This window comes from Arvicola amphibius, chromosome 12 (genome assembly GCF_903992535.2).
Source record: "Arvicola amphibius chromosome 12, mArvAmp1.2, whole genome shotgun sequence".
Classification (NCBI taxonomy): Eukaryota; Metazoa; Chordata; class Mammalia; order Rodentia; family Cricetidae; genus Arvicola; species Arvicola amphibius.
Window position 1 is genome coordinate 84,077,323 of NC_052058.2, and position 62,520 is coordinate 84,139,842.

The 62,520-nt window shown below is 50.0% G+C and overlaps 1 protein-coding gene across 1 annotated transcript; it reads left to right on the forward strand.

Moving 5' to 3' along the window:
• The first annotated feature begins 5,135 nt into the window (after positions 1 to 5,135).
• Igfn1 (immunoglobulin like and fibronectin type III domain containing 1) lies at positions 5,136 to 49,158 on the forward strand. Its single transcript, XM_042054029.1, is given in 31 exon segments — positions 5,136 to 5,162; positions 5,465 to 5,575; positions 5,949 to 5,985; positions 10,519 to 10,524; positions 17,193 to 17,277; positions 19,417 to 19,471; positions 19,473 to 19,514; positions 19,517 to 19,553; positions 19,966 to 20,088; positions 22,289 to 22,428; positions 24,107 to 24,206; positions 25,531 to 25,575; positions 25,756 to 25,801; positions 26,369 to 26,546; positions 27,518 to 27,631; positions 29,069 to 29,237; positions 30,359 to 30,631; positions 31,342 to 33,303; positions 33,850 to 36,384; positions 36,875 to 36,999; positions 37,601 to 37,742; positions 38,076 to 38,375; positions 38,971 to 39,270; positions 39,786 to 39,959; positions 40,927 to 41,055; positions 43,018 to 43,320; positions 44,109 to 44,197; positions 46,148 to 46,343; positions 47,237 to 47,536; positions 48,194 to 48,520; positions 49,027 to 49,158. Coding segments are annotated over 31 exon segments (8,484 nt in total). The 3' UTR covers positions 49,041 to 49,158.
• Positions 49,159 to 62,520: the final 13,362 nt, after the last annotated feature.

A 62,520-nucleotide genomic window follows, 5' to 3' on the forward strand; every position in this document is an offset into this window, starting at 1 on the left:
GTGATGTTTTGATATCAAGTTGACAAGGAGTGGACTTGTGGTTAATATTGATTACTAACTTGATAGCATCTAGAATCATCACTGGGCATAGCTGTGAGAAGGTCTACATTAGGCTTGAAGAGCCACCCTTGATGTGAGTGATACATCTCATAGACTTGGATCCTTGACTATAGCCTAAGGAGGAAGCAAGCTAAGTATCCGTGTTTATCACTCTGCTTTCTGAATGCAGATGTAATTTGACCAGCTGTGTCTAGCTCAGCTGCCATGATTTCCTGCCATGACAGACTAGACCCTCATACTATGAGACAAAAACAAACATTTCCTTGCTTACGTTGCTTTGGTCGGTATTTTCTCACAGTAAGAAGAGCATATAATAGCCCAGTGTTAAGGAGATGGCAGGAGAAGACTGGCGGGCTCAGGGTGTTCTACCGTCCACAATCAGCTTGGACTCTTTTCCAAACACTGATTTATCAGAGTCTACCACTTGCTGGAAGTCAGGGGAATAGCATTGCTTTTGCTAATTGGTTGTCTTTGTTTTCTGTTTGTGTGGTGCTGGGGCTTGAACCCAGGCCCCTTCCCACACTAGACAAGCATTCTGTCACTGAGCATTTCTTTACTCTTGACCCTATAAAAGAGCAAGCGAGTTTAAGTCAGGAGCAAGGACTAACTTGGATGTGTTCAGTAGTCACTGTGTGGAATTTACCAGCTGCCAGTCACTCCTTTATGGATTATAAAAACAATCACCCATTTAGAATCCCCCAAACCCCATGAGATAAACGCTTTTATACCCCACTTTATATGTGCTATAGTAGTGACTTTTCCCTTTGTTGTGATAAAATAACAAAAACAGTTTAAGGTTCAAACTTCAAGGATTTCCCATCATGGAAGTTGTGACAGCGGGGTGACTCAGATGGTCACATTGTACCTGTAGTCAGTAGGGAGAGAGCAATGACTCTCAGCCAGCATCCCCCTTTTTATGCAGTCCAAGACACAAGCCAAGGAATAGCGCTGCCCACTTTTAGAGTATGTCTTCCCACCTCAGCTAGCCCAATCAGGATCATCGCTCACAGGCACGCCAAGAAGATGGCCTCCTTGGCAATCCTACCCCTGGTCAAGTTCATAAGCAATATTAACCATCACAAATATAGAAAGAGATATGCCAAGAAGGTAAATTAGTTGGCAAACTGGGCGGTGGTGACTCATGCCTTTCATCCCAGCATTTGGCAGACAGAGGCAGGTGGATGTCTGTGAACTTGAGGCCATCCTGGTTGACAAAGTGAGTTCCAGGACAGCCATGATGGTTATACCAAGAAACTCTGTCTTGATAAACAGAAAGAAAGAAAGAAAGAAAGAAAGAAAGAAAGAAAGAAAGAAAGAAAGAAAGAAAGAAAAGAGAAAAAGAGAAAAAATTATTTGGCAAAAGTTAGAGCAAGTATGTGTCAGAGCTGGGTTTCCAACCCAGGCTCCAGAGTCTGTTCTCTGAGCACCTAGAGACAATGGGCCTGGAACTTTCTCCTCTAGATGTGTGCAGCCCTCCTGTAGAAAGGCCCTTGCAATTGATCACCTGTACACACCCTCTCCTTGGAGGATTCCACCTCCACAAATTCCACTTCTCTCTCTTTCTGCTCCATCTAACATCTGGCCCATGCTTCCTGACTGAATCTGGCTCTTGTCCCAGGAGAGACGTGCCCCAATCCTCTAGGATTAGGAATGCTGATAAGGAAGCTATCAGAAAAGGCAAAAGCATTACTTGACAGGGCCTCTCTGCTTCACAGGTCACAGAATGTGGAGTCCCCTTGCTGGCCTCCCTATAGCCCCAGCCCTTCTTGCCGTCACCTGACTCCTCTTGCCTAGCTGTGACATGTTCAGAATCTTTCACCAGACCTTTGAATTTACCCTTGCATCATCCAGTCTCAGCTCACAGAGAGCCTGGGAGTTAGGCCCAGTTCATGCTGCTCTTCAGAATGCCCTCTTGCATGCCCGGATGACAGCTCTCCTCTGTAAAGGGGATATGGCAAGGCCGTAAGGTGCTTACTACACCGTTTTCATCATGTGAATTTGATCCCCAGGAGCCAAGTGTATTGACTCACACTTATAATCCCAGTGATGGAGAAGGGGAAGGCAGGAGGATCGCTGGGACTTGCTGGTCAGCTAGTCTAGCTAAATCAGTGGGCTCCAGGTTCAGTGTGAGCTCCTGTTTCAAATAATAACGTGTATGCCAACGAAGAGAACTCCTAACACCAACCCCTGGCACATGCATGTGTACACAACATAAATCTCCACAGAAGGCTCCTCATGCTTTTGGTCCATGTATTTCAGAGTTGACAGTTTATGAGGCCAGGAAATTTAGTAGGATGGAGTTTCTGAGGCAGGTCTTCAGGATTTATTGGGGTGCATACAAGGATTTAAAGTGTGCCCAGAGTTCTGCAGACTTCTCCCATGAAGTGAATATTGTATGCAGAGCACACTGGGTTTTGAAATTGTAACAGAATGTTCTGTATAGTCAGAGAATGAGCTATGATAGCCATACTTCTAGTTTTCAATGAGTAAGTTTAGTAAGTATATAGCAAACCAAAGTAAAAGAATAAATAATAGATGGATGGATTAGATATATGGATGGATAGGTAGATAGATAGATAGATAGATAGATAGACAGACAGACAGACAGACAGACAGACAGACAGACAGACAGATAGATAGATAGATGATAGCAAAACTTCATCAAATCAAACACTCAAAACATCCGGCTGAAATCAACAAGGGAAATCCCTCTACGGCAGCTGGCTGGAGTTCCCAGGCAGTGCAGTACTCCCTGGGATGAGGCTTCCAAAGCAAAAAACAAATAGCAACAGATAGAGACAGTATCACCAAATGCAACACTTGTGTAATCCAGCAGAAGCCAACGGGGAAGTTGAGGCAGTCAGCTGGAGTTCCTGGTTGAGCTTTCTGTCCATGGATGAATGTTACCAGGCTGCACCAGCTTCTCTCCTGCCTGCAGGCACTTTTATGACATGGGATAAACAATAGAAACCTCTCCTGGAAATGGTTTACATTCCAGCTGCTCTCCAAGAGCTTAATGCTTTTACTCTCGGACTGTTTTGCTGTTCTCTTCCCTCCCCGTCACAGTCTGAGGGCCATCCCCAGACTTGGGTCTGAAGTGGGGGGAGGAGGGCATTCCTGCTTCCAAAACCAGCCTCTCTGGGAGATCAAACAACAATTTAGGAATAGAATGCACATTACACAAGAAGGCAGTCATAGATAATGTGAAAATGGCGTGGCTGGTCTATGAGCCATAGTTTGCTGGTCCCTGAGAGAAGGGAGTTAGGGAGGGAAACTGTTGTGGACACTCTAGCAGCAGAAGTGGCATGCCAGCAATTTCCACGTATGATGCTAGCTGGATAACATGTACCCTGGACCTGTACCAACGGAGGACACTGCCTCTCCTACACACCGGAGACCATGAGTGGACAGAAACTGATGGCTAGGATGCTGTCTTGAGTAAGGATTTCTGTAGGTGCTGAGGCCACCATGTTCACCCCTGACCTGCTCAGACAGTTGGCAAACACCTTATGTTCCCTGCTGGAGCTCACGGCCTCACTACCCATTTTTCTGGTACACTCAGAAAGAAAGTCCAAAGTAAAGCCTCACTAGGCTATGTGTGGCTGCAGAGGGGCTCAGTGTCTGGGGCCTGATGCTAAGCAACATTTAGGACATCCTTGCTGGAGAGGAGCCTTGAGGAATCATGTCAGATGTGCTGGACTTACTTCGATTCCTTTGGGACGCCTTCTCTCTTCTACTCTGAAGAATCTACATCCTGTCTCTTTCGTCTTTGCCTTCCAGCTCCTCCAGGAAGCTTTCCCAGATTGCTTCCTTTCTCAAGTGTAGTAGGAGGAGCAGCAGGCTGCGTCCCGCCGCCCGGCTAGCTTATACCCGAAATAACCACACAGAAATTGTATTAATTAAATCACTGCTTGGCCCATTAGCTCTAGCCTCTTACTGGCTAACTCTCACATCTTGATTCAACCCATTTCTAATAATCTGTATGTCACCACGAGGTTGTGTCTTACCGGGAAAGATTCAGCACGTCTGACCTGGCAGCTTCATGGCGGCTCGGCTCCATCTGCTGCTCTCTTCCTCCCAGAATACAGTTCTGTCTTCTCCACCTATCTAAGTTCTGCCCTCTCAGACCAAGCAGTTTCTTTATTGATTAACCAATGAAAGCAACACAAATACAGAAGGACCTCTTACACCACTGAAGTCTTGACTGGGGTCACTGTATCTGCTCCCAACTTATCTTCCTAGTCGTCCACCATTGCCATTGCTACTCTCCCTTGGGATCACTGTCTCCTCTGAATACTCTCCAGAAGAGTAAATTAGAACCCAGACCCAGTGAAAACAAGGACACCAGCTCTTATTGGCACAACACATGGCATATGAGAGTTGCTCAGAAAATGTTTATTAAACCGGTGTCGCCGGGTGAGCAACTGTCTCCATAGCTACCTTAGCAATGTATGCACCCATTATGTTCCATACACCCTCTTTAAGAAGTGTGGAGAAGCAGAAGTGCTTCCCTTTTAGCATGGGAAAGAACTGCTTGTTTTCTCTGAATGGGATGGGTTAGAACTTCCTGCGTCCTTCAGGTAACTCCATTTGTAGTTAGGGTTCAAAGTTTTGTGTTTCAGCAACTTAAAAGAAGCCTTCAGCCTTACCTCCTGCCACTGGAGGGACACGGGCCAAGCTTGTTTGAAGTCTAGAAGTTCTGGTGACATCCCTAGGATATAACAATTGTCTCCCACAGGAAAAGAAGAACTTTCCAGATACTGTCATTTAAATTTTTCTAGTGCTCCCAGACTGAGGGGATGGATAGAGATGACTATTGTAAAACTAGGGAGATAGGTTGGAGGTGACATTGAGGACTTAGTGCCCCATCACGTCTCTGCTTAATGACCACTTATAAAGGGAATGGGGGACAAGAAGGAGAGACGTGTCCTCAGTCTGCTCGGACCTCTCTCACCAAGTCCGTCTCTCATCCCTTTGGAAACTAGCTCTGATCTCTTTTTACCCTTCTTTTTGAGGCCCACCATAAATGCCCAGAATCTGTCCCTTGTGCAGCACCAGGCTTGTTGCCAGGAGTTATGGCCTTTGATGTGAGGACCTATGAGGTATCTTTGCGGACAACCAGAATGAACCATTCTGGCAGCCCAGCCAGATTCTGGTTATGAGCAAAGCAAGCCAAAGCATGTTTACGGGGTATTAAAATAGATAGCAAACAAGAGCATCGTTCTCTTTCCACCCCAGACCTCTCCCTCCTTGAGAGGCTCTTGGGACAGTGTCTTGATGTTGATTTTTTTCAGGTTTTCTTTATCTTCAGAGTCTCCACAACTCCATCCCATGGAAGACACCCCCACCTCACTCAGCCCCTCTACCCAATCCCGGATGATTCTTCTTTCTCCTTTCCTTACAGGTCATCCCTAGCAGAAATGCTGAGCAATCACCTCAGCACCCAGACAGCTCATTCATGGCCAGAGTAAGGGGTGCTAAATCTGTAGCCAGTCAATGGTAACTGCTGCAGCCAGTCAGTAGGGACGGTCTGCCTCAAGTTCTGAGTCAGCTGTGCTGGGCAGTGACCTTAGCTCCAGCACCCATGGTCCTGAGGCGTCCATGCTCACGACCCTGTCCCCCCCCCCACAACCTGCTATTCCTCGGCACTGTCATTTGGTAAACACGTGACATGCTTAGGGCGCACTGATCTTTGCCCTTAAGAATCCCATCTCCTGGTACCATCCTCTAGGCTGAGTAATTGCTGTGCGGCACCCAGGCTGAGGCGCTATGAGGGACAGCAGAGAGAAGACCTTATCTTCTCCTCGGGACTCTCACAGGGACTGCGATGAATGCACGTGGGTGGCAAGATGTGCAGCCTGCTTCTTGGTCTGCGCTCATAACGCTAGGGTGCCTGGAGGCGGGCTGGAGAGGGAGCCAAGCCAGGCGGAGCTGACCCAAAGGTTTCTAACAGAGATGGACCTTTAGCAAGCTTTGAGAATGATGCCTGGCAGAAAGGGAGATACAAATTCAGGGCTCACACATGCATCAGTGGTAGGAAGGGGTCTCTGTCAGAGGACTATGGTGTAGGACTTGTAGGTTAGGCTGGAGTAAAATCCAGCTTCACCCAGATTTTCTCTCGCTAGCTCAGATACTGAAGAAGAGTGATGAGAAGGAGGCTCTGGGAGAGGACTTACAATCTCTTTTTATAAAAGTTTATTATTATTATTATTATTATTATTATTATTATTATTATTATTGGTACTATTTCATGTAGCCCAGACTGGTCTTAAATTTGGTGGTAGTAAAGGCTGCACTTGAAGTCCTGATCCTCCTGCCTCTTTCTCAAAAGTGCTCAGATGATATTTGGGCCCCTAGCGATGTGTGTGTGTGTGTGTTTGCACGCGCGCACGTGTGTGTGTGTGTCTATTCATATTCTTTTTTTTTTTTTTTTTTTTTTGGTTTTTCGAGACAGGGTTTCTCTGTGGCTTTGGAGCCTGTCCTGGAACTAGCTCTTGTAGACCAGGCTGGTCTCGAACTCACAGAGATCCGCCTGCCTCTGCCTCCCGAGTGCTGGTATTCATATTCTTATACATTAAACAAAGTGTGGGCATTTTTTTTTTTTTTTTGCTGTGGGCAGGAAGTAGAATCAGGACTCGAGGGTGTGCCACAGGTAACAATGTAAGCTGTAGGTGTGGCCACATCTGAGACACCTTGAGCACCTGGGACTCCCTGGCAAGGATGGGGATTTAAAGTGGTGATGGGGGCTGAGTCTGCAGGATCACTAGTTTAGAAAGAAGAATTCATGTTATAGCTTTCAGAAGGGGGACGAGCTCCACCCCCTCCCTTTTCTGTGACCCTCTTGCTTCTTCTGCAGACGCAGCCACTGTCCCCTCTCCTCTCTGACGATGTCTTGCCCACCCCACCTTCCTTCACCATTGCCTCCACCCATGCCCCTCCTGCTCTGGTATCACTACCCTCACATATCTGTTTCTTCCCTGTCCAGGAACTGCCAGGCTACAGACAGAAGGCTGCTGTGGAACTTGACCCCCAGGGCCTCTGGAGAATACATGCCCCCAACTGCACAGCTTTCAAGTTTCTGATGTATGTCCCCGCTGTCCTGGTGAACCCATGTGGCTCTTCTCAGCAGAGCATCTGTACCATGTCAGCCGTGAGTTGTCCTGTAGAAGAGCCCAGGCTCTTTCTCACTGTTGGGCCTCAGCCTTGTGACTTACTGCCCCATCACGCCTCCCTGTCATTAGCACATGATTTTTCAGGCCACTGGCTAAGCATGTCTTCCTCACTGTCCTGACAGGTTTTGTGTCAACTCACCACAAGACAGGGTCATGTAGGAAGAGGTAATTTCAAGTGGGAAAATACCTGCATCCAATTGGACCATAGACAAGCGTGTATGACATTTTCTTGATTAGTGTCTGATGTGGGAAGGCCCAGCCCACTGTGGGCAGTGCTGCCCAAGCTGGGTTGTATAAGAAAGCAGGCTGAGCAGGCCATATAGAGCAGGGCAATAAGAAGCACCCCTCCATGGTCTCTGCTTTAGTCCTTCCTTCCAGGTTCATGCCTTGGGTTCTTGCCTTACTCCTCTTCAGGGTGGACTGTGATTGGGGAGTAAGCCAAACAAACCCTTTTCTTCCCAAGTGTGTTTGTTCATGGTGTTTGTTACAGCAATAGAAACCTAACTAAGACAATTCTCATCTCGCCTTTCCCTCTGCTCCTGTCTCTCCCTCTATCTCATTCTCTGTCCCTTTGTTTCCAGTGGCTACAGCCCCATCCAGCTGACCCTAACTGGCCTGCACTTGCTGTGGAGTCAGGCCGATTGTGCAGAAGGGGAGGCTGGGGAAGAGTCTTTGGAGGCAAGTGAGCACCAAGAAGGTGCTGAGTTAGGTTCAGTGCAGGAAATGCACAGTTGATCCTTGCTCCAGAGAACTTTCCATCAGTGGGTTAGACAACCCCTCCCAACAACTACCTAACTGTAGACTGAGAAGCCTGGCACGGCAGCAGAGCCTGTGGCCCTCACATGTACACATCCATCCCTGGGCTTGCTCACCACTTGCACCCATGCCGGTCGTCTTCTCCTAGGTTGTGTTGGCGACAGGCCTGTCCTACCTCCATCTCTTTCCTTCCCTGCAGTCTGATTTCCGTCCAGAAGCGGGAGGGCTCCTTTAGTGCTGCGTTGCATGTCATCACCTTTCTGCTCAGAACCCCGCAGTGACTTTCCATTCAGAGTCAAAGCCACAGTCACTTTCCTGTCAGACCTCTAGTCCAGCATGACTGCCACCGCTTGCCGGTCCCACGAGCAACTCCTTACATGTTGTCCTCTGACCTCACGCAAGTACTGAAGCACACCTCCCAAAGTAATAAATAAGTAAATAAGTATGTGTGGTTTTAAGCGCCCCGAGTGCCGGCATCACCTAAGTGGGGCACATCCCCCGTGAGGTGGGATTCTTATCCATATTTTGCTGGTAGGGAATTGAGAATGAGAGGTGGTGAAGGTAGGGAGAGCAAGCTAACTGATGATGCAGGATCATTGGGAGTGGAGCCAGGCGGACAGCCTTCTCCTCTCCAGACGGGGCCTTGACCATGTACAAAATGTGGGGAGGGCCTCTCTCATGAGCAGAGGACTACCGCTAGGGCCAGTTGTCAAAGGCGGGAAGTCCTTATTTAGCTCCGAACCTCTTGCTGCTCCGCTGCCCAGCAGCCCAGCCTGCCCCAGCTAATTCAGACCCCCACAATGTGCTCCTTTCTTAGGCTCCTTTTCCTGAAACGCTCCTGTCTCCCACCTCCCAGCATTTAATTCTGGAAAGTGCCTAGGGAATTCCCCAACTTAGAGTGGGCCTCAGGGACCACCTGTCTGTTAGATGCCTGTCCCTGGGGGGGCTGACAGGAGACAGCTGAGTCTCATCAATGCCCATTACGGAAAAGGACTTTGTCGTCTGGTGACTGATTTGTACCTCTGTTCGGGACTCTCTTGACAGTGCGTCCGCACAATGGCTCACAAGACTGAGAGTTTGAAGAACTGAAGAACTACAGATGTTTGTTCTTGGTTCAGCCTTGTGTCCCTCCTGGAGCTGATGAGTCTAGTCTTCATTTCCCATGCTAAAGAGTTCTCCAGGACTCTCAGCCCCATTTCCTCACGTGGCACAGTGTGATCTGACCCACAGGAAGGAGGAATGGTCCCTGAGCCTTGCGGTTCCCTCTGAGAGTTATCTTCCTCGGTCTCCTTGTGGTGTCTCTACTGATGACAAGATGAAGGGCTTTCATCTACTTCTCCTTACCCTGGCCTTGGGTTCCCTCACTGTAGGAAGGAGGAGTAGCTTGACCCTCCGCACAGAAAAACAAAACAAACAAACAAAAAAATCCTGTACAATTTCAAATGTTTATTTTTTGAATCAGGCCTACCTGTCAACCAATAGTCATTGAGATAGTAAATGTGAGGCCAAACTGGGCTACCAAGGGAATTCCAGGCTAGCCTGAGCTACAAGGTAAATACATGTTGGTCTTTATTTCTTGGGTGATATGAGAATTTTAAGAAAGGAATTTTTACTTCCTGGCTGACTTTCTGGGATCAAGTTAAACCAACTTTTGGCTAAAACAGACCAAGACCACAGGTAAGTAGAAATTAAGATAGGGAACTGAGAATTGAGAGAGCTTGTTATGCTGGGAGGACCTGGAACTAGCAGCAATGTCGCTTCCTGACCTACGTGGTAGACACTTGGGATCCTCCAGAAGTGGCAAGGGACTTATAGTTATGTGGACCTGGGATCAAGACTTGTCTCTTGACACTTTCCAGTCACATGCTTAAACACATTGATAAAGCCCCAACTGAGAAAGAGACAATATCGTGGGAGGAACATCGGTGTGGGCTTTTGGACCAGACAGACTTCATGTGTGAATTCTTCTTTACTACCTGCACGTTATGAATGGGTGAGAAATTAAATGGGTGGGAATCAGTTAGGGTGAAGAACTAAGGAAGACATAGGAATTTAAATAGTAAGATGCCCCAGCGCTGGCTCTTCTGCCTTCAGAGCCAAATGCCTTGCACATCACTAAGCACACCCCACGTTCTCATTCTTACTTTATGGTGACTTGTGTAGCGTTTGTGTTGGGGATATTTAAATATTTGAAGCAATTTAATTATTTTGCCTCTCACAATCTAGTAAGGTAATTGACCCCACAATGTTTTTGTTTTGGTTTGTTTGTTTGTTTTTTCCTAAACCACCACCACCAAAGAGTTTGCTTTCGGCTGTGCCTCTCTCTCTTTGATTCTTCTCTTGCCAGGCAGTTCTCATCTCTACTCAGGAACTGGGAGGGGTGGCTTTGTCAAGCCTCTTGGTGGCCTCTTAGTAGTACTTTCATTAGGGTCAGAAAAGAATTGCTCCATTAACCCTGTATCTTCCTTCAGGCCTTCATTTTAATGTTGCATGAATTTAATTGGTCTTAATAATAAAAACTCAGAGTAAGATGGGGGTAAAAGTTTAAGATCAGAGAAGCAGAGCAGCCAGTCCCTAGTCCTTACCTCTATGAACTCCTCAGACCAAAGAAGGTATCCTGTCTCTACAAGTCCTCAGGCTGAATGCTTGCTCTATGAAACCTCAGACTGAATCCTGAGTTCCTGTCTCCTCCCGCCTTATATTCCTCTCTCTGTCCAGCCATATCACTTCCGTCTCCACCTCCCTAGTGCTGGGATTAAAGGATTCAATCTCACATAGTCCAGGTCTTTGAATTTTTTAAAAATATTTATTTATTTACTTATTATGTATACAATATTCTGACTGCATGTGTGCCTGCAGGCCTGAAGAGGGCACCATACCCCATTACAGATGGTTGTGAGCCACCATGTGGTTGCTGGGAATTGAACTCAGGACCTTTGGAAGAGCAGGCAATGCTCTTAACCTCTGAGCCATCTCTCCAGCCCCCCAGGTCTTTGAATTTATAGAAATCTGTCTGCCTCTGTTTCCCAAGTGCTGGGATTAAAGGTGTGCACCACCACTGCCTGGCTCTATGACTAACTAGTGTGAATATCTGCACACTCTCATCTTCAAGCAAGTTTTATCTGTTAAAGCACAAAGAAAAGATCACCACATTTAGAGGATTTGACCAACCTTGTTTGTAAATGGGGCTTCCAATCACAGTGTGATTCCACTGAGTCCTGGTCTTCCCTAATACCTTATGGATCCCGATTTCACACACACACACACACACACACACACACACACACACACACTAGGCACCTTCACACCTTGAAAGTCACAGTTACAGATAGGTTTCCATCTCCCGACATAACAATCATAGAGTCACCATGCAGAAACTATTCTTTCATGCCAAGTCAGAGTCAGGCATGCCACATGGAGACTGGGCTTGTTAACTTTCCCTTTTCTCTCCTTCTTTCTAACTCAACACAAGCCGGTCATCTGGTAAGAGGAAGTCATTTGAGGAATTGCCTCCATCAGACTGACCTGTGGGTATGTCTGTGTGGCATTTTCCTTCTTAATGATTGACATAGGAGGGCCAGCCCACTGTGGGTGGTGCCATCCCTGGGCTGATGGTCCTGGGCTCTGTAAGAACACAGGTTGAACAGGCCATGGAGAAGAAGTCAGTAAGCAGCCCCCCTCCATGGCCTCTGCTTCAGTTCCTGCCTCCTGGTTCCTGTCTTGAGCTCTTGCCCTGGCTTCCCCTCATAATAGCCTCTGACTTTTAAGCCCGACCAACCCTTTGTTCCTCCATGCTGATTTTGGTCAGAATTTTAACACAGCCAGAGAAACCTAACTAAGACAGAAATGCTCTTAGGTGCCAATCATTCAAAACACAAAACAAAACAAACAAAATGAATACCAAGAACTATTTTCAGCTCAGTGAGCAAGAGCAGATCCTCTCTCCAGGGCTTTTACCTTAAAGTGAGAGGAGAAGTGATCAGCACTCACCCTCATGTGATCATCATACATGGGTAAGATGGTTTGAATGGCAAGAACATTGCTATGTTGCCCTGGCGATCAAAGTCCGCACTGAAGATCTGAAAATGAATGGGCTAAGCAGAGACAATGTTGTGCAAACATCTTTCCTGTGACCCACGGTGGAGAACAATTAAAGGAGGCACCCACAAGAGACCGGAACACCGAATGCCTGGCACAGTTACACACTGCGCAGGCTTTATGCATGCTAGCTTCCATCTCGGCTTCAGAGAGTAGCTGTTGGAGTCCATCAGAACAGTAACAGATGCTACCCACTGGTGACCTGACAGTGTCCCCTCCGTCAGCAGCTGTCTGCCTCTGCCTTCACACATGGGAACTAGGGGCGATCAGGGAAAGGTCCTCCTGTCTTCCAGCTCTATGGGGAGAGTCCTCGCCTATCTCTGAATTTCTTAGTCGGGATTTTCCTCCCAAGGGCAAACTTCCCCAAGAACTAAAGAGGTGCAGTCCTTCCAGGCCAGCTCCCTGCTGAGTCCTCAGCCTAGCCTGTGTCTCTGGTACCCAACACTAGCCAGAGCTCCGGGGCCAAGCCACTGATCGGGGATAGGGTTTCAGCCTGATCTTTACTACCAACTGCAGGCGGCTAGGCTGCTGGGAATCTGGGAAGTTGGTGCCAGAGGGGGAACAGCTGATGCTAAGGAAGAAGCCATGCTCAGGGCAGGGGCATTCGGTCATAGGATCTCTCTCCCATGATCCTGGGTCCCACCTGGCTAGCAGGGGTGAAGATCCCCAAGGACAACTCATGCCCCCTCTAGGTCTCAACTTCTACACCAGGCCCATAAGACCACAAGCTTGAAACCATCCTTGAGTGTACGTCCAGGCTTAAGCACGGGAGTTGAGAGTCCTTGCCCTTGGTGCCCCCAGTCTGATATAGAAGACACCGCCTCTGTCTTCAGGAGTGTCAAGCTAATGGATGGAGACAGGGCTACACCTGGGAGCTCTTTCTAAAGCAGAGTATTTTATCTCTCTGCTTATGCACCTCTCATGGCTCCCCAGCCATTCTCAAGTGAACACCAAACACCGTAGGAAAGTACAGAGGACACGTCAGCCTTGCTCCTGGAGCCTACAGGATGGGTGCTTTTGCTGGGCTGTTTCCTGTTTTGCCAAAGAACAGGGCAGGAGGCCCCTATATGGTGTCTGCTAAGCGAGTGGTTGGCCAAGACTCTCTTCATAAAGGGAGCTCCTCAGTGCAGAGCGGGAAGGGGAAGGGTGGATAGCTTCTCCACATCCCGGGGCTCCGGCCTCAGGGAAAGAGTAAGTGAAGACGGCCTGAGCGGAGGCACTTGTCCTGAGGCTCTGTGGAGAAAGGTGTCATGGAAGGAGAGGTACTTTCTGTCCCTTGGGAAATTTCCAGCACCGAGGGAGACAGAGGACGCCTCTAGGACAGTCCTGAGACACAAAACTAAAGTGACTGAACACAGTCATGTGGAAATGCCACTGAATAGGGGGGTCACGGGGCAAGGCCAGCATTTCGGACAGGAGGGCGAATGAAGTCAAGGGAGAGGGCAGCATGTTGAGCTGGAGAGCAAGTCAGGTGAGGAGGTGTCAGTGGGCAGAAAGGCTTTGAATGCTATAAAAAGCTTATTTTAGTGCCACACGAGCTCCTCGTGTGGGCGGGAGAGCCAGGAAGAGAGAATCCATGGCCAGCCTACCCCAGACAGAGTCTGTTTCTAATAGCAAGTGCTGTGATTTTATAGGAACGGGCAGGGTTCTCATGAAATGCCCAACTGTACATCAGCAATGGTGTCCAGCAGAGATGGCTAATGTCCTGTGCAGCAGGAGGGGGCCAGTTACCTCGTCAGTCTGATGGAAACGGAGGGAGCAGGTTTCCAGAGTGACCTGACGCTTGGTGCCTCTCCCCAACCTCAGACCTGAACCTGGCTGCTTAGCGCTTCTCCCTGCCAGGTCCTGGTACCTGGCTCAGAAAAGGAGGGAGCTGCACTGGATCCACAGAATGCCACTCAAGGGTGCAGAGTTGGCTGAGGTCCAGACTCACTAGCTGTGTGAGCTTTGTGTCTTAGCTTCCCCCTCTGTAAAATGCGGTTAGTAATTATTTTACTTTAAGGGTTTGTTGTGAACAATTAAATTAGCTAATATGGTTTTTAAGACTTTATTTGTATTTGTGTGTATGTGTTGTGTATCTGTACATTTATGTGAAGGAGAAGGTGGCCAGAGACCAGAAAGGGGCACTGGATGCCTTAGAGCTGAAGTTATAAAGAGTTGTGATCTCAGGTTGGGTGCTGGGATTCGAACTCTGATCCTCTTCAAGAATAGCAAACACTCTTAACCACTGAGCCTGTCTCTCCATCCCCTAGATAATATATTTAAAGACTCAAAAAAACAATCTGGCATGTAGCAAGAGTTCTACAAAGGTTAAATACTGTCCTTTATTGTTGTTAGACGCCCCATTAGGGCATCTAGCTCTGATCTTTGGTGAGAACCTTCACTAAGCTAATAAACTGTACCTCTAAGTGGCTTCACACCTCCTACAAACTACACAGGAACCCTGCCTCAGTCTCTCCTTTTTGGGAGTGAAGAGAGTCCCCATTTACAGCCCTGATGCCAGCTGGGCTTGCTTGGCGAGGCCTTTCCAGTTTCTATACTGCTAAAAGTGGCTTTGTAAGGGTAAAAGTGCCCTTGGGGGTCTCCAAGATCCCCATTCCTTTGAGGCTTCACTACACTGAGGTTGGTGAGAAACACAGTCTGTTGATGACCTATGGGCTGGACTGAGTGAGACCAGGAGGCGCAACTTCCAAGATGGAGCTGGAGTCTGGGAAGGGTGGATGGTTCTATGGAAGTGGTAGCCCTAAAACATCCTGGACAATGACCAAGGTAGGACATGTGTGAGACACCAGGAAAGATGTCTTCATCAGGCCTCACAACTCAGATGTCCTGGGTGAAGGCTGTGGTGAGTGGAGTCTTGTGTGTGAGCTCAGGCCTCATGGTGGGCCCACTTCCCCTGACATCATCTTCTCTAGGAACACATGGTTTTCTACCTCTCATGAGAATCCAACAACTACCCCTTCGTGGTGTGTGTGTGGTGTGGTGTGTGTTATGGTATATTGTGTTGCATGGTATGGTGTGTGGTATGGTCTATGTGTTGTGGTGTGTGGTATGGTATATGTGGTGTGGTGTGTTGTATGTGTGGTATGGTGTATGTGTGGTGTTCTGTGGTGTATAGTATGGTGTATGTGTTGTGTTGTGTGGTGTAGTGTGGTATGTGGTGGTGTAGTGTGTGTGTGTGATACATGACATGTGCAGGGTCCATGCTTCCAGGCCTTTTACTAGAAATTTGTTTTTAAAACCCATCTCCTTGGACCCATGGGGCTAAGAGGAGGATGTGGAGCGTCCTGGGTTGTCTCATTCAGCTGAGCAAAAACATTTTACACCACAGCATGGAGCAACAGTAACCCGTGAATCAAGTTACAAGGAATCACCTGCTTTTCAAGTCTGTGGAACTCACACAGCAAACCCCAGGACTATTGGATGTTAGCACTGTGAAGTCAGAGACCCTACCAGCCATTCTGTGCTGTGTGGAGGCTAGAGGGCCCCAGAGGGGACCCTTCATGGTGCCTGGGCCTCCTGCTGCTTGCCATATAAGGAGCTTCTCTTTTGTGGAGACAGAGGAGCTTTGGCCTGGAGGACGAGAGGAGGGCACATACAACTCCTCTGCCTTATTCTCTAGGCAACGAAGGCAAAGTCTTGGGTTTTACACCAAAAAAGAAAAGTCTAGCAGGTGGTGTGCCACCAGAAAAGGTAGTGGGGAAATGTCACCACTGACATCTGTGTACAGAAAAGTCACTGGGAAAGAAAAGGCCACTGCACTAGATCTGTTGGCTTGGGTGATAACTGGGAGATTCCCGGGACGGGCTGGGCACTACATCCTTTCCTCCTGGCTGCCAGCAACAGGGAAAACTATCAATCTCTCGCACAGGGCCCCCTGCACTGTTGGAGGTTCTTACTTTGACAAAGCTCACTAAATGTTACTGAATATCATATTTGAGAATAGGCTATGAGGTCAGGCACATGACTTGACTCCTGTTGTTCCACGGAGACCCAAACTTCCCTTCTTACTGCAAAGAGTGGTGTCTAAGTGTGATGCCATGCACAGAACAGGAATACCCTTAACATGGCTCCTCTTAAAACATGGGACATAGATGTTAGCCTGTAGTGAAAATCAACTCATGGTCATCCCTAGGCCTTGGAGAAGAGGGCATCACCTCCCCAAGGACCAGCAGACATCTGAAATACTACAGGTCCTTAGTAGGCTGTGTTCATAGCCTCTCTCCCACCTCCTACCCTAAGCTGGGATGCTTGGAGGCTCCTGGACTGGCCTCCTGGAGACCAGACCCTGCGTCTGTCATTTATCGTCCTCCAGTTCTTTCTTTATGCAGCCAGGGTAAGCGTTGTTAGAACTCAGTTGGATTCTGTTATCACTCAACAGCCTTTCCCAGAAAAGTCAGAATCCTACAGTGGCTTCCAGATCCTATCTGTCCAAACTCAGCCAGGGCTACCCTTTCTTAGCTCTCTACCCTCAGGCGTACTTGACTTGCTCTTTCAGAGACTGTTCACAGTTTGTAATTGGCTGGTCAACATCTCTCTGTCCCATTAGACTTCATGAGCAGAGGACCCGATGTTTGCTTAAGCGTGTATACCCAGGGCCTAACAGCACCTGAGTCTGCGGCTTAGCCTTTGGGTTCCGCACTTTAGTCTCTCTGGGTCTTGTGACTCAATCTCAAAGTTTGTTGACTGTTTGGTACCCCTATGGGATACAATTATCAAAAGGACAGTGGCTTTATGTATCAGTGCGACTTACTGTGTCAAGGGTCCCATGGGATGAGCTTAACTGAAAATTGGAGGCTGAGCATGTTGAAAATGCCCCCACTCAAAGGGGTCAGATAAATGAGGCATTGCGGAGCAAATGTACCTCAGTTGATCTGGTGAAGAGCTTAAGACTCTGCAAACATGAGCTGGACCAGTTGATGCCATGGGACCCTTCCATCTCTGACCTCCCCCCAACCTGGTCCCTTAGCCCTGGGGGCCTTGCCCTGCCAATCCTGGGCCAGAGGAGGAGGAGATGGGGTGAGTGGGAGGGGCACAGAGAGCAAGCAAGGCTCCTGCCATGACCTACATCTGTTCCTGCTCTGCCTGTCCACCACCAGACGCCAGACGGCTCAGAGTCTCTGGCAGCCAGAAGCAGCTGGAAAGAGGGACGACGGAGTGTGAGGAGGCTGGAGCCTGGTGGGCCATTCAGGTGAGTGAGCGCTGGGTCCCTGTACCTGGCCATCCAACTGGCCTGGGAAGAGCAGGGAGGGAGGCGCTGAACTCTGCTCAGGAAAGAGCAGGCAGTAGTCATGAGACAAGCCCCAAGGATATCTGGTTGACTGACCACAGGCTGGGGTGCATTTCGAACACCTCTTAGGGGACACCACTATCCCTGGAGGAGGGAATTTCAGTGGGTTCTGTCTGTGTGGTTCTGCCCTGGGTCTGGTTTTTCCAGGTACTGCCTGGTGGAAAATGTAATAGGAAAACTAAATTAAACATCTTTTTTTTTTTTTTTTAAAAAAAAAGGTCTTTATTTTCATTTTATGTGCATTAGTGTTTTGTCGTGGGTGTTGGTTCCCTGGAACTGGAGTCACAGACAGCTGTGAGCTGCCACATGGCTGCTGGGACTCAAACCCAGGTCCTCTGGAAGAACAGTCAGTGCTCTTTAGCACTGAGCCATCTCTCCAGCCCCTAAGTTAAAAATCTTACTAGCAGTTCAGAGTAGCAACCTTAAGGCCAAAGCAGTTGAAAGGAACCCTATTTGGTTCTTTCTTTCTCTTGAGAAGTTTGAAGTAGCAGGACCTAGGCTGGCAGAATGGAGCAGGTTCTGGGGCAGCGGATGAGATCCTGGGAAGGATCTGGGAAGAGTTAAGGGAGATGCAGATCGGCCCCGAACTCAGTGTCTAGTTGGGATAGACTGAAATGAGTGCATTTGTTGGTAATAGTACGGAGTCTTCCCAAATGTGGAAATAAATCATGAAGGGAAGAATTAATCCCCTTTCCCATCTCCTCTAACTAAGTCTACATCCCTCTGTTCTCTAGCCAAACACTCTCTCATTAGTCATTGAGTTTGTACTTCTTCTAGATTATTCCCAAAGTAGCATGATACTGGACCTTTGAGGACCACAGGCTCCTATTTCGTTGCTTCTTACCTGGACCTGCAGGAGGCAAAGGTAAGGGGCCGGTATCTGGATTATTCTTGACTTGTGACAATGGCGCTAATGGCGCTACCGGAGCTAATGGTGATGGTGGTCAGGAAGGTGGCTGTGCCAAACTCCACCTCCAGTGTGGTTGGGGCCAGTGCCTCCCTTTGTCAGATGTTGACCTGAGGGAGGGAGGAATGGGAATCTTGGGGTACCTTCCCACACTTCGTGTAGCCATCTGAGCCTGATTGTCCAAGTTGTCCCCTCTCCTGTCTACCCCTGTGACCCTTTTCAGTGCAGTGGCCATGGCTCCTGTGGTGTCTGTGACCGCCCCAGAACGCAGTTGGCACACTGTGGCATTCCTGCACACAGGGAGGCCATGACTAGGCTGGAGAGCGGGCCAAACGTGGCAGCGAGTGGGCAGTTGTGGAGGAAAGCATATCAGTTGGAGCATGGAATTTGCTCTGTCATGTGTGGTTCTGTATTGATGGCTGGGACCACTTGGCCATGCATCAACCTCTCAGGAGGTGGGATTGATGGAAGATCTCGCAAGTCTCCCTCCCTTTAACCCATTCATAGGTCTCATCCTTCCCCAGAGCCAACCCTGCTCCTTCTCCTATATGGACAATAAAAGATGAGTACAGTAAGAGGAAGCTGAGGGGAGAGGATGTGGGGCCTGTTTGTAAGAAGGGGATGCACCCCTGTTCATCTGACGTTGTAGTTCACAGGGAAGAGGGTGCGTTTCTGATGATCTTATTGGCTTGGGGAGAGCGGAGCTCTAGAGTCACTAAATTAGGGTCTTAGCTCCACAGACCTTGAGAGCTGAAGGATTCCACATTGGTTAAGATGGGAGGTAAAAGGCTCTGGGACTCCAGTAAAAAAACTCAAGAGCTTGGCGGGGAATCTGCATTCCAAAGTTGAGAGGCACTGCTGTTGAACGAGTCTCCTGAATGAGGTTGGTCTTACTCTCTGAATGGTGAAGAGCTTGGGTCCCACCAGGAGGCCAGGCCATCAGTACAGTGTGCAGTCCCGACACCATGGTTCTCTTTCCTCGGAAACTGGGCAGTACCTCCTTCTTCCCTAGAAACTTCCCCAGGAAATCGGTCTAATGGAGCTGTTCTAGAGGATGGCAGGAAAGTAATCGTTTTCATTTGGGGTGTTAGACAAGCTCTTAGGGCATCACTTGTCCCCAATATCCATCTTAGATCCTGTCTGGTACCCCTGATGATGTAGCAGAGATAGGCTGACATTAACCCAGGCCTTTCATGAGCAATTCATCTGCCGCCCTCAGGAGAACAGTTTCTGGCCTCAGAAGAGCAAGGAGAAGCTGGAAGTATGGCAGGTAAGAGAGCTACCTGCCCCTCCCCCCCCCCCCCCCGCTGTTCTTCCTCACACGGGTAGAAGGCAGGGAGGAAGTCCAGCCCAGGGTTCTTTGAGAAAGCACCATCTCCGCTCCTTCAGTGTGGGCTTTGCTCGGCTTTACTGAGCCTCCACACAAACTGGTCTTCTGCTTTCTGAAGCGTGGCCCTTTCCTATCCTCCTTTCCCTGGTTCATCTCTACTGACACACCCAGAGTGTTCCGAGGGCACACAACCAGAGAGGAACTACCAGATTCACACTAGAAAGCTTGAAGGCATCCTTTACAGACAACGGGTGGGCGGGACAAGTCTGACTGGACAGCTAGAGAAGTGGGGGACCTGGTTCCCTGACTGAATGGGAGGAAGATCAAGATGGGCTCCTCCTACCCTCTCCAGGAAAGCCCCCTAAGAAGTCCTCCATCCCTGGCGTGAGCATCCGGCAGCTGGTGGACGAGATCCCTGAGGGCTGCAGCACACCAGATTTCAAGCAGAAACCTGTCACCTTGGCTCTCCCAGAGGGTGAGACCCTAGTGGATATTGCCGAGGGTGTCATGGTCCCTGCTCTTCCACTTCCGTGAAAGCACAAGGAAGAAGGCTTGACCACCTAACTTTTCTATCCCTCCTACGTCCATTACCTGTGCCTCCATCCTTACTATATCCAGTGATGTCTGTCTTCCTGCATCCCCAGGAGGGACGGGAGCCTGAGGAGACTATGGGGAAAGGGAACAAGGGAAGTTCACACTATGTAGGGGAATGAGGGCTGGCTGACACTAGCTGGGGATCAGGCCCCCAGGTTCTTTTCTCTCCTTTTCCTGCCTCAAAGTCATCTATAGGAAGAGGCTATTTAAAAATCTCTTCTCTCAGGGCAGAGAGGGCGACTGTCAGTAAAGTCCCTGCTATGCAATCCAGAGGACCTGAGCTTGGGTTCCTAGTACCCACATAAAAAGCTGGACACTGAGTGGGGCGGTGGTGGCACACACCTTTAATCCTAGCATTTGGGAGGCAGAGGCAGGTGGGTCTCTGTGAGTTCAAGGCCAGCCTGGTCTACCGAGTGAGTTCCAGGACAGCCAGGCCTGTTACACAGAGAAACCTTGTTTGGACACTGGGTTGCACACAAGTGTGCCTGTGGTCCCCATATTGGGGAGGAAGAGTGAGCAGGATTCCAGGGCCTTGTTGGACAGTCAGTCTGGCCAACTGATGAGTTTAAGGTCTTCATTAGGTGGAAGGGCTAGAGAGATGGCTCAGCAGTTAAGACTACTGGTTGCTCTTCTAGAGGACCAAGGTTTGATTCTCAGGACCCACATGGCATCTGATATCTGTAAAATCAGTTCCAGAGGATCCAATGCCCTCTTCTGGTCTCTGAAGGCATCACACACATGTGGTGCACAGACATACATGAAGGCAGAACACCTGTACACATAAAATGGAGGAAGAATGCTGAAAAAAAAGTGGAATATGATCAAGGAAGACACACACACACACACATGTATATACACATGACTGTGCATGCATGTGTGAACACACACACATATGTATATACACATGACTGTGCATGCATGTGTGAACACACACATACACACATATGTATATACACATGACTGTGCATGCATGTGTGAACACACACATATGTATATACACATGACTGTGCATGCATGTGTGAACACACACATATGCATACACATGACTGTGCATGCATGTGTGAACACACACACACATATGTATATACACATGACTGTGCATGCATTGTGAACACACACACATATGTATATACACATGACTGTGCATGCATGTGTGAACACACACATATGTATATACACATGACTGTGCATGCATGTGTGAACATACACATACACACATATGTATATACACATGACTGTGCATGCATGTGTGAACACACACACACACACACCTTTTCTTCCAACCTTGCCACATGTCTAGTGGTCCACAGGCTAGGCTCAGGAGTGCCATCTTAAAAGGCCACACACACAGTAGCCCCCAGGGAAGTGGTGTTCCTTCCCTAGCCATAAATCCTTGCCATAAATTTTAGTTAACATTCTGGTATAAGAATAATAATGGTATGGTATTTTACTTTTCTAAATCTGAAACAAAGTCATGAGAAACAAGGGAGGGCCCTGGGACCTTCAGATTCTTCTGCTGAAATGCCCCTAGCAGGAAGCAGACGGGCTCTGTGAGGGTGAAGTAGCTCCCACACCATCTTGCCCTGCATGGAACTGCAGGTCTTTTCTGAAGCTGGAATCCTATGTCTCAGGACCAGCTCCATTGAGTACCAAACCTTTCCAAGTTTGTCTTGCCCATCCTCTTAGAAACCTAACTCACAAATTCGCACATACTTCCTTGGTTTTGGAGACTTCTTAGCCTCCTGATGCACCCACTCTCAAAGGAATCTGCCTCCCACTCCAGCCCTGCTTACCCTTACCTCCCCCACCACAGACCACACGGCCACATCTTTCTCTTGGGGACACCAGGCCTCTGCATGGTGGATATCAGGCCAGCACTGCTTCTGGGTACCTGGAAACTGTTTCCACCTGACATTATGAGTCCCAGGTCAAGAGGATCAAAGTTGGGTACTTCTGAATCAAAGTCGGGTGCTTCTTTTGGAATAGGGAGGTGGGATGCCTGCAACAGGGAGGATGATTAAGTTTAAATCTAAATGACACCTATTGCCACTCTACCCCCAAGCTACTTTCTCCTGCCACAGGAAAGAATGCTATCTTTCGGGCGGTGGTCTGTGGGGAGCCCAGGCCTGAAGTGCACTGGCAAAGCACCAAAGGGGATCTCCGCAACTCCAGCAAGTACTGGATCTCCTCTGCTCCTGGTGGCGAGGAGCACGTGCTGCAGGTGAGTGCTGCAGCCATTCCCATCCAGGGTTCATGTCTCACTTCTTAGTACTTTGAATTTTTTTCTTTGAAAGTTTCTTTTAATTTTATATAACAACCTCAATTCCTCTTCCCTCCCCTTCATCCATCCCCACCTCCTCCCATCCACTCCTCAGAGCGGGGTAAGGCCTCTCTTGGGAGAGTCAAGAAAGTCTGGCATACCAAGTTGAGGCAGGACCAAGCACCTTCCCCTTGTATCAGTGCTGCACAAGGTATCCTACCATAGGGAATGGACTCCAAAAATACAGTTCATGAATTCAGGATAAGTCCTGGTCCCACTGCCAAGCACCCCTCTCCCAACCCTCAACAGATCAAGCACATAACTGTCACGCACATTCAGCGGGCCTAGTTTGATCCCAGGCAGGTTCCCCAGTTGTCAGTCCAGAGTCTGTGAGCTCCCCACAGTTCCTTAAATTCTTAACAGCGTCCAGTCCCCAGGGGAGGAAGAGATCATTCCACAGTTGGGCCTATTCAACTTTGACCCATGGTTCAAGGTCTCCTGAGCCAGGAGATGCCCTGGTAGGTTTACTGAAACCTCTGTTAACACACCTGGACTACACCTGGGTCATAGCTGCAGGCTCCTCACCTTGACTTTGGAAAGCTAGCTGCTTGCCTCTTTTTGCCTCCACTTCCTCACCTATGGGACGGCAGAATCAGAGTCCATAGTCTAAGGAGTTGTAAAACTGAAAAGTCCATGTAAAGGGGTTAGCCAGTGTTGCTCGCGCCTTAAACCGAGCACAGTCCTTAGATTAGCATAGTTCCATGCACAGGTTTTGATCCTATGTTCGTGGAAAATCAATGTGCATCGAGTAGAAACGACACACTGAGTTTTTAATTTTTCAGTTTGATCTTTTCATGGGTTAGAAATACGCAGGTGCGGGCCACTCACTCTGAGCAACGACAGCAACCTGTAGCCTCCATCAGTCAGAGAATAACTATTCTATAGCATATAGCATTCGCCGAATTACATGAGGCCTTGAGCCCCCTTTTTAAGATGGTCTTAATCATCTTGCCCAATCATAGGATCAGGGAAGCGCTAGTTCATGTTAAGGCTAGGGCGAAATTTGTAGGTTAGCTGTGCTAAATGCATTTTCAATTGATACTATTTTCAACTTACAAGAGGTGTACTGGAATGTACCCATCTTGTCACCAGACAAGCAGTATCCGCCCTCTCAATCAATTAGGGTTAATATTAGTGACACTGGAGACACTAACTGCGAAACAAAAGTGTCAGGCCCTGGACCAAACACTTATCACAGAGGACATGAGTTAATCATGATCATTCACTAGTATTTGAGATGCTATTATCCCCATCTTACAAGCAAAGAAATTAAAATTCATAGCGATTGGGGAACTTGCCCAAGGTCCCATAGCTAGTAATGCAGGACAGAGATAGTCTCCAGTGCCAGCTTCATCTGACACACAGAGCAAGCTCTTTCTGCGACTCATATTGCTTCCAATGGCAAGAACATCCTCCCTCTGCCCTGATCCAGAATTTGTTCAGATGTCTGCATTTCCTGATGAAGACCGTGGGGTCCGTGGGGAAAGAGTACATCTTCATACTTCCAACACACAACCGTGTGTAGTGCACGGAGGAAGGGAGTGTTAGCCCTATTCCCTTGCCCTTGGCCTCTGCACAGATCAACAAGCTGACTGGAGAGGACTCGGATCTGTACCGCTGCAGAGCTGTGAATGCCTACGGAGAAGCCACATGCTCAGTGAGGCTCACCGTCATCGAAGGTGGGCTTGTCCCTTGAGCCCATCAGCGTGCTGCAGGGCATCAGCTTTCTCCAGAGAACACTCACAGAGGATCCACAGGGTGGCAGGAGGAGAGGGAGGACCGGAGGCTGTGCTGCTGTTTCCCCTTGGCTTGCCGGAGCCCTGGCTCCACCCAGTGGCACTCAGTTTGTAAATGCCTGAAAGGCCTGCCTTCAGCCACACCTTTTGGCAGTTGCTCTGAACAGGGCCACACCCGAGGTGTTGGTTTCTAGTCCTGTCTTCTACACAGCTACTTTCTTTTCCCTCCTGGGTCTCAGTTTTCCCACTCTACACCAGTTATTTTGTATGGGTCTACATCAGAGGCGACAAATAGGCAGCATGAAGACTAAGTCCTATCTCACAGATGGTTTTTGTTTTGTTTGCATGCTGTTTGAAGACCCTTACATATTTTGGTTTGTAATAATTGGAAGGTTGATACCTCTTGAGGAAGCAAACCTAGTCTCTCAAGTAAGTTGACACATTCATCTTGCCTCTAAGTACCAGAACAGCCCAAGAGAAGTCCAAGAAGTAAAGATACGGAATTGCTTCACAGAGTAAGAAATTCTGAGATTAAAGTCCAGGGCTCACTCTGCCGCTCTGACTGTCCTAGGAGAGCAGGGTCTTCTTGTCTTGCTGCTCTGTATCCTTAGCAGGATGACGGATCACTGCAGGTCCAAACTTAATCCGTACTTGAGTAGGAAGAGAGGGAAAGGGAGGGGGCAAGGACGCTTGCCTCTCTCCTCAAGGAAGCAAGAGCTCCAGACTCAAAAACTAGGCACATTGGTGTACATGTCATTGTCTAGAACCATGTCACATGGTAACTGTGACATGAGGAAACTGTTGCATGAGGAAAGCATGTTGAGTTTCCCCAGACCTTCCTTTGGAAGCAGGTGGCAAAGAAGAGGATTATGAGTGACTGAGGGATTAGTCAAAAAGCAGAGTCTGATGTGCTTGGCAGTTCTGGTCCCATCATCTGAACTGGCAACTCTCAGATGCTCTTTGGATGCCCTTGAATTTGCTGTGGTTGCCAGTGGCCACTTCCCATATCCCTGCCACTTTCCTGTAGACATGTGAGTTTCTGCTTTGTCCAATGATGCTCACAGTGAAGCTTTGAGGTATCAAAGCTCATGGAAGGCCCTCACTCTCATCTCTCCCTTCTGCTGAGATGTTGTGCCTTAAAGGACAGAACAGGTGGGAGGCCATGGCTTTGGGACTTGGCCCATTTCCCAGAGAGACCATCCAAGTGTCTTGCTTCTCTCCCTGTCTGTGCACACCACCTCTCTCCTCTCCTCCTTGGATGGTCCAGTGGGTTTTCGGAAGAACCGAAAAAGGCAAAAGGAACCTCAGGAGGGTACGTAGATTGGTCAGAACACCCCACTGTGGCTTTTGCATGCTGCTCCCCAACTGGTATAACCACACATACCTTGTGGGCATTAACAATTTATGGAAAAATCTCAGATCATCAGCCCTGGACCAGATAGCCTTGTTTTGGACCCTACCTGGAACTCAAGACTTATTCCTTACTTTCTAGACCTCAAGCAAGAGCTGGTAGACTTTCGGAAGATGCTGAAAAAAAGGTGGGTCTGGGGCTGCCTGGAGGATTTGGAAGCTTACAGGGTACCCACCTCAGCTCCTTCCATAAGCAAACTGGGCTCACCCTCCACTTCTGATAAAAGAAAGGAGCCAGACTGCCACTAGTAGAAGGAGGCCTGAAGGGCACAGATCTGGGCATCCTGGATCTGGCCACTTTAAAGCTTTGTACCCTTGAGTCCATATTCTTTTCCCTCAGTCCCCTTTGCAAAATGAAGGTCCTACTTGAACAGTGATTTAAAAATATGAGTTAAAGCAGCAGAACAATTCAGTCCTAACCTCACTGCCACCCAAAGACATCCTACTCAGAAATCAACACCACCAGTTGTTAGGAGCCCAGAGTCTCCTATAAGCGGAAGCCACAGGGTAAGGCTTGCCTAATCCGATGTTAAGGTCCTTCCATTGAGATCATGGTCTACCCCAGAGATTTCAGCCTCTGTGCCTGCTCTTCAAGTACACACTGGACACCTTCCCTAGACCACCCAGATTGCCAGGGTCAGCTGGTTAATACCTGGGATTCCTCTAGCCTCTGACCTACCAGCCTTGATCCCCAGGACTCCACCTCCAGCCCCTGATAAAAAGATGGAGTCTGCGCAGGTGTGGCAGCTGCTCATGACCGCAGACCGTAAGGACTATGAGAAGATCTGTATGCAGTACGGCATCGTCGACTTCCGCGGCATGCTGCGCAAGCTTCAGGAGATGAAGAAGGAACAGGAAGACAGAATGGCACAGGTATTCTGACCCTGCTCCCACCTCCTGCCCAGAACACAAGGCCTGGAGGGCCCTCACACACCAAGAGCTGGCTTTGGAAAACCCAGGATGGTAGACAGTTGTCTAGTCCCACTGAGAGGTTCTGCTGAGGATCCAGCCTTCTAAGCTTGCTCTGGGTTTGATACCAGGGCCTGATACTTACTAAACTCCGGACTTTAGAAAAGTTAGGGCTTTGGTGTCTTTATTTCCTCGTATGTATAACAGGGTTTATAGCAAAATCTACCTTGTAGGGTTGAGAGGATAAATGAGAGAATGTGCTTATATCAATTAGCCTCATGCCTAACACATAGTAAGATTCTAATGAATGCCCCTGTCACTGCTGTCTTCATTATTATTATTGCCAGACTTGGGGACTTATTTCTTGAGGACTCTAATACTCTGATTCCAGGATCTTATAAACTACACAGGAAGTTCCTTCTTGTGTCTAACTTGACATAAGTCTGTTATTTCCTTCTGGGATTGGAAAACAGCTTATTTTCATTGTTCTGAACGTAGCATTTTGAAGGTGGCTTCTCCAGCCTCCCAACTAGGGTCTCAGCTTTTCTTTCAATCCTTCTTACCTGTATCAACCCAGGGCCTAGCACATGGCTTTGCCTAGTGACGGCCACCTGATGTCTATCAGCAGATGGACCAGATGGATGGACACCCAGGGCCTAGCACATGGCTTTGCCTAGTGACTGCCACCTGATGTCTATCAGCAGGTGGACCAAATAGATGGACACTCAGAGCCCTCTCCTGGTTTCCTTCCTCACCTGACTTTTTATCTATGAATTTTCTTCCTTGAGGGTTTAAGTATCCTTACTTGAGAACCAATAAGTTCCTGCTCTTCAGGGCCATTTTGTAGGCCAGTACTGAGACCAGACCTGCAGAGATTTGCAGTGCCCCAAAGAGACTGCTTTGGAGCCCCCCTCATAGGTTTGTCTGTCCTCTAGTATGTCCATGCCATTGCCAACTTGAGACACATCAGGGTCACCAAGGAAGGGATCGCCACGTTTGACCTGGAGCTGGATCTCAAGGACTTTGGGAGCAAGATTTACCTGTACAAGGTGAGGCTAGAGGACCTGATGGGGTTGTGAGTCCTGGGAGGGAAATGATGGATCCCATGAAACCATCTAGAATACCAAGGGGTAAGCACTCACCCGTGGGGTTTCCGGTTGGAGTTAGGTCACACTCTGTGTTGAAAAGTCTCCAGACACTTCTTACTTCTCCTTGAGCCAGGACTGTCACACTCTACAGTGTCTAATTAAGAGCAGGGTAAAGACAGAGAGGCCAGTACGGGTATGTAGGATTGGGAAATGCAATGCCTATGGTTCTTCTGCAGCCAAACTCACCCTGGATCCCAACTAGTCAGAATACTTTCCCTCCAGGGCTGAGCTGTCCTATTGTGGCTCTACCCCTCCAGAGCTGTCCTATTGCAGGTCTAGGTATAGCCTGGCTTTCTGATAAGTCAAGATACCTTTGCAGCTCCAGGGTTGTAACACTCATACTTGCTTACACCTCAGACTAAACATCTTTCCTGAGCTTCAGTCTCCTCATCCACAAAGTAAGGGATCAGAAGAGCTGTCTTATAGAATACTGCAATGCCCAAATGACACGGTGCACCCTTGTCTGGCTTGCGACCTCGCTCCTTTTACCTGTCTCTCTTTTTCCTTGCTGCCCTTTTTCTGCTCCTTGGCCTTGTCCCTGTTCCTTCTCGGTAACCACCCCCTATGCCTAGTGTGCTCACCTCTGACATCCATGTGGTTAGTTTCCCTCATCCCCCTAAGTGTTTCTACTGTGCTCCCAGCTCCTCCCTGGTGCTTCTGAGCCCCTTACCCTCTTAGCTTGCTTTGTTCTCTTAGTTCTGTTTTTTTCCATATACAAAGCACTTACTTATTTACGGTGATTATTATTTGTCTTTCTCTTACATGGGGTTTTTAGCTCCCCAGGGCAGGAATCTTTGTTCTTTTTATTAGAATGTCTCAAGTACCTGAAATAGTGCCTGGCACACAGAAGGCATCTGATAAGTGTTAGCTATTGCTAATTCTCAGTGAGTAGAAAAACTGTGTATGGCTTAGCAAGGATGAGCACATGTATAAATGACTATGTTTTGTGCAGCCCTGAAGACATTTTCCAAACATTCCCCTTGGTGAATGAAAGAACTGGTCCCAGGTCATAGGGTCAACTCTCCCGCTAACACACAGGGCTGTAAAGTGGCCCTCTTCCCAGCGCAATCTGGACCAGCAATCTCAGATGTCTCTGCATCCACTTATGGAAAGAGGCCTGGACATTCTTAGAACATGCATTTCCACCTACTTCATGACCCATGCCTCCACACCCAGGCTCTGTTCTGTGCCCTGATCCCACAACCCACATATTTTATGGATCATGTTGTTTTTGACCCTGACCAGTAGAGAAAACTGTTGGCGGGCCACCAGAGTGAGACTAGGCTAGGAGGATCTTTGGACCCATGGAGGCCCTGAACCATCCTTTTCTGACTTCAGGATGGCGAGATGATTCCCTATGGCTTTGGTAACCAGACCAAGCACTGTCTGAGACGACTGGGGAAACGCTACCACTTCCAGATCCAGGACCTGCGGCCCGAGGATGCTGGCCTTTACCAGGTCATGGTGGAGGATGCTGTGGTCTTCTCCACAGAGCTAAAGGCTAGCAGTGAGTATTCTTTGCCACAGAAGTTTGTATGGAGGAGAGGAGAAGGCCCATGCTGGTGCTCTGGAGGGGGGTACATGTGATGTGGCTGCCTTGCAAGGGCAACTAGGAGGAGGAATGTACCCAGATGTGTCTGCTTTGGTACCCAGCTGGACTCTACAGAATGGGTCAGGAATACAGGCATACATGACATTTCCCTCAGACCTTCTGTCACAGCTGAATATTTTCAAATCAGACCCAGATCACGGCCTTTTGTGATAACATCACCCCTTCTCATAAATGTCCTCCTTTCCCACAAGGATTTCCACCTGGGCTCGCCAGGCCTGTGCGGCTTAGGTTGCTTCCATTCCTGCTTCTTGTGTTCCTTTTTTACCTGGGACTGTCCCTCCTTGAACTCTCTCCTGAGACCATGAGGACCTGTGTCTGCTTCATTTATAGAGCACACAACTAGGAGCCTCTTGAAAGATAAGGGGAGGCCAGAGGAGGAAGCTTTGGGCAGGTCATAAAGAACAGAGCCAAACCAAGGCTGAAGAACAAGAAAAGGGCATCCAGCAGGCCTGGGGTGTTAGGATGGGCTATAAAAGCCCAATAACAATGTGTCATGAACAGAAGAACATGGGTGTGAAGTGTCCAACTCTTAGCTGTCAGGATGGGACAAGTCAATTCATTTTTGGGCCTACCTCATTTCTAGACAAATGCCAGTCCCTCAGCTCTTCGTTCTATTTTGAGACAGGATCTCTCCAAAGCTATCCAGGTTGGTCACAAACCCACTATGTTGCAGACTGGCCTTGAACTAGGTAGTGCTCCTGCCATAGCCTCCCCATAGCTGGGATTATCAATGAGTAATAGTATATCAGTGAATAACTTAGATTGGTAAATTCCATAAGCACCAGTCTTCTCGTTTGTAAAAAGGGATCACTCACTCATGTTTTATGTGTGTATGGGCATACTGATGCCTTCAGTAGAATCTGGTGGCGGTTGCAGAAGCTGGGGTAAGGGAGTAACCCAGCCAAGTTTACAAACTGGTGTGAACTAGATTTCTTAATTCCTAGCCCTGGTGTTAAGAAAGACCTCCCTGTGTCACGTTGCAAAGCTGATGGCCCCCCTTCCTGTTTCCATGGCAGCCATTCCCCCGAGAGTGGTGGTCCCGTTGGCAGAGACCCGCTGTGAGGAACAGGGTGATGCCATCTTTGAATGTACACTCTCCAACCCTTGTCCCAATGCTGCCTGGCATTTCCAGCACCGAACACTGAGGCTCAGTGACAGATATGAAGTCTCTGTGTCCCCTGATGGGCTAACCCACCGGCTGGTTGTGAAGGGGGCCAATTGCTCAGATATGGGCCTCTACTCGTTGAACACAGGACTCCACACCTCCAGCGCCTGGCTGGTGGTTGAAGGTGAGTGGCCACACTTCTGAATTCCCCGACCTTGGCCAAGACGAGGTCTCAGACTGCGGACAGGAGATTTCCTCTGCTTTGTCATCTGCTTCTCCATGCTTCTCTCACTCAGAGAGAACGAGGAAAGCTCCTTAGATTAACTCTTGATCTAGGGCAACACAGCCTCTTCATGGCCAGCCAAACCCAGCTGTGTGTTCGCCATTAGATCTTTTAGGGTTACCCTGGAGTCTCAGATACAGGATGACATCCAGATCATGGGATAGTGCTTGTGACAGTGATCTAGTTTTTATGTGGATGAGAAGCTCCTGGGATGGACCAGGAGATACCCTAGTTCCCCTAAGCATTGCCATCTGGGAGCAACGATCCAGGAGACTGAATTGGCATAGGTGAGGGAGAGGGTAGGACAAGTGGGTCTTCTAAAACCCACAACAGCCTGAGAAGTTCACAACTTGGCATGTGTCAAAACCACATGGCCCATGTAGCAGGATGGGGTGTCCTGCAGATAACAGGCCTGAGGGAGGAGGTGACGGGATGGTATCTACCAAGGTGTCGGGGCATCCTTGTCTTTTCCTCCGATGGGCAGCTTCTCCACTGGGGAGGGTGAGGACTAGGCAAAGCAGTCATATTAGACAAGGACCTCATTTAACAAGGCCTTTTCTCTTGTCTCTCTATGGGCTAATGACCTCTGTGTAATTAACACCTTACCGAAGGTGGGAAGGAGAAAGGTCCTCAGACCACAGATACTGACCACCGACTGCAAACTCCAGAAGCTCTGGCCTCAGAAGCAGAAGACTCTGGGGGCATCAGCAACAAGGGAGGGCAATCCAGAGAGCTGTGCTCCCTCAAGGAGACTAGTGGGGCACAGCTCACTGCAGGCCCAGATAGGGGTGCCTTTGACAAGCAGGACTGTTCTTTGGTGGGAGGTGAAGGATTAGCTAATTCAGCCTGGGGCCCTGGCCAGAACACAAAAGGCTTTCTGGAAAGAGAGCCAGGCAGGGTCGCTTTTCCTGGGGACAGTCAGTACCACAGAGAGGGAGACTGTGGTAGACGCCCCCCTGGAAGGGGAGGGGACCCAGAATCGGGTGTGGGCTTTGTGGAAAGACAACAAGATCATGGCAGAAGTGACAATGGGAACAGCAGGTGGGGGACAGCGGGAGGTTGGGAGGCTGGCTCCAGTCACCCTCAGGATGGGAGGCTTGAGAGCAACAGAAAAGGAAGCAAGCCCAGAGAGGGCTCCGGCAGTGAACTGGACAGACCTGGCCAGGGACAGCTCAGTGACCCTCACGTGGGAGCTGGGGCAGGCCAGAGGGTGTTGTGGGGATCCCACTCTGATGCTGAGGGCTTTCCACTGAAAAAGGAAGGGACAAAAATGTGGGGTGATCATATGGATGAGATGGAAGGAAGGGGTTACCTGAGCAGAGAGAGAGGAGCAGAGGCAGGATGGACTAGCGGGGCCTGCCTGGGGGACATGAGAAGCAATAGGCCAGGAAGTTCTTGCAACCCTGAGTTTCTTAGAGGAAAAGGTCACAGCCCCGAGGTTGGCATGGACCATGAGTGCTGGGGCATTCAGGCAGGTGGAGATACCAGCCATGGAGTAGCTGGGGTGTACTGGGAGGCTGATGGGTATCCAGGACAGACATCGGCTGGCAATGACACCCAGAAACCATCACTATCTGGAGGCAGGAAACTTCTGGGGTGCAGGAGTGGTGAGGCCAAGGCTGAGGGCTCTTTGCAAGGGACAGGCTGTCTTGGTGTTGTGGAGAGGGGCTATGAGACTGTCCCTGAGGGTCTAGAAGATCCCAGGGACTGGAGAGGTGGCCTCCAAGAGCTCCAGGGAAGGGATGGTCAAGGCACAGCTGGAGCCTTGGGCAGGACAGAGGAAGGCTCCGGAAATCTCCAGTTTCCTCAGGACTGGACAGTGGGTCAGAGGGACGCAGGGGATCCAGGCAGAACGGAGTGTGAAAAGGTGGGTCCTCAGGGTGACATGTGGTCTAATCTCAGAAGAACTGGGGCCCACTTTGGGTCTGGAGTGCTGGGGCCCGGTGGGAAGGAAGGGAGCATGGATGGTTCCCAAGTAGCTGGACTGATGGTGTCTAGTCAGAAGGTAGATGCCAGAAACCGCAGGCTTGTTACATCTCCAGGCCTGGGTGTTCAGGGCTCTGGGGGAACAATGGGAGATGTGGAAGGATTAGGAGACCCAGGGGCAGTAGGATCCAAACCAGATTTCTGGAATAGGTCAGAGGGATCCAGAGAAAAAGGGCCCAGAGGAGGGATGGACTGCAAGGGTGGCTTAGGCGGTCCAGGATGGGCGGAGTCTAGGTACGAGGATGGTTCCAGGTGCTCTGAAGGCATGGGTTCTAAGAATGGGGCTGCCTATCGTGACGGTTCAGGCATGCTAGACGGAACAGGAGCTGGCCTTGGCACTGATGGCCGAGCTACCTGTGAGGCACCTGTGGAGACAGAGCCGGGGGAATGGGGTACTCACAGGCGTGTTTCGGGGGTGTCTAGGGGACTGTGGTCTGGAAAGAAAGATCAGTGTAGTCCTGTAGGAAAGATGTCTGGGAGAGACGCCAGCCTCAGAAATGGCTCAGGTGGCCTTCGTGGAGCTCAGCACTGGGACGTATTTCAAGGTCAGGGTCAAGCAGGCCCTGGTGGAGAACACTGCTTGGATGGTGACTTAGGGAGTCCTGGGGCAGTGGAATCTGTGGGCGGAGATGGTGTGAAGGCCTCTGGCTCAGTGGGGGCTGTGGGTGGAGATGGTATGAAGACCTCTGGGAGAGTGGGATCTGTGGGCAGAGATGCTGTAAAGACCCCTGGGACCGTGGGATCTGTGGGTGGAGATGGTGTGAAGGCCCCTGGGACTGTGGGGTCTGTGGGTGGAGATGGCGTGAAGTCCTCTGGGACCGTGGGTTCTGTGGGCGGAGATGGTGTGAAGGCCCCTGGGACAGTGGGTTCTGTGGGCGGAGATGGTGTGAAAGCCCCTGGGACAGTGGGATCTGTAGGTGGAGATGGTGTGAAGGTCCCTGGGACCGTGGGATCTGTGGGCGGAGATGGTGTGAAGGCCTCTGGCTCCGTGGGGGCTGTGGGTGGAGATGGTATGAAGACCCCTGGGAGAGTGGGATCTGTGGGCAGAGATGCTGTAAAGACCCCTGGGGCAGTGGGATCTATGGGTAGAGATGGTGTGAAGGCCCCTGGGGCAGTGGGTTCTGTGGGCGGAGATGGTGTGAAGGCCCTTGGGGCAGTGGGGTCTGTGGGTGGGGATGGTGTGAAGGCCCTTGGGGCAGTGGGAAATGTTGGGGGCAGACACTTGGAAGAAGAACCAGGGGACTCTGAAAGAATACATTCTTGGGGTCACCCTGTTGGTTATGAGGGCTTCAGAGTCCTGGGGGCATCTAGAGAAGGAGACTTTGAAGATGGCACTGTGGTTCCATTACCCATGGAACTAGGATCTCTGGGGAGAGGAGACAAGGAAGGAGATGGGGAAAGGATCAGGTTCCTTGGTGCCAGGACCTCTGGAGCTGGGATTGGGAATTTGGACAAAGCCAGGCACCCTGAGGCACTATCTCCTCGGGCTGAGGCTGGCTCTGAAGGCCACTGGGCTCACGTGCTTGGCAATGCATTTGGTTACAAGGATGAATTGGGAATTCCAGAGCCTTGGGGAAATGGGGACAGAATAGCTTATGGAGATGGGTCAAGGGGTCTTGGTCCTGGGAGAGCAGGGCTAGATGGTGGGGCCATATTTAGAGATGACTCAGAAGGCCTCCGAGGAATGGGACCAGCAGGTGGAGCCAGTTGTAAAAATGCAGCTGGGGGCTCTGGAGCCATGGGATCAGGGTGCCAGGTAGATTATAAGAACGATATTGGGTGTTCTGGAGTTGCTGGGTCAGGGAGTGAGGCAGGTTATAAGAATGACTTCCCGGGTCATAGGACCAGGGAACTCGGGAGTATAGCATGTCATAAGAATGATTTAGGAGTTTCTGAAATTATTTCATTAAGGGATGCAGCCAGTTGTCGAGGTGGTTCAGAACATTCTGGAGGGATTTTGTCATGGAATGAAGCAGATTTAAAGGGTGGTTTGAGGGAAACAGGAAGAACGGAATCCAAGAATGAGGTTGGCTATAGGGGAAGCTCAGTGGGGCCTGGGACGAAGTCAGAGAGTAAAATGCACTATGCAGATGGTTCAGAAAGGCATGGAGGAACAGGCTCACTGGCTGCACCCAGAGAATGTGAATCCATAGGTCTTGGGTCAGGATTTGGGGTAGCAGAAGAGGTAGGCATGAGCTCCAAGGATGAAGCAGAAAAGGGCAGGGGAATGGGGCTTGCAGATGAGACAAGGCCTGGGGTAGGCTCTGGAATGACTGGGGTGCTGGGTACTACAGGTGGCATCGCACACAGGGACAGTGCTATGGGCCATGAGAAGCTGGGGACACCAGGGAGGTCATGTGTCTTTTCAGGTGGGCAGAGTATCAAGAACAGTCTTGGGGGCTGTGAACGCTCAGGAATCCCTGAAGACTTGGGTGCTATTGGTTCTATGGGGAAATCAAGTATCAGGGAATGGAAAGATGGTTCTGTGTTTCCAGGGTCTCCTAGAAACAATGGGACTCCCAGTGAGGAGGGAGGATCTGTCGACCAAGCAGGAGCTGTGGAGACTCCTAGGAGAGGTGGAGGGACAGTGGGGGATGAGGGTGGGTCCGAGGTAGCTACTCTGGAGTCAGGAAATGATTCAGACTTTAGTAAATTAGGCTTGTGGATAACAGGCAGGTGTAGGGTTGCTGGCCAGGGGGAAGCAACACCTCAGGCTTGTGGAGACTCCCTGAAAAGCAGGAGGAGGGGAACCAGTTCTCAGGGCTTGTCAGGGCCAGGTCAGGTGATAGACAACAGCTCTGCTCCTGGGAGAGAGACCAAGTCAATGCTGGGACCTGACAGTGGGCAAGATATGGGCCACATTCAGGCTCTAGGCTGGGAAGACCAGGTTCAAGGCAGCTTCGGGACTTTTAGCTCACTGGGGGAGAATTACACCATTTCCAGGCAAACCCAGGAGGAGCAAGGAGCCTCTAAGGGCAGGGGATATGCAACAGGCCAGGAGGCTGCTGCTGGATGTGAAGGTCCATGCTCTTTGGAGAGCAGAGGCTTGGGTTATAGAAGGGGCAGGGTTGCTTTGACAGAGGACTCAAGTGTCCTAGGCGGAAGAAATTCTGCTATGGGTGGAGATGGTGTCATTTCAACAACCCAGGGGCCCCAGGATGAACTGGATAGTCCACTAGGCAGAAGGGACTACAGAAGTGTATCAAGAGGAATCCAGGAGCCAGGTTGTCAACTAGCAACAGGGAAGGGAGATGGACGAGGGTCCCTCCAGGAGTGGGGGTCCTGGGCGGCTAAGACTGGCAAAGTCCAAGGATCCAGGACCTCAAAGAAGTATGACGGGCATGGGGGGAAAGGCCCTGGTGGGTTAGGCAGGAAGTCTGGTCCCTGTGGAAGCAGGTATCAGGCACAGTTTGGAACTGAAGTTGAATCAGCCAAGAGAGGGGCTATAGAGAGGGAAAGAGGCCTGGAGCATTGGACTAGTATGGAGGACAGAGGATCTCTGGGAGAATCTTGGAGTGAAGATGGGAGGCCAGACCCCCACAGGCATCTTGGCAGCAGGAGAGATACCCAAGAAGGCAGGTCGGATGTCTGTGTCCAGGGACAAGATGCTACCCAGAGCCCCAGATCCAGATACAAGGCTGGCCCTGGCTCTTCTACAGAGGCCCGAGGTAGGTACTCCAGCTGGTGGTTCTCTTAGGGTGGAGCCAGAGGGCAAGGTTGCTGGGTACTAGGCTGCCCACGTGCTAGTTCTACCTTCAGCATAGGAACTGGTCCCTACCAGTGTCTCCATTTTCTAGACCCCCTTGCAGATTCAGAGAGCAGTCCCTTCTTTCCCCTCCCCATGCAGAAGGAATCCAGTCCGTGTGAAACTCAAAGGTCCTCTAGGCTGGTTAATCTTGGAACATTTTGTCCAAAGTCCCAGAGAATTAGCCTGCCTCTGTGACTCAGAATTCCTGTCTGTGGGACCCGGGGGTGGGAGATGCTCTTCATCTACTTTACTGTTATCTCTGCATCAGCATCAGCTCAGGTACTGGGGAAAACAGGAGACTGGGCACTGGTTCTGGCTGAGCCCTGTGGGCAGGACCATGGAGGCCTTCCAGAATTCAATGCAGGCCAGGGCATAAGAGGATGGACTTTGGGGACTTTGTGTCTCTCCAGACTCCATGGACCACTTCTCTCAGGGTCTGGTTGACACAGAGGTACAACTGGGGGAAGCTGCCATACTTTCCTGTACCCTCACCAGTGACCTGGGACCTGGCACCTGGTTCAAGGATGGAGTCAAGGTACTGACACCTCATCCCTCCATCTCTTCTTTCCTAACTAATGTGGGTGGGGGCGAGGAGCGTGGCAGAGCAGAGACGCAGAAGGAAGAGACTAGGCAGGAATTTTCACTCTTAATTTACTAACACTTCTACTCTGAGAGATATTTAAACAGCTGGATTATGGTGTGTTCAAAATAAACACATTATAAATGTGTTTGTTCCAGCCTTGACCCAGCCTCTGCTGGCCTCCCCAAGCCCAAATGCCCCTCTCATGAATTCCACACACCCTTGAAGGACTTGCACAAGTGCATCGTCTCATGACCTGCAGGGCTCACTGGTCTCCCAGAGTAGCCTCTCTGCCCCACCACCACAGCACAGTGACGTCGGTGAACTCTGACCCCTGATCCCTGCTCTGCTGTTACCGGTTATGTGACCTCGGATGAGTTCCTCAGCTATAAAATGGGACTTCTAACAGCACTGATCTCGAAAGGTGCTTTGGAGAGTTAGTGGAGGTGCTCGGCACAGACGCAAGTGGTGGTGATCATTTAGTTCCCAGGGCAGCTATTAGGAACAAACTGGACAGGGTGGGAGCGGCTGTCTCCATGGTGATCCTTGTCTCCAGCTCCCTGCCGGCGATGGGGTCGAGTTTGAGCAAGATGGGCTCACACACAGGCTGATCCTCACCCACGTGGAGGGGACCCAGGCTGGGAGATACACTTTTGTGGCCGGCAGACAGCGCACCGAGGCCAGCCTGGTTGTGCAGGGTGAGGCCCAGCCCTTCCCTGCCCCATAATCTCTGCATCAGCTGAAAATGACCTTCTGTGGAAGCCCTGTGACTTGTCTCCAATATCCTCAGATTTTTTTTTTTAATGAAGCCAACCCAAGTCTTTCCCAACCCAATATCTTATTTCCTTCTTTACCAGGAAGTTCTTGGTGAGGTCTGACCCTGGTCCCTCCTGCTGCAGACAGCCCATTCCCTTTGCTAGTCCTCATGAGGTGGGGTAGGGAATTCCTTCTCTGGGCTCTTTCCAAGATTCCCAGGGTCCTAGGGCCTGGTCTTCTCTGATTCTTTTGTTCTGTTTTTTTTTTCTCTCCAGATCCCCCCACCATTGCCCCAGATGTGACAGAGACACTGAGAGAGCCCCTGGTGTTCAAGGCTGGGAAGCCAGTGGTTGTGAAGATCCCTTTCCAGAGCCACCTCCCTGTTCGGGCTGTGTGGAGGAAGGATGGGGACGAGGTGGTGGGCAGCAACCGCAGGGGCGTCCAGGTGGCTCTGGGGGACGGCTACACGCGACTGTGCCTCCCCAGTGCAAGCCGGAAGGACAGTGGTCTGTACAGCGTGACACTGAGCAGCAAGGGAGGCTGCGTGCAGGCTGAGTTCACCCTGCAAGTTATAGGTGCTAACCCTGCCTGTTCTCCATCTGAGGCCCCAGGGCTCTGTGGTCCCAGGCCCTCCCCAGTACTTGGTGCAGGCCTGGGGGTGGACCCTGCTATCCTGACCCTCATTTGTATGGTAGTTAAGATTGCTTACATTCCTGTCCCCAGATGGCCCAGGAAGAAGAGTTTAGATAAGCCAGTGCCGGGTTGGTGGAGCACCTTGTTGAGCCTCTGTGAGCTCTCATATTCCAAGTTCCGGGGAAGATGCTTAATGGAATAGTGGCCTCCAACATGTACCAGTAAAGTTGGATTGCTTGTAGCAGAATGCTAAGCAGGAGCTTGTGCTGCTCACTGAATGGGGCTGGGTACAGATTGGAGGTTCCATGGTATCTTTTAGGGCAGGACTGGGGAAGTAGAGACCAGGGATACTGTGAGACATTTGGAACCTCCTCATGAGCTGGCTTCTCACCTCAGCCTCTGGCTATGTCAGAAACCATGCATATTCTGGGGAGTCCACCCCTTTGCAGACTTATCCACCGAGGAGGGGCTAGTAACATGCCCAACCCCAGCTTCTCTGACTTCTTTTTCCTTCTCTTCCTCCCCATGGGTCCTCAGACAAGCCTCAGCCCCCGCAGGGACCCCTGGAGGTACAGGATTGCCACAGAGCAGGCATCTGTCTCCACTGGCGGCCCCCAAGGGATGATGGGGGCCAGGCCATACAACACTACGTGGTGGAGAGGCAACAGGCTGGAAGGAGCACTTGGCTGAAGGTGGGCGAACCCCCACCGGACAGTACCAGCTTCACCGACACCAGCGTGGAGCAGGGCAAGAAGTATGCCTTCCGTGTACGGACTGTGACGTCAGAGGGAGCCGGGGATGCCCTGGAGTCTGAGGAGGTGTTGGTGGCTCCTGAGGGTGAGAGACCAGGTGGCACTTGGACAGAGGACTCCCTTGCCCTCTCTACTGTGCCCAGAGTACAGGCTGAGGGGTTGCCAGTTGTGCTTGGGGGTGGGAGGACTTGAGGCCTTCATAGAGCACAGTGGATACTCTTTACTACAGCTCATTTTGGGAATTTAGTAGCCTTTTAGGGCTCTTTCAAATTGAGACACACAGCCACCCCCGCCCCCCAAGACTGCATATTGGCCAACATCTCTATCACATGCCCCTGTACTGGAACAAGCTATCAGTGCTTAGGTTATCAGGTTAGGAATCTCATAAGTGGTTCTAGACTCCAAGGCCAGAGAGCATGCTCTATTTCATCATCTCTGTCCTGGAGCAGCCAGAACGGTGTCCTAGGGAAAGCTGGCTCAGCACTGGAATTCCTGTAGTGTGGCTGTGCCCCCAGACTCCCCATGCCTTCTCCAACACTACGACCTTCCATGGGCTGGTGCTTGCCTCGATCTCTGCTCACTGGCACCCTCTGCCTTCAGCTCTCCCAGGGCCCCCATCTGCTCCAGATGTCTTGTCGGCCTCCAGCCAGAGCATCACTCTAACGTGGGTGGCACCGCGGGGCCCTGGCAGTGCCCACATCTTGGGCTACCTGGTTGAGAAACGCAAGAAGGGGAGCAACACCTGGATGACTGTGAACGAACAACCTGTGGCTGGTAAGTCGACCCGGGGGGCTGCTTCTCACTAACCCCAAGTTGCCTTAAAGCCCCTCCTGGTTCTAGACGGGATCCCTCTGTGTTGCTGGTGCAGATCAGTTTAACACAGTTGCTTTTCAGCTAGGGTGGTTAAGTCTCCATAGGGGACATTTAGCAATCTCTAGAGCTATCTATGATAGTCACAGTTGGGTGGGGAGTACATAGTCCTGACAACTTGTATGAAGACGCCAAGGTTGCTACTGAACATCCCACCCCCAAGCCCTAGAGGATCATCCAGAAAAGTCTCTCAACAGTGCCGAGCTTGGGATCCTCTGGGGTGGAAGTCTCAGACTGGAATCCAAGGTGAAGTTGTCCTCCCTGGCCCCTTCACTTCAGGCCTTGGCCACGGGCAGCCCTCTTCCTCTGCAGAGCTCAGCTTCCTCACTGATAAGACAGATGGACGTGCTCTGACCCTCTAGTTAGCATGCTAGAAACTAGCTGCTTCCTGAGATAAGGAAGAACCTGGAAAAGATTTAGGATGGGATAGGTGTGAAGACGTTTCCAGAACCCTGTGCATGCCTGTGCTCTGTGTGTACCAAGACTGGGCTGGGAACAGATTGTCAGGAGTCCTGCAATGTCCCTGCCACGTAGGAGTTAAAACCCCTTGGGGCGCATGTCTTCTCATCTCTAGGGCACCATTTATTTGTGTATTACAAGTCTGAGACAGCTTGAATCAGAAACAACAAAATGACATCAAGGATCACCCAGCAAGGTTGTGGCAGGGACAGACAGGACAGGGATGAAAACACCCTGACCATTGCTCTGTTCACCCTGGAAGCAGCTCTGTCACACCTGGCTGGTGCAATGCGATCCAGGAGGATTGTCTTAGACCCCATGCTCGGTCTTCTTCTGAATTTGGAGGTGCTGAGCTATGGCCCCATTTCCTGATCCCACCATGGGAGACTAAAATGGGGTGTGGTCTCCACAGAAAGGAGGTGCACTGTGGTGGATCTGCGGCAGGGCTGCCAGTATGAGTTCCGGGTTAGGGCTGTGGCTCCCTCAGGCTCCGGAGAGCCTGGGCCTCCATCGGATGCTGTGTTTGCGCGAGATCCCATGAGTAAGTAAGAAACCAATCCAGGATGTGGGGGAGGGTTGTGCAAGGTATAGCTCTGAAACTGTGAGACAGAAGTTCACAGGTCAGAGGCGGTCCAGAGGGAGATAGTCAAGAGGGCTGGGAGTCAGGGTTGAAAGGCCACCAGGATGAGATGTATCTTAAAGGGTCTAAACTGAATTCAGACGGGTCCAGAGGCCAGGCATGAGGACTTCCCAAGATCATGGTATCTGCTGTGGGATACAGAGAAGGTCAGTCTCCGTGTTAGCCCAAAGGTGTCACCTACCCACTAGTGGGTGGTCTCATGCCTGGGGAACAGGTGGCAGGAAGCTTCCGTTTTCTACCGAATTCATGCTGTTCATCCCTTGTAAGGTGGCAAGCATTGTTCAAAGAACTAGGTGTTCCCATCCCAGTCTCTGTCTTCGATGGACAGACAGCCTAGATCAGCTTTCACCTATCTGTGGTCTCAGTAGCATCAGAGATGTCAAGAAACATCCTCTGGACAACAGAAATACCAAAGGGTCTGACATTAAAGACAGGTATGAGGCCAACCTCTCACGCATCCATTCCCACAAGAAAGACACCTTGATTCAATCCCTTCAGCTTCAAGCAGAGAATACTTCTCATGAAACCCCTATTAAAAGCTGTGCTCCAAGGCATAGAGTTTAGAAGACGTTACTCTGTGCACCTCATAGAAGCTTGCTGGTGACAAGTAACCAAGGCAACAACACACTGGAGGCACTTGTAGAATCAGCTGTGTGACTGACTCTTGGCACAACTCCAATAGCCATAGACTCTTCTGTAAGCTTACAAGGGATGGGGAGGCGAGCTAGTCCATGTGCTTTTCCTTGCAAACAGACCAGATCTGATTCACCACTCATCACTGGCTCTCTCACTAGTGGTGGGGAACGGAGGAAGCAGGTGTTCTGTGTCTGCAGCAGCCACAGCCGTTGGCTGTATCTTCCAGACCTACAATGAGCAAAGGCTGTAGACAGGAAATGTCACTTGGGATCATTCTTGTAGAATCTCAGGCCATATGTAGTGACGCACACCTGCAAGCCTTGCACTAAGGAGCTGAATAGGTGGCACACATTTTAGATAGACAGACAGACAGATACATACAAACATACATGCATACATACATATATATGCAGACAGGTAAAAAGGAAGGAAGGGAGGGAGGGAAGAAAGAAGAAAGAAAGAAAGTAAAGAAAGAAAGGAAGGAAGGAAGGAAGGAAGAAAGAAAGAAAGAAAGAAAGAAAGAAAGAAAGAAAGAAAGAAAGAAAAGAGTGAATATCTTGGGCTTCACCTCAGAACTCCCAAATTAGATCTGTTGTTAATGAAGTCCCCCAATGATTTGAGCACAGATTCAAGGCTGAGAAGCACTCCCCTAGACCAGCAGTTTTAACTATCACCACAAGTTTAGAAATACTAGGGCCTCCTTACCAATCCTGGTGCCACCGTTGTACCCAGGCTAAATAGATAGATGCTGGGGCTGGCATCTCACAGAGTGTTTAATGTACAGCCAGCCTGGACATCCAGAACACCACCCCACAGTGTTATATTCAAACCACACACATGCCATGTCTTTTGCTTGTCCCAGGGTCCCCATGGGTAGGCAGAGCTGCTGCTGTTCCCATTTAACAAATGAAGAACAAGAAAGCTGTGCTGGTGTCGCTCCCAGCTAAGAGTTACAACTCAGCTACAGCCATAGAACTCCAGACCCCAGATACAACGGAGCACAAAAGATTATCAACTAAAATACCAGCTTTCTAGGATAGTTAGGGGTGGCAAGTTGGTGGGTGTGCAAAGGAATTAGCTAGGGACTCACATGCAGAGCTGGGGTACCATGCCAGTTCTAGGGAGGTTCTGCAGAAGCCCCTAAGTAAGAGAAACCCCAAGTCCCTGGCAGGAAGACTCCTCAGGGGAAGCTGACATGTTCCTGAAATGTCCACGGTACTTGACCAGGACCTCCAGGGCCTGTTCGGGATCTCCGGGTTACAGACACATCTAACACCAGCATCACCCTGAGCTGGATGAGGCCAGACACCCAGGATGATGATGAAGCCCAGGGGTTTATTGTGGAGCTGTGTGGCTCAGACAACCTTCAGTGGAGCCCATGCCATGTGGGCACTGTGCCAGGCACCAACTTTACAGTCAAGGGGCTACGGCCCCAAGAAGGCTACTTACTGCGGGTTACCGCAGTTAATGATGGGGGCCACGGGCAAGCCACTTGCCTGGATTCATTGGTTCATGCCATGCCTGCTGCTGGTGAGTGTCACGTCCTTCTCCACCCTGAGTGCTAGTGACCCTTCCTGAGAGGCACTGCTATGCCATCAGCTGCCTTCTTAATAGAGGGATGGTATTGAGCCCTGCGCCAAGTGCACCCCTCTTAGGACTTCTTTCTCATTACAGCCCTGGTCGTACATAGTTAATATTTTTGATCCCTAATTTTCAGAGATGGAAACAAAGGTCCAAGATGCTTTGCCCAAGACATCACCATTGTTATGACTCAGGGCTAGAATTGAAAGCAAGTGGCTCTGAGGCATGGGCGCTACTTAGAGGAGGCACATGCCCAAGCTCCCTGTTTCTGCGAGTTGATGGTGTTTCCCTATGGGCCTTAATTGCTAAAAGTAAATCCTCTCTCCGTCTTGTGATCTGTACCAACTCGCCCTAGCAGTCACAGAGGCAATTGCAATGGAAAGCTCAGAGCTCCCGAGTCCAGGATCTTAGACTCTTGTCCTGGCTTTGTCCCTGACTTGATGTGACCAGGAAGGTCACTCTCTGACCCAGGCTAATGGTATCTCAGATAACAATGTAGTTGTCCCCAGGATCCTTGCTCCAGATACCCTGCGGACTAACCCTGGTGGCAGCCTTGTCTCTACTTCTGACCCTCTCAAAAGACTGCCCCTGTCAGCTCCTGGTCTTTCTCCCCCACGTGCCCCGCCAAGCCCTCTCCATCTGGCCCTTACCCTGGCTCAGCCTTCTATTTACATGCTGGGTGACCTGAACTGGAAGCCACTGTGGAGAAAGGCGACAAACCATTTTGTGTGTTCTAGTCTGTCCCAAGTTCCTCATGGACTCCAGTACAAAGGATACACTGACGGTCAGGGCTGGGGACAGCGTCCGCGTTCCTGTCTCCTTTGAAGTGAGTATACCTGGAAGGGTGTGTGGCGGGGCGTGGGGGCCCCAGAGGAACCAGAAAACTAGAGAGTCTTGGGGAAACCTTTCTTCCTTATTCTTTTTAAGCCCTAGTCACAGTCTTGGGCTTGTGTCGGAAATCAGCCCAGTGTAAAGTGGGTAGGAAGGAAGAGGGTTCTTGAAGCCACAGCTGGCGTCAGCTTCTTGGAAGCCATTCTACTTTCCTGTGCAGGATACACTCCCCTCTAGTGGTAGCTTCTGATACTGCACCTCCACATTAGCGCACCCCTCCCCTCCCCATCATTCATCTTAGTCTGGGGCCTATGGGAGCCCAATAGGGTGCATAACCATTTTTGTCTTTAGAATTTATTTTTACACACATGATCCTAAGCCAATATCAACAGCACCTGTCTGTACGTACAGTAACTAGTGTAGTAGTTAAAAACACAAACTGCCCGGTGTCATCATCCGTCACTAGTTTAACTCTGGACAATTTCTTACCCCTCGGTGCTTAAATTTCCTCATCTCTCAAACAGTGTGGAGCTGTTTCATCTCTCCCCTGAGCTGACCAAAAGGCTGAGACCGTGATAATAGTAACCCGGGCCTGTTCTCTGTGCTTTCCGTGTGGTGCTAACTCATGGCCTGAACACTTAGGATCCTGATCCCTCTCTGAGGATCAGATACACAATGTGGAGAAATCAGGCCAGGCTTCTCCGCAGTTTGGCCCTTTAGACAATGCAGACAGCTCTTGCTGTGAGTACACAGATCTCAAGAGGAGAGGGAAAGCAAGCTGGGCTTCCAAAGACAGAAAACGCAGACCATCTCCTGGGGAGGATTTCTCTAGAGCGCTGCCTCCTCATGCTGACCCTGGTGCAGACTGACTCCCCTACTCTCATTTTAAATTGTCTCTCCTAATGTTCCCACAACCTTAAGGCCTACTGTGCTGCCTCTGGCGTACGGTATCTTCCCTCTTAATACTTTTCCACCGGAAGCCTTGATCATGACCCTTGTGACGATGAGGGGTCTCTCTCTTAATTAAGCCCAAGGGCAATGTCATGTCAGCTCCTTCCCTGAACCTGCCATTGTCCTCTCCTAGACAGTCGTCACAGTTCTAGGCGAGGCTGCATCTTCTGCTTTCTGCAGCCTTCCTCTCGCTTGCAGCAATTTCCAACTCATCCACTAGCTTGCTTGGGCACTAGGGAGGGAGGACCCCCTTCCCAATTAGTCTCCTCTCACTCACATCCACCCCATATCCCACGTGAATCCAGAGCTGCCGTACTGTCCTGGGAAATTCTAACATGGCAGTGCTCTCAGAGCGAAATCTAGATGTCAGCATGTGTGTGGGACTGAGGGTCAGTGTCGCGGAGTCTCCGGGCTAAGCTTCCCTTCCTATCCCATCATCCCACCACACCTACGGGCTAACTCCACACTTCACCACCTCCCGGATAGCCGATTCCTAACCAGATACTTGTTCACCTCCAAGTGCTCAGGCAAATCCCTCCTGCCTAGAATCCTCTTCTTGCCCTTCTACATTAGGCCCAGCTTACCTGCTTTCGGTTTTAGAAGATTTCCTCCATAAAGACCAAGGATGGGGAGGAAAGAATCACAAAGGACAGGGAGCAAGGAAGGTTAATGGCCTTGAAGGAAGAAAGAAAAAAAGAAAATAAGATCTCTCTCTCTCTCTCTCTCTCTCTCTCGTGTGTGTGTGTGTGTGTGTGTGTGTGTGTGTGTGTGAGAGAGAGAGAGAGAGAGAGAGAGAGAGAGAGAGAGAGAGAGAGGAGAGAGAGAGAGGGAGAGAATGAATGTGGTATCAGGAAGATACAGTGATAGATATATAATAAAATGTCACAGTGAAACTCATTATTTTATATGCTAACTAAACAATTTATTTGAACAGACACTTTAAAAAGAAAAAGAAACTTTCTTTTCTCAACATGTCTTTCCTCTTGTTTCTCAGGCTGCCCCCATGCCTGAGGTGACCTGGCTGAAGGATGGCTTACCCTTGCCCAAAAGAAGTGTGACCACCGTGAAGGATGGCCTTGCCCAACTTCTGATTCCTGCCGCTAGCCTCTCGGACAGTGGCCAATACACTGTGATGCTCAGAAACCTACAGGGGAAGGAGGCTGCCTACAGCTTCTCCATCAGTGTGGCAGGTGAGGCCAGCTCAGCTGTGGACTCTCACCAAGGCTGCAGCTGACCTGGGCACAGGACATCGTCCTGAGCGTGCAAAGTGATCACACGGCTGACCGGATGTGTTGAAGGCACAGCAAGCAGGGCAGGAGGAGAGTCCCAGAAAGCCCCTGCTGTTCTTATCCATACACGTGGGGATACTGCATTCTTGCTTCTCCCCTGCTCTTCTTTTGGATTTCAAGAGCAAATTTAGGTCCCACCATTGTATCACTGAAGGAACCCATGGGAAGAATGGCCCATGACCCTTGTGCAAGTTAAGGTTGTCCCTTCCTGGAGTGACTCTCATTCCCCAGCCCTGAATAGCCTCTCATTTTACAAAAAAAGAAAAGAAAAAGAAAAACAGGAAGAAAGAAAGAAAGAAAGAAAGAAAGAAAGAAAGAAAGAAAAATGTGAGCTAATAAGTATTATAATAAGTATTCTTTGGAAGTCATCTGTGGTGGTGAGCACCTATAGTCCCAAACTTGGGAAACTGAAGTAGATTGAAGAGTTAAGGATAGCCTGGGTTATGGTGGGTGAAACCCTGCCTCAAAAGAAAAAAAATAGATTATTCTTTGGGGGAGATTTTCCACCCTATAGAGATAATTGTATACCCGGACTTAGCTCCCTCTGGCCTCTCACCTGCCTGGCAGCACTGTATTCTGCAGGAACCCCCAGAAAACTTGGGGGTGGGTCTGTAGAAGACTTAGCAGACTTTCTGTAGCTAATCTGAAGCATAACTTCTCTGTCTCTGTCTCTCTCTGTCTCTGTCTCTCTGTCTCTCTCTGTCTCTGTCTCTCTCTCTCTCTCTCTCTCTCTCTCTCTCTCTCTCTCTCTCTCTCTCTCTCTCTCTCTCTCTCTCTCTCTCTCTCTCTCGCAGCATGCCCACAGGCACCGGGACCCGTCTCCCTGCAGGAGAATGTGCCTGGGACAGTGACGGTCCAATGGGAACCGTCTCCGGATGAGGCTCAGGGCATCCCCTTGTACTATACAGTGCTGATGCGCTCCTCGGCTCACGGATCCTGGTGTGAGGTGGCCAACCGTGTCCACACCAACCGCTTCACCCTCCTGGGGGTCCTCCCTGGCCATGAGTACCACTTCCGGGTGCTGGCCAAGAATGAGCTGGGGGCCAGCAAACCTTCAGACACCAGTCAACCCTGGTGTATCCCCCGGCAGAGAGGTAAGGACCTCCCAAAAGGGAGGAGCTTAGCCATCTGCCTCTATGCTTAGGGTAGTTGACTGGGTGGAACCAGGGCATTTTAATCTAGTCAGATAGGTAGTGGTCGTCCTGCTACCTGCTCAATGCTTACTTGTACAGATACCTACTACATTGGATTCAGGATGGGCCCCACCCCCATTGGCAGAAAGAGTCAGGCCGTGGGTATTAGAATGTCTAGAGACCTATGGGTAAATTCTCAGAAAGAAACTGTGAACAATAATTTAAAAATAGAAGTTCATATTTCTCTAAAAACAAAGTCTATTTTATAAATTATTGTATAATCTTTAAAGAGGTCACTAGAAAAATAAGATTACAAAGCTAGCTATATCATTTCACTTCTCAAAAATACAAAAATATCTGGAACATTCTACACCAGAATGTTGGTTCTAGTCATCTATATGTATGTTCTGATTTGTACACAATAAATTTAAGAGGTTCTAATAATTTAAAAAGTCAAAGCATAACTTTAGGAAAAGGATAAAAAGAGTGTCAGTTTGTACAGATGAGATGCGGGAAGGCTCAGCTTCTGGGCTTTCGGCAGACGGTGGACTCTCTGGGTCCCAGTCAGGTTTTCCTTGCTCTTTAACCATCCTTCCTCCTGTCCCGAATTTACCACAGAGAAGTTCACAGTGAAGGCTCCAACATACCGGGAACCCAACCTGAGCCAGAAGCCCCACTTCCTGGTGGGTCTGCGGGCTCACCTGCTGCCCCAGGGCTGTGAATGTCGCATGACGTGCGCCGTGCAGGGCTCGCCACGGCCCCGTGTCACCTGGTTCAAGAACAACCAAAGCTTGGACAGAAACCCCGCGCTGTACAGCACTGACATGCTGGGTGTGTGCTCCCTCGTTATCCCCAGTGTGTCCCTTAAGGACAGTGGCGAGTACAAGGCTGTGGCTGAGAACCCACTGGGTCAGGCTGTCAGCACAGCCACCCTCATTGTGACAGGTAATAATGGCTGCCCTGGCAGGGGACCACGTGGGCATGGGAACAGAAAGGGCCTGTCTCCTCTAGATGACGCAGCTGGTATACCAAGAGACTCGGATTCCTCCCTGCCTCTATGAGTATTCTATCATGTATTTAAGCCGACCATCACAGAACCTCCTGGGGTTTGATTTGCCCATTTGTAAAATAAGATATTGACTACTTTATGGGCACATACTACCCAGCTAATTGTCCTTATGTGGCCTGGCACATGTCTCGGGATGGGATTTAAGATACTTGCTCTGCAAAAGCTTTTGTACCTGTATCAGACAAGGATATTTAAAAGAGGGTGCAAGCCTCTGATAGGTGGGCTCCTTTCAGGAAAGCAAATAATACATGCCAATAAGAAAATGCTTTGGTGGCACTGGGTCATCCCATCATACCCAGGATTGCAGAGTCTTCACAATGGGACAGGTGTGGGCGGGGACACTGCACCTTCAGGATCATCTGACATATTCCATGTCTTACAGAATACAACTCCTAGCTCCACTTGACCTGGAATCCTAGCTTTGCCCCACCCCACAGCCATGAGATGGATGTCAGCTCTCTGAAGCTTTACTCCTGATGCCCACACTGGCCTGGGGAGCCAGACCAGAATGACAGTGGATGTTCCTCTATGAGACAGGAACAAGAGGGCTTCTGGTGAGATGTGACCAGAAGGGCCAAGTTGATGGGGAAGTAGAAGAAGGGTGGTGGGGTGTGGTATTGAGTGGAATCACTCTGGATGGAGCTCCAGAGAGAGTGGTCCACGGGGTGGAAGCTGAGCTCACTCTGACCACAGGACAGTCATGGAGGACGGAGGTCCAGGTGAGGGCATCAAGGATTTGTGTATGGAATTCTTTCTGTTCTTCATTAAAGCAGCAGACTAAGAACGGTGCGTTTTTTGCTGAGTAACTTGGGGACAGTAGGTTGGAGGAAGAATCCCAAAACAAAGGCATCTGATTGGAGGATGGGTGGGCTCTGGCTGGCGGGGTGGGGGGGGGAGGGGAGTGAATCAGAATAGCGCTCACCTGCAGCAGGGCATAAGAGCCAAATCAGGTGAGTAGGTCTATGAACCAGAAGCTCCTTTTTCCTGGCCCGTACTTCCCATATGCCACTTTCCTGCAAAAACTCTGGCATTGGCAGGATAAGCCTCCCTAAAAGTGTGTATGGAGACTATAAGCCACTTGTCCCTCCCTGGAGCCAGGAACAGGCTGGACTGAGGCGAATTCTCCTGCAGTCGACTCTGGGGGTTCCTGTCAGGAGGGATGGGGGAGACTATCAAGTGCACAAAGATTTGTTTCTCACACAAGGTTCTGTGAAGCCTTCTCGGTTTTCCCATAGTTCCACTGCCCCATGCCACAGGTAGGATGGGACCATCTCTGTGTGAGCCACCACTACCATATACCTATATGCCCGCACACCTATACCTGCACCCTCCTGTAGGGATGGTCCTGTGCCTCCGGACACCCAAGAAATGAAATGTTCTGGAGTTTGCAGGGGCCAGAGGAAGGAGTGAACCCTGGAGAAGGTCAAGCCCGCCTTCTCCCAGGATGTTTCAACCAGGTCTGATAGATTACCTGACAAGAGGGCACCCCATCTGCTGGGCTCACCCTCTCTCTAATCATGGGCTTTCCTTCACCTGAATTCATGATAGACATGGGCAGAAGAAACAGAAGTCGTCGATCAAGGGGCTTGGAGTGGGTGTTGAAAGCGCCTTCCTAGGAACTGACAGTATGTGGTTGAGTTGACAGTTCCACTAAGAATGTCCTCCACAGGCGGGAGTACCAGAATGCCTTTGTACAGACAGGCTGTGATCCATTCCTGCCCTCACCGAGAAAGCTGCCTCTGCCTTGTGATTGAACAAGACAAGAAAGAAGGAAATTCTGGGAATTTGACTTCAGGCCTCATGTTTGTGCAGCAAGCACTTTATCTACAAAGTCATCTCCACAGCACCTGAAAAAAATTCACTAAAATGTATTCCACTTCATACAACATAGATAGCCAACCTAGAAATACCCCCCAAGGACACATCACCGTCAGATGGAGAATCTTTGGTTATATATCTTGTCGTAATAGCAGAGGTGATACCACACTGTACCTCTCAAACCGACCCCCAGTTCTGTGGTGTCCCTGCTCAGGCATCAAGTATTGCATGGATTTTCCTGAGGAGCCTGTTTCTGTTCATCCTGGATAGAGAGGGCTACAGCTAGCCAAAGAAGCGGCTCTGTCCCAATTCTAGTTTTGTGAACAAAAACTAGTTAGGGTTGCCTATAGAAGCGTGACCACGGTACTGATGGAGAACCACTGCCCCCCATCATTAACTCCTGGGACGGGGATTCATGGACCTCTATGCCTGTGTGTTTCATCAACCTTGTGAATCCTTCTGTCCTTCCATGAGAGAATGTCAGTGTCCAGCCCTGTGAGGGTTTTATGAGAGTAACCACAGTCGTTCTGATTTCAATATGACCGTGGCTATGCCATGCCCAAAGAACACAGTTCCATAACACACACTACTAAAAGGACTTAACAGGAAGTCTGGATAAGAGGATCTAACTAAAAATAGTTTATATTTCCAGAATCACCAGAAATCAACTAGAAAGTATCACTTTAAAAAATATTGTTACTTTGGGTAGCAACAAATACATGAAACACCCCGGACTAAATAGAAGAAAAGATGAACAAAATCCACATGCAGAAACAATAAAACTTCACTGAAAAAAATAAGCCATGAATACATGGATATACTATGTTAATGGATGGGAAGCTAGTATTGTAAAGGCAGTGGGATCATCTAGGAAGATAATTAATCACTTTGGGAATCAATATCTCATCGACAGCTGAGTGCAGGAGTGGCATTAACGATGATAATCTTGTTATAAAATGGGAGTGCGAGAAGCTTAGGCTCAAGGTTAACGGCCCAGCCTTTCTGGCTATTATTCCAATCCATGTTTGTCCTCCAGTCTGGTTGCCCATGCAGTATTTGCTCTCAGCTCCGAGCACTGGTCGCTGCTCCTTGCCTTAACCTCTCTCTCCTAGTGTCTCAGCTGAGACAGGGCCACCATGCTCCCGCAGGGTGGTATTAGGTAAATCAGGCATGCATCCTTTATGCTTCATGATTCTTGAGAAATCCCTGTGTAGGGCAGAGGTGAGTAGCTACGGTACATGCAGGGTAGACAGAAATTGGTGGGGTCTCAGATGGGCGGAGGGGGACAGGCTATTGCTACACAACCCTGGCTTAGAACCTCAACCTCTCATTTGGTTTCCTGCTCTGCTGTTGCCATCTTCAACAGTTATACATTTCTTTTCAGCTGAGAGGGGCTCTGTGGGTTCACTGTGTATGGATTGGCAAGTTGAGTGTGGAGTGGAGGTACCATCAGGCAGTCACTCCAAGCAAGGCACGTACTAGTAGCATTACACTAATGTCACCACTGAGGTCAGAGGACAACTTTTGGGAGTGGGTTCTCTGCTTCCACCATCTGGGTCCCAGTGATCAAACTCAGGCCATCAGGCTTGTCACGAGCATCCTACTACTGAGTCATCTTTCCAGTCCCTCGACATTAGCTTTGTTCATAGTCCCGAACTCAACCCCCGGCTGTTAGGAAAAGCCCAGGGCTGGCCTGGTGTGGTGGTGCACATGCAAAATTACAAGAGGATGGCAAATCTGAGATCAGCCTAGACTGGACAGCAAGACGTGACATCTAAATAGAAGGGCTGGAGTACAGATCAATGGTGGGATGTCTGCTGAACATGGCTCAGGACTGGGGTTCACATCCCGGAACTGCAAAAGCAAACAAAACCCACACTGTTGAATAGCTGTTGTTGCTGTCTGAGCACCTGGAGAGAGGCCATGTGTGCTGGGAACTCTTAGGCACGGAGTCCACTGTGGATCCAGTCTTGGGTTTCTGAGGGCTCATAATAGTGTCCAACCATCCACAGGCTTCTCTGACAAAGCCACCCTCCTGTGACTGTTTCATATCTCGTCCTGTATTCAGCCTTCATGGGAGTCCTGTGCATTCTCTCATACTGGAGACTGGGTCTCTTCCTGTTACTGTATCTCAGGATCTGCTAGTCCTCCGCCCAGACAATACCACCACCTGCCCTTCAAACAAATTCCTCTTGTCTTCTCAGAAGCCTGTGCCATCCCAAACCCCTTGTCTACTCTGGTTGAAGGCTTTTTAATCAGTGAGATCAAGATCCTGAAAAGGGAACTCTGTACCCCAGTGACATTCTGGCTGTCATGCTCGCTGGCTCCTGACCTCCACAGTGTCTCACGCCCTTTTGCTATGACTATGCCTAAACAAGGGGTTGCCCTTCCCCCACATCTTTCCCTGTTCTGACATTTGACTGCAGCACCTTTTCCCAAAGCCCCTGGAGCCTCTGAAGAGGGGAGCGCTGGTGGGAAAGCAGGAGACTCCTGGGTGGGGGCAGCTTACCACCCTTGAAACACGAGGATCAGCCTATTTCTTCCTGCTTCTGCCTCTCTCAACCCCCGACTCTTTGGAAGCAAGGGACAGACATCCTTGTGGGAGAATTCACAACTTTCTCTGCTCAAGGGGCCACCTAAAGTCAAGGAACTTCGTGGACTGGAGAGGTAGACAGAGGAGCCCAGAAACAGGAAGAAGCCAAGTTCTCAGAGAACACGCTTCTGCCCCTTACCCCTTTCCCCCCTGGGTTCTGTTGAATGATGAGTTGTCTATGCTCTCTGGGTCCCAGTTTCCTTTTCTTGTTAAGTAAGAACGGACAGCCCCTCCCTCCCTCTCCACTTGCCACAGTTGGGTCAATGAAAGGGCGTAGTGGAAGAAGAGTTCCCACTCTCAGAAGGGTAGACCTCTGGTGATTCCAAAGGACTGATGTCTTTCAGTGGGTTAGGTACCATATCTGGCTATGTGACCTTAGGGAGGCTGCTGTGGGCCTACACAACCTCTCTCAGCCAGCCCCTGGCTTTGAGTGTCTTTATTCCAGTCACACTGATCTCTTTGCTGTCTCCTGCACATAGTGCTCACCTTCCAGATATGCCCTTGGCTCATGCGTCCCTTTTATGTAAAGAAGCTAATGGTTGGTATCTTCTCCCTGAGGCCTCTCCTGGCTACCCCATCCAAAATGGCAGCTTTCTTCCCAGCAACCCCCTTGGTTTGTTTTCCTCCCCACATCTACTGTAGTATGACACATTTGTTTTTTATTAGTTGGCTTTGTAACTGTTTCCTTCAATGAGAATGATAGACTCAGAAGAGTCTTTTGCTGTTGTCTTTTATATCCATTGCTTTTTTTTTTAGGCCACAAATAGTGTGCCTGGAACACAGTAAATAGCCAGATATTTGATAAATAATTAGTGTGGGGGTGATTAAATTATAATCCCAGAGTCAATCTAATGTCTCAGTTCACCAGCTGTGAAAGAGACTAAGCAAAAGACTGAGACTGGACTCCTTATCAGTGAATGGGGACACAAAACTACTTCTTTCAAAGAATTGTAAGAGTTTAAAGTGCTAAAAATGGCTCCCTGCGGCTGACAGGAGGAGGTGGTGTCTGTTGTAAATAAGTGACCAGGTACAGCACCTTCCTTCCTTCCTTCCTTCCTTCCTTCCTTTTTTAAAAGTTTGTTTATTTTATCTTTATACCTGCTTTGCCTGCATGCATGTGTGCTGTGTGCATCCCTGTTATACCCCTAGAACGAGGGATACAGATGGCTGTAAGCCACCAAGTGGGTGCTGGGAATCGAACCTGAGTCCTCTGCAAGATAGCTCTCAACCAGAGTCATCTCTTAACGTTCCCCAGGACCTTTCTTAAACGGAAAGTGACCTCCTGGTTTGCTGAATTCAGAACTGTAGCTTGAAGCTCTGGAACAAGGAGCTGGTTGAGCCTCAGATGCTATGGCCCTGCTGTGGTTGCAGCTTATGAAGCCACGGGGTTGACTAAGCAGGTGATGTCCAACCACCTCATCTCCTCCAAATGGCTGCTGATATTCTGGGCTAAAATAAATCTGCTGGCCCGGCTAGCCATCACTCTAGGAGAGGAAGGGCTGGGATAGATAGTTTAATGTGTATGGGTGTTTTCCTGCATGTATTTCTGTGTGTCACATGTGTGCCCGGTGCCTATAGAAGCCAGAAAGGGGCATCAAATCCCCCAGAACTGTAGTTACTAAATGTTGCAAGCTATCATGTGGGCACTAGGAATCAAACCCAGGTCCTTTGGAAGAGCAGCCGGTCCTCTTAACCACTGAGACCAGAGGCAGTGCAGTTCAGGGCTACCCTGGTGCGGGCATTGAGCTCCTTTCTGGAATGCCTGACCACCAGCCTCTAGGAGACCCAGCCTCTACTCCAACCCCTGGATAGAGGAGTATGAGAGGCCCAGGAGAGGGCTGGGGGCTGGAACAGAGATGGCCAATGGGTAGTTGTTGCTCTTGTACTTCAGAAGCCCTCAGGGATGGTCCTAGACTGCCTTCCCACTACGCCTTGTGGATGAGTATTCTTGGGTAAAACTAGGGCCTCCCCTGGCCCTGCTGTGCTTCTCTATTCATGCAAATGCTGGCCATGTGACGGTTCTGACAGGCCAAGGAGTCTTCGTGCTCAGGCTCATTTCTGTCCTCGTGGGTGTTTGCCCAGTTTCAAGGCCTCAAGACTTCCCTAACTGGCTCCTTACTTTGTAGATTGCATAAAAGGAGGTGCGTAAAGAATATTTGTGTGTCAGGCACCATTTAGTTGCTGAGGAAACACACCTTAGCCTGTGCCCTAGAGTGCCCTAACCTCAGGGTACCCTGGCCAATGGCCAAGCAGTTTCAGGACTTTGGGTGGGTACTTGCTTAGATAAACTCGGGAGGGGGGGCATTTAACTCAAGTTAGGGAATCAAGAAAGGCTTCCTGAAGGAGGTAACAGCTGATTACAATCTTGGAGGACACATTCATTGGTCAAGACGAATCTTCCAATCTGTGTCTTGATCAATCTTCCAGTTGATTGGGTAGGTGGGCTGTGTGAGCTTGTGTAGGCAGAAGGTAGTGCCTTGGGCCTGTCGGCTATGGCAGCAGAGGCTGCACGGTTCAGAGCGAGGTCATATTCACCTTCCTGCCCCACGCTAAGGGAATGTTAGCTTTCTTGGAAGGTTGCAGATCCCACATCCCACCGGGCAGACCACACCTCCGCACGGGTAACCCCCTGGGAAGGACTTTGTGTCCTTTGGAGCCGGCCTCAGTTTGCCAGAAAGGGAGAAGTAATCTTCAAAAATAGACAAGGGGTTCCAACTCTGCCAGCCTGCGCAGTTTGTCCTTTTGTCCCAGTCCCTCGTCAATAGCTCTGGTCTCAGGGGGACCCCACCATGTTAGTATTAGGTTTCAAACCTAGGATAAAGGCTGAGGTGAGGATCTGACACTGGGTTCTTCCTGCCTCCTCAGTCTCCGCCTGTCCCAGGAGCCTTCTGCTTTGCATATCCCCCACCCCCCCACTCTCCAGTCTAGGAGGCCAGCTGCTCTTCCTTATATAATCCAACCATTTTGGTTACCTGTTCCTTTCATCTACTCTTTGGAACCACCTGGTTGCAAAGCCTGGTCCCCCTCTTTCCCCTCTTCCTTCCCCTCCCCCTCTCCTCACATGGCTGAGCCCAGTCTGGTCATGACCACTCAGTGCTCTCCCAGACGTCCCTGCTCTGACTCCGCTCTCCCACACGTCTGTAATAAACGTTCTCCTCCACCACACCTGGGAGCGGTCATGTTTATATCCTTTCCATTTTATTTTATTTTTCATTTAGTTAGGAGGTAGGCCAGAGCCTCCTGTCTCCATGGAAACCCTTTCTGCAGCACCAGGACCACAGATAATACCTGAACCTGGACCAAGACCTGAGGTCTGAGCGACTTTGTCAAGTTCCTAATGCAATCTGTGCCTGTTTGTTTGTCTGGAGACGGACACATGGTTCCTTCCTGCTTGCCCTCTGTTTCCGATACTGTGGATCAGATTCTGATACTGGGACTGGATCTTGCTCCCGCCAACGTTTTATGAATCTATCTTCCTCCTGCCCAGAGCTGGCATGACCTTACCTGCTGCTCTGTAACAGGCACCTTCCCCAGGATCTGGCGGTCATTAAGGCGTGCAGGAATTGGTCTTGGGAACCACTCAGCAGCGACCTCTCCCCCACCTTTATGTGATATGGGAGGTACAAATTCTGCTTCAGGAGAGGAGGGTAACACAAGGGCGGGAGAATGGGAAATGCTGCGTGGAACCGTTACTGAGTGGTAATCAGTGGGGGCAGGAATCTAACAGAGCCTGGCACAGCTGTTCTGGCTTTGGTTTTTGTTGTTGTCTTTTGTTCTGTTTTGTGAATGTCCCAAGCAGCACCAGGTCCTGCAAGGCACAATAGCAGCTGGCCTTCTCCTTGTGAGCCTAGGAATGTCTTCACCTAGGGAGACAGTTCCAAAGTCTACTCTAGGAACTGTAACACAAGACACAAGACACAAAACAGGTCCTGGCCAGTCTGGAGGGCAGCCTTGAGGTAGTAGGTGAGAGCGCCCTCTGGTGGCCAAGAAGGAACCGGCGCCCTCTGGTGGCCAAGAAGGAACCGTCGCGTCACAGGAGCAAGCAAAGGCTCTAAAGGCAGCTTCCAGCAGAGAGAGCCAAGGCTTTAGGAGAAACGCCAGGTGTCCTTCCTGGAAGAGGAAGCTGCAACAAGAAGGCCGATTCCCTGAGCACTGACCTACAGTCTGATGGCCCACTTTAAACATCACCCTTTAAGGCCCTAGGGGTCCATTCGGTCCTCTGTGGGTACTGAGGATGGGGGTTGCAGCTCGCCTACTGCTGGGGCAGCAGCTGGGGTCCTCAACCCTGCCAAGTCCACATCTAGGCGTAAGCTCAGGGCACCCATGGAAACAACATAGTGTAACTCCCTCAAAGAAGAAAGTCCAGAGAGAGAAAGGGCCTTGTCTGGAGTCCCACGGGGAGTCAGTGATGGGGCACCCCCACCCCCACCCCGCATCTGGTTCTGGATTTGTAGTTTTCCATCCCACAGGTACCTCTAGCCCAGGACTCCCAGGGCACCTTGGTTAATCCTGGCTCCGCCATTCCTGGTCTCATCAACTTGGACAACTTAGTTAACATTGTTGGGCCCAGTTCCTCATCTGCAAAATTAAAGTCCTTGTCAAGAACTTTAAATCTTTGAAGAAAGAAATTGAAGAAGTCACCAGAAAATGGAAAGCTCTCCCATGCTCTTGGGTAGGTAGAGTTAACATAGTAAAAATGGCAATCTTACCGAGTCAATGGAATGCCCAGCAAAATTCTTCACAGACCTCGAAAGAACAATACTCAACTTCATATTGAAAAGCAAAAAAAACCAGGATAGCCAAAAAAATCCTGTACAATAAAGAATTTTCTGTAGGCATCACAATTCCTGACTTCAAACTCTATCATCGAGCTATATTACTGAAAACAGCCTGGTATGGGCATATAAACAGATAGGAGGACCAATGGAACTCATTTGAAAACCCAGATATCAATCCACACATCTATGAACACCTGATTTTTGACAAAAAGCAAAAAGTATAACATGGGGAAAAAGCATATTTAACAAGTGGTGCTGGCATAACTGGATATCAACACGTAGAAGAATGAAAATAAATCCATATCTATTGCCATGCACAAAACTCAAGTCCAAATGGATCAAAGACCTCAATATAAAAACAACCACACTGAACCTCATAGAAGAGAAAGTGGGAAGTACACTTGAAGGCATTGGCACAGGACACCAATTCCTAAACACAACCCCAGCAGCACAGACACTGAGAGAAACAATTAACAAATGGGACCTCCTGAAACTGAAAAGCTTCTGTAAAGCAAAGGACACAGTCAACAAGACAAAACAACAGCCTACAGAATGGGGAAATATCTTCACCAATTCTTCATTGGACAGAGGGTTGATCTCCAAAATATACAAAGTACTCAAGAAATTGGTCATCAAAAGAACAAATAATCCAATAAAACAAAATGGGATACAGACCTAAACAGAAAACTCTCAACAGAGGAATCTAAAATGGCTAAAAGACACTTAAGGAAATGCTCAACATCCTTAGCCATCAGAGAAATGCAAATCAAAACAACTCTGAGATTCTATCCTACACCTGTAAGAATGGCCAAGATCAAGAACACTGATGATAACTTATGCTGGAGAGGATGTGGGTTAAAGGGAACACTCCTCCATTGCTGGTGGGAGTGCAAACTGGTACAGTCACTTTGGATATCAGTATGGCGATTTCTCAGAAAATTAGGAAACAATCTTCCTCAAGACCCAGCTATACCACTTTTGGGTATACACCCAAAGGATGCTCAATTGTACTACAAGGACATGTGCTCAACTATGTTCATAACAGCATTGTTTGTCATAGCCAGAACCTGGAAACAATCTAAATGTCCATTGACCAAAGAATGGATAAGGAAAATGTGGTACATTTACACAATGGAGTACTACACAGCAGAAAAAAATAACATCTTGAAATTTGCAGGCAAATGGATGTGAAAAACATCATATTGATTGAGATAATCCAGACCCAGAAAGACAATTATCACATGTATTCATTCATAAGTGGCTGTTAAACATAAAACAAAGGAAACCAGCCTACAAATCACAATCCCAGAGAACCTAGAGAGCAATGAGAACCTTAAGAGAGATATACTTGGATCTAATCTACATGGGAAGTAGAAAAAGACAAGGTCTCCTGAGTAAGTTGGCAGCATGGGGAGCATGGGAGAGGGTAGAAGGGGAGGGGAGAGGGAGGGGACTGGAGAAAAAATATATAGCTCAATAAAAACAATTTTAAAAAAGTGTTTGTCAAATTAATGCCACCTTTCTGTCAAGGTACTATTGTTACTTCTAAATCTCATGTATCATCACCACCACCACCCCCAACTCCCTGAGGTGGGGAGAGGCCATTGTGGCCCTGCTTTCTACCAATGGAGGCACCTCAGGAGTTGGAGCTGGTGTAAGGTTGCCAGACCAGGGCACCAGTACTGAGGTCCATACTACAGAGGGAGGGTGCAGTGGCGCCCAAGCTGTGGGCAGACCTGGTAGGGGCCAGTGCCTTGCGCTTCCTAAGGCACTCTTGTCTGCCACAGGCTGTTGCATATATACCACCAGGGGGTGCTATAGGCCTTGCAGTTGGACTAGAGAGGTCCTTGATGCCTAGGGGTGGGGCGGTTTGGTGGGGTGGGGGAGGCAGGTGTCTCTACAGTCAATTCTCTCTGGGGAGACCATAAGCTGTGCCAGGCAGCCCTGTTTCTGTCCTGAAAAGAGATGTCTCCTTTCTGTCAGCTTTCCCTTGCCCTCTACCTGAGCAGCCGCTCATTCTGAGGTCTTCTGGAGGTTGGAGCTTGGTCCTGAACGTCCACTAGATGGGACTGAATGCAGGGCAGAGGACAAGTTCTTTGACAGCTTAGTGCCATTTCTTCCAGCTCTCCTCCCCTCCCCAACCCCACAATACACCTGCTTAGACCTCCAAAGCCTCCCCTGAAATCCCTCTCTCTGCTTCTTCTCCTCAGGGATCCTGGGCAGATTGCCCAGGCTTCCTTCTCTATCTGTGCAGATCACTGGGGAGCAGAGCACAGGACTGTCCTACATATCCTCTCCTTATCTCTTTGAGGCCCAGAAGTTGGGGGGTGTCTCTCTGGAGGCCAGAGGAGTTCCCTCAGAGCCTCAGTTCAGATGACCAGGAGACAAGATGACAGTAGACGTGGCCGGTGACAATGAAAAGGAAACCAGGCCTACCCAGGGGCTCCAGCTAGGAGCTGGCATTGGGGCTCCCAGGAGTGACATTCCCACTGGGGCTGGAAGATGGAGTTGGGTTCGTCCTTCCCTCCTTGCCTGCCTCAGCCTGGAGAATCTGGTGGGGCTGGCCAGGAGCGCCGAGAGACGTCTCAGGGCGCGGGCTCAGCCGCTGGCAGTTCTGTCACACTCCAAGGACGCGATGTCCCGGGTGAGGTGCCTGAGATGTGGGGCACAGGCTGGTGAGGGAGGGGCCCAAGGGAGAGGCTAGGAGCAGCTCTGCCACAGTCGTCCTTGCGGAGCTGCTGGGCTGGGCGCTGCAGACCCACAGGGATGGACAAGGCTGCTGTCTGCTCAGGGTGGCTTCTCAGGCCCATCAGCAAGGCCTACTCTTTCCTGTCTTCCCTCGCTCTTCCTAGCGAAGTCCCAGACTCCATCAGTTAGGGCTAGGTCCAACCATCCAGTATGCTCTCCCTGGCAGTTCTCAATGGGTCCCTCCTGCCTGTGTGGACCTCCCCCAAGCCAGGAAACCCAGCCCCGCCCCACTGCTCCCAATCCCAGGAAGCAATAGCCAGGGCCTGTCCTCTAGTTTTCAGCTTTCCTGGGTACAGGCATGGCACACGCTGCAGGATATGAGACCCACCCCCAAGCTTAGAGAATCTACTCATGTTCTGGAGCCCCATCCACAGAGCAATCAGGTGACCCTTGCACCTGTTACCTGTGCCATCTCTGATGCCAGCATCAGCTGGTGCAGCCCAGTCTCGGTCCCCAAACTGGAGTAAAGTGTGTTGTCCTGGAAACTGTGGGCCAAGAGATGTGGGGCAGTGATGGACAGAGGCAGCCTGCCATGGAGGAGAGGGTGGCCTGTGTGCACACAGAGATGGCCCCCGGAGGGCCAGTCTACTCTCTGTCCATTTCTTATGGTGTTGCTCCTGGTGACCATAAAGGAAGAGCCCCAGTGTTGCTGAGAGGACAGTTTTCAGTCCTGTGCTGGGAACTGTGGGCTTGCCTTTCAGTGATCAAGGAGCTGGTCCCCATTGCTCATCTTGGCAACATTGCAGGCCCTGCCCAATCCACTGAGCAACCCAGGAGCTGGGAACCCCTCTGGGTCCTTCTGTACCTTCCCTGGTGGGTCTTCCCATGCAAGTGGGTAGTGTTGACCTCTGTCTAGGAGCTGGGGGTCCATGAGCTCCTTTGTTCCTTACCAGTGGGCTGTATCATGTAGGTGGGCAATGAAGACCTCCTTCTAGGATCTGGGAAGGCTATGCCCTTTACTGTTACAGGACAACTCATAAGGGGGCAGATGGAAGGCCCAGCAAGGCCTCATCACGGCAATTGTGAGAGGCTAGGGAGGGAAGAAGATGGTTTTGTTTTAAGGAAGACAAAGTAGGGGAGATCTCACCTGTTGCAGCTAATACAGTTGTGGTGTGGCTGTTTTCTATTGGCTCTATCTGGTAGACCTCCCTCCTGAAACCTGGCATCCTCCAGGGAGGTGTGGCCAAGGAGTCTCCTGTGGTGCAGCTAAGAAGGACCACCCCCTAGCCTAGAAGAAGGCCTGGCCAGGTCTACTAGGGCCTGGACTCCCAGATAAATGTACATTGTTAGATCTCCCCCTCCCCTGTCCGGGGTGGGGCGCTGGTATGGGTTCCCAGGTAAGAGGTGCTATTCCTCTGGCAGCCCCTACATCACCCCCTGCGCGCACACACACACACACACACACACACACAGCCTGCGTCAGGGGAGCTGTCCGCGCTTGCACGGGGCTTCCCAAGCGATGAGACATGGCTCCCAGCCTGCCTCCCCAAGCCGCTGGCAGTTTACACCCTGTCATCTGGGGTGGCTCTAGCTTACTCTGCGCTCCCAGATCCCCTCTCTACAACCGGACCACCGCTGCTCCCCACTTTCCCTATGGGTGATGGCGATGTATCCAAGTCCTGTTGTAGGAGGGAGGGCAGTGGTGACATACTGGGAGAGGAATCTCTCTCTCTCTCTCTCTCTCTCTCTCTCTCTCTCTCTCTCTCTCTCCTCTCTCTCTCCTCTCTCGGTTTAAGAATGAGGATAGAATGGGACAGGGGACAAGAGTAAAGTTAGACTGGACCAGCTAGGAGGCAGTGCTGGTGTGGACACCTGGGAATGAAGGCCTGAGCAGAGATCCTGACAAAGATGTGTACGCACGGTTGGGTGTGACCAGCCTTGCCTTCTAGATGAGGCATCCATCTTGTCCCTCCCAGGGAGCCACACCCATCTCTCAATG